We start from the raw sequence: 72,089 nt of genomic DNA, 5'->3' as shown, positions 1-72,089 counted from the left end.
TTTGTATATTATATATATTTCACAAATATCTAATATATAAAATATATAAAAAATGTCATGTGAGTATTCAAATGAAAGGCCTCAATGAGTGTAACATCGAGATGAGCTTATATCTTTGGAAATGTCAATCATTAAGGAATAACCGCGTATCTTGTGAACTATTGACATGTTTAAAGATATAAGCTCACCCCGACGTTACACTCATCGAGAGCTTTCATTTGAGTACCCACATCAATTTTTCATATATTTATATATATTATATACATATGAAAAATATATTAAAAATGCATGTGGGTATTTAAATGAAAGCTCTTGATGAGTGTAACATATAAGAATGAGCTTATATCTTAAAACATAGGGCAGAAGTACCGTTTGTGGCCACTGTACCGTTTATGGCCATTTATTGTTCAAATAAGCGATGTAAATGAATTGATATTAATAATGCATTACAAACTCAATTTGTTTTAATATAAACTTTTTAAAACTCAACAAAAATATGGTTATAATATTCTAATTTTGAATAAATTAATTCAAATGTTAACTGGCCAAAAACGGTACTTCTACTCTATCAATAATAAAGAAATGACCTTGTATCTTATGAACTATTAACATTTTTAAAGATATAAGCTCATCCCGATGTTACACTCATCAAGACCTTTCATTTAAGTACCCACATCGAATTTTCAGATATTTTATGTATCATATATATTTCACAAATATTAAATATATAAAATATGTAAAAAATGCCGTGTGGGTATTCAAATGAAAGTCCTCGATGAGTGTAACATTGGGATGAGTTTGTATCCTAAAAAATATCAATAATTAAGAACTGACATTGCTATCTTGTCAACTAATGACATTTTTAAAAATATAAGCTTACCCTGACATTACACTCATCGAGACCTTTCATTTGAGTACCTACATCAATTTTTTTCATATATTTATATATATTATATATATGTATATGTAAAATATATATGAAAATGCATGTGGGTACTTAAATGAAAGCTCTTGATGAGTGTAATATCGGGATGAGCTTATATTTTTGAAAATGTCAATAATTAAGAAATGAGCTTGTATTTTGTCAACTATTGACATTTTAAAGATATAAGCTCGGTTCGACATTACACTCATCGAGACCTTTCATTTGAGTACCCACATCAATTTTTCATATATTTATATATTATATATATTTCACAAATATCAAATATATAAAAAATGCCATGTGGGTTTTCAAATGAAAGGTCTCGATGAGTGTAACATTAAAATGAGCTTATATCCTAAAAAATGTCAATAATTAAGAACTGACATTGCTATCTCGTGAACTATTAACATTTTTAAAGATATAAGCTCATCCCGACGTTACACTCATCAAGACCTTTCATTTGAGTACCCACATCAATTTTTCATATATTTATATATGATATATATTTCACAAATATCAAATATATAAAATATATCAAAAATGCCATGTGGGTATTCAAATGAAAGGCCTCAATGAGTGTAACATCGAGATGAGTTTATATTTGAAATGTCAATCACCAAGAAATAACCGTGTATCTTGTGAACTATTGACATGTTTAAAAACATAAGCTCAGGCGACTGCGTGGCCTCCTGATAAAAAAAAGTATTGAGACAAAGAAAAAAGTATTGAAAAGTATTGGTTTTCTAGTCAATCCAATACTTTTCAATACTTTTTCTTTGTCTCAATACTTTTTTTTATTCAGGGCCGAGCGGTTTAAGTCTTGAACTGCCGGACAGCGGTCGCTCAGGCGTGGGTTCGAACCCTGGCAGTCGCAATTTTTCTGCGATTTCCGGGGCTTGCTTCCTTGCCGACTGTACCTTGACCAGGTCTCTGTGGTTTCCTCGGTCACTGTGCCCCTGTGCTAATGGGCGGGCACATTTGTCGAGGCCTTGAAGGCTGACGCGTGAGGTCTTGCTGGAGAAGAGGAAAGAGGAAAAAGCGGAGGAATAGCTACAGGAGAAAATAGCTTCAGGAGTAGCTTAGAAGGGGCCTGGTACTGCGAAGTAATGCTAACGCAATCCCGCAGTATCAGGTACAAGAGAAGGGAGGGTTTTAGTGAGTAAAAATCTCACACTACCGGCAACCAACATCAGCAACATCTAGCCGGTGTCTTATGAAGATTTCCCTCCTCTCGCCCAAAAAAAAAAGCTCATCCCGATGTTACACTCATCGAGACCGTTCATTTGAGTACCCACATCAATTTTTCATATTTTTATATATATTACCCAGATAGCAAAATGACGTATTAAGTTATTCCGAATGAGCTCAGATTTCTGATTTGGACGTCAGAGTCTACGTCTAAAAGACGTCTTTAAGACCTTCTGAAGAGGTCGAATGCGCCGCTTATTGTAGACTTTAAGAACTCATCAAAACGAGCTCTTAAAGAGCTCTTTTTTCTGAACTCGCACAAATAAATGATTTTTTATCTCTATACGCTATTATAATGATAACAATAATAAGAACACAACAAAAATAATAATAATAATAATAATAATAAAAGTAAATTATGAAAAATAATTCAGAGTTTCATGAAGCACCGATGCTGATTTCGAATGTTTATTATTTTAGTTAGACCTAATATTGTCGGTTTAAAGAGAGAAAGTGAAAATCGCAATTGCCGTAACTAAGATTCGAACCCTAGTCGCGCGCGTGCTAGATCGATACCTAACCCCCTACGCTGTTCGAACGATATGTCGTTACACATCTCATTATTCTTATAAGCTAAGTTTATATAGTGATGAAATGTTGCGATCATTGTCTATATTATTTATTCTATTTGATACTGTGTATCGATAGAGAAAAAGTAACTTATACGAATATTTATATAACAAAAAATATTCAAAAGTCTACCTGTAATATTTTTTTAAATAGTCTATATAAATTTAGTTTACTTTTTACAATATAAAATCTAATAGATAAATTAATGAATATTAAAAATTCAACAATAATTAATAAGTATATAGTTATAAGATATCTTTAAATTCGAATAAAATGTTTAAAATTGATACATGCAAAGTACTCCTTAAATCTAGAAAGTTCACATAATTTTTTCAGATTAGAATCCAATTTTATTATTTTATCTAAATTAGTTTGATTACGAACCAGATTTTAACATTATTGCCTACTACTTCATAATATAATTTAAAATTTTTGAAAAATTTAATTAACCTGGATTAAGAGAAATGAGTTAACCTATGCCAAGTGTATATCTATATATTAATCTATTCAAATTGTTTTAAATTATTTAATTCGAATTATTTTTAATCATTTTCAATTTAATTTCTCAATCAGGAAAGTAATAAATAAAAAATGAATAAGATTTTGACAGCTTTATATTAAAAAGAAATTTGTTTTTTTGTTTATAATGTCTATAAGCTCACTATACGCAACTCAAAAAGAAGTTCAAAAAAGGGACTCAGTTAGATGTCGGAAAATTGACTCCAAACTTATGAGTTCATTAAGAGCTCTTAGTTCTGACCTCGTAAAAAAGAGCTCCTTAAGACGTCACATTAGGACTTCTATAAGAAGTTTTTTAAAAGACTTCATACTGAAATCTTTCTGACTTGGATGCTGACTGGGTATATATATGTATATATGAAAAATATATCAAAAATGCATGGGGGTACGCAAATGAAAGCTCTTGATGAGTGTAACATCAAGATGAGCTCATAACTTCAAAAACTTCAATAGTTTAGAGCAATTTGTAACAGGCGCGTCTCGGTCTTCGGGACCTAGTTAGTAATAAGTGGGGGTATTTTGGGGTTTACTTGTTGAGTAGCTCACGCGCAGCGAGCAGAAATAGTTGAGTGATCGAACTGGTGCCAGCAAGAAAAGTCCAAAGTAGGAAGCCCACTGGATCCAGGGAATTTCTTCAGATTTGTTATGTAAGAAAATTAATTTAGGGAAATTAATTGATTTTACATTTAAATTATTTATTGTGTTTAAGTATTCGGTCCTAGTGTGTTAGGCTAATAGACCGGGAACTTCCGAGTTTCTATTTATTGAGAATGATAGGTTTGTTGAATAAATTGGACGTTGAATAATTTTAATACATATATTGTTTAAATCAAAAATTAATATCATTAGTTAAATTACAATAATTACAATTATTACACAGTGATTCAAAGTTAACTTTTTCTTTCATATAACGATTTTACGATATTATTAAATTCACAAATATTAGTTATTTAAAATGTACCTGATAAAAATGATGAACTTTGTTGATTTGACTTACTCTTTAGATTTGATTCACTTCATAATTATACTTTTAATTTTAAAATCTTTTATTCGTTATTCGGTAAATTTAACACGTGGTCTATTCAGAATTATTAAAACTTTAGGTGATGTTAACACTAGGACGTCAGGACAACGAGAGAGATTTTCTTGTTAAAATTGTAAGGTGTCGAATTTTAGGGCGTTACTAACTTCCACTCATTGGGGGAACCAAATGTCCAATTATTTGTCTATTTTCTTGGGCCCTTACCCTCTCTCTTAAGTTGTTCAAAAATATCGCTTGAGGCTCCTCTACTTGGGTCAGAGTGCAATATAGTTTTCTTACTTACTCTTATGTTCTATTAAACATCTATGTGTTTATTTACGTATAGACAAAGACAAAGGCAAAGATAAAGTACATTTGTACTGTTTAACAATAATTTATTTATTTAAATCGAATAAATAAATATGTACTTGATTCTAGCATCTCTTACGTTTTTTGAATTTAATTATTTATTTGTAGAAATACTTCTGTTTTATCATTTTATAAATTTGTTGCATTATTTTAGAATTTCATTATTTAATATTTGTTTATTTTAAATTGTTTAACTTTCAAGTTCTATTTTTTTTATCTGTTTCATATTCGTAAAGTTCATTTCTCATTTAATAATTAATTTTGATTATCTAAAAATTATTTAAAACTTGCAATATTAAAATTCATTTAGACATTTGTCTCAACACTCAAAATTCTGTACTTAAGTTACTCTAAAATCTTTTGGTTTAAAATAAATATTTTTATCTAATATTCTTTGTCATTACTTGAGTATTTTTTTATTTTAAGTATAAGTGAGTTTTCTTACGTATAACAAAACTCCCATTTATCTATTTAATCTCTTAAATGTACCTGGGCCCAAACTAATTACGGGAAATTCCCTGGGCCTCTTACAGGAGTCGAACGAGACACTTAAGGAAGTACGAGCGCTAGACGGGGTGGGGATAGGTATCGACTCTAGCGCGGTAAGGGGAGAGCAGTAACCATATGATTTTTCTCAATGTATAGATATGTATGTAGAGATATACATTTAACATTGGCTAATGGCGGCATTTATTTTTCTTTTAATTAGTCGGGCAAGTGTAAATTTTTTTGAATAAAATCTATCACTTATATATTTACTTTCATCCATAAGTTTTTTAAAAATATTCACCGACAGTTTTACGAGAAAAATACAGAAAGGTATCAATGCTTGAAGGTTACCCCATAAGACCAATGTTAAATTGCTCATCTTTAAAGTTAACTATTTATTTAAATAATCGGGCAATCTCTTTCAAATTTTCGGAATTTGTTTAGACATATTTAAACTTGATATTAAAAAAAAATCAAGCCTTTTATCAAAAGTTGCCTTGGTGCTCGTACTTCCTTAATGATCACACTCGAATTATATTTTACAATCGTTAAAAAATGCAATAAAATCATACTCGAATTTTTTATAATTAATAAATATGTAAAGAAAAATTCTTTACATAACAGATTAAATTTTACAAGGTATTAAGACTTTCTACATAGATGAGCCGCGGGGTCATATACTCAGCTCATCTAAACTACTTCTCATTTTTAATTAATTATTTTCGGGTTGTTAATTGTTAACTAATAATTTATTTAATAATAATTCAATAATTATTTAATTGCAATTAAATTTTATTCGTTAGTTGCCGTTGAGATTCCTCAAGGGGGTTTATACCCGAGGACTGCTCAAGGACCTCGCGGTGTTAATTGTCGTAAGAACTTATTTTTATTAATTTACTCGATTAATAACAAATAATTCTGAACATCTGGAAAATCGGTTTAGTTGCAACTATTTTATTTAATAAAATAAAACCGAGAAATAAATTCTTCGAGAAAGTTCCATTGTCTTCTCACGGGTCAGGCAAGCGTCAGTCGAAATTTACAACGCAGTTAACGTGTACCCAAGGTCAAAGTCTACTACGCACTACCCGAGAAAAAATATTTATATATAATTATATATATTTATATATAAATTGGTTATATATGATTATATATGAAAAATGGCCAAATATAATCATATCTAATCATATCTAATCATATATAATTATATATAACAATATTTAATTATATATTTATTACATCTGATTAATTATTGGGTTAATTTTATGGATATAGTATTTAATATGGTCCTACGCAATTCTCTGTAACCAATTATAATGTAAAAAAAATATCTAGCTATAATTTTACGGCTATAACACCAGCGGTCACCCATCCAACTATTAACCCAGCTCAATGCTACTTAACTTTAGTGATGTCCGTGCGTCTTGAAGTTTCTGTCTGCTGTGCTGCTGTCTTAGATGTCAATGATTCTATGATCTACATAATGTATCATATGAGTTTATCATAAATATAATATAAAAATTGATTTTATAATATATTTGGATAGTCATAATTCATAATTTATTTATTTGACCGAATCTCATTATAATATAACACTTATTTAAATAATAAAATAAATAATGATTTTACTATTAGGTAGTAGCAGAGCAGACCAAAAGATCTCATAGGAAATGTAACAAATTTTGTATTTCAGAATTATTTAAACGTAATTATAAACATCATTTTACACTTTACGTGATTACCAAAAAAAAATTTTTTTTCAAAGAAAAAATTTTTATATATGTTAATTATATATAAGCATATATAATTATATATACTTATATATAATTATATATGGGATTATATATAATCTTGGATGGCTGTATATTGCTCTATATATAGTCATTTATAATTATATATGATTATATATGACCTCATATACAATTCCATATATAATCATGTATGATTATATATAACTATATATAATTATATATGGAACTATATATAATCTTGCTTGGCTGTATATTGCTCCATATATAGTCATATATAATTATATATGATTATATATGACCTCATATACAATTCCATATATAATCATGTATGGTTATATATAATTATATATGGAACTATATAATCTTGCTTGGTTTTATATTGCTCCATATATAGTCATACATAATTATATATGATTATATATAACCTCATATAAAATTCGGTATATAATCATGTATGATTATATATAGTTGTATATGGAACTATATATAATCCTGCATGGCTGTATATTGCTCCATATACAGTCATATATAATTATATATAATCTTATATACAATTCCATATATAATCATGCATGATTATATATAATTATATATGATTATATATAATAGTATATAATTATATATGTGATTCCATATATAATCATATATGATTATATACAATTATATATGATTATATAGAAACATTTTTTCTCGGGTAACGAACATCGGCGTCCATTTTGAGCGCACAAATTCTTGGCAATTATTTTACTCGACGAATTATTAAGAACAATTGAATTATTATTAATTAATATTATTTATTACAACAAAGTATTATTTATTTAACATCATATTATTTATTGAGAACTGATTATTGAATTTTGGCGCAATTAAGAGTGATTTACCCGTGGATAATTTTTCGTTAATTTATTTTATATTGAGATAATTTATTTATAAATTATTTATTTAATCGGAAAATTCCACGCGGTTATTTGTGAGTATTGAACTTAAGTTCTGGAAAATTTAATTATTAATTTAATATCATCATTGATAAAATTCTTAGAATTGAATTAACAACGTGGATTATTAAGTCCGGGAATTTTAGTTAGTTAAAATTAATTGATGAAATTTTAATAAGAATTATTTATTATTTAAGAAATAAATTATGAGTTGAATTGAAATAAATTTAGACGTCGAATGTTCCTAAAATTTGTAACAGGGTAAATTGCCCTTGATCGGTAAAACCGATCACACGTGTGCGAAGTAAATAGTCGACGCAGCACTGGCGCGTCTCGGTCTTCGGGACCCGACTAGAATTAAGAAGGGGAAATTTTGGGTTTCTTCGGAAGTGAAGCGGCAATGGAAAATCAGAAGTAGTGAAGTGCTGAAACCAGTGGCATCGCCAACCAAAGCAGCTAGGAAGGAAGCCAAATTCCAGAGTAGAGTTTTCTTCAGTATTAAGATTATTAAGGTATTGGAATTTTGTCCTTTTGTTGAGCCTTGGGGTTTATACCCGGCTCACTGGTCGATCTACTTCTCAATTTTGATTTAATAAGTAGTAATTCAATTTGTTAATAATAATTAATTATTTTAATCAATTTAATTTGTTAGCTTGTGAACAATTCCTCCTGGGGATTTTACACCCGAGGAATGTTCTAGACCTCCTGGGTTTAGGTCGTGAGTATCTAAATTGTTAATTCAGCTGGTTAATAATTATTAACATCCTAGATGGGCTACATTAAAATTCAGTTTCATTATTTAATTAATTTCTGAACATCGAGAAATAGTTCAATCAGCAACTCACGACTTGGTCAAGCGTTGGTACCCGAGGTCAAGCTAACTACGCAGTAACGAACAACGACGTCCGTTTTGAGCGCGCAAATTCCTTGAGAATTTTGTGACGCAGTAAATTTACAAAATTATTAGCTGGACTATTTTTATAAAATATAGCAGTTGAATTACCATTCAATTAATTATATATACTGATTTATATTTTATCATTTATTGAAAATTATTTAATTATTTATTGGAAACAGTTTTAATTACCGGAAATTAATTCATTGAGAAAACTGCGACGCATTTAGTAATTGAACGTCGTGGATAATTTTCTGTAATTATTTTACACCGAGGCGAATTATTAATTATCCAATCGTCATTCTCAAATTACTAGAAAATAATTATTCCACGTGTTATTAATTATTGAGAATTAATTTACTAAATTTCGGAGCAGATAAGACTGATGTACCCGTAGATAAACTTTCGGCAAGTAATTTGTATATTGAGAAATTACTAATTAATTACACAGAAAAAAAGATTTCTTGACTGGAGAATAAAATTCTTGGCTTAAGTAAATTTTCGGGTGCCCGAAGGAAGACCGAAGTTGTCTTGGCCGAAGTAAAAATTTTTCTTGAAATTCTATTTTTGGTGGAAGTAATTTTTCTTAATTCAAATTATCATAAATACTTGATACAATAAATTTTTATATTGGATCAAGATTTTGAGATACTCTAGGGAAGCAGCGCCACCTACTTCAGCTGAGAAAAAAATTTTCTCACCTTGAGAAAATTTTTCTCTTGAATATTTGATACCCATTTTAGATTATTTTAGCACGCAATTATACATATTGAATGAAAGAAAATGGTTCAATATTATTTGATCTTCCCATTTGACATGTTTGTCAATAAAAATATTAATGAAAATTTATTATCGAGATATTTAATTTTTTGGAGCAAGAGAAAAATTTTCTCAAGACAAGAAAATTTACTTCTGTCAAGAACTTAATTTTTTGGAGCAAGAGAAAAATTTTCTCAAAACAAGAAAATTTTCTTGATTCAAATAAATTGTCTTGGATCAAGATACGTATTTCTTGAAGCAAGAGAATTAATTTTGTTGGGATAAGTGAAATTTCTTGTGTCAAAAAAAATTTTTTTTTTCGCCCAAGAAAATAATTAGCAAGAAAAATATTTTCTTGGTTCAAGTGAACCATTCTTTCTGTGTATCTAATTTAATTGCCAATTTCTACTTGGGTTGTCTTATATATTGAAGTCATGTACTGGAAAATTGTCAATAATTTAATATCATTGTTCCGGTAGAAATTGTTATAAAACTATTTATTGTGTGGATTACGTCCGAGTAAAAATTTAGTTAATTTTATAAAGAATGTTCTTCGAAAGAATTTAAGTTAATGCGCAGAGTTAAGCTCGTGTTAAATTTGGAATAAAAGAAGCGTCGGTTTTAAGCCGGAAATTTTAAGAAGTAAATTTATTAATCGTGAGGATAATTCATGAGTTTTATTGTAAGCTAATGACTGAACAATTTTAGTGAAAATTAACGTTGTAAATTTTAGAGTCTGATTTTTGTAAATCCGGAAATAAAAGTAAAGTAGAGTCAGTTGTGTGTGTGAGCGGGATATGTGTGTGAAGACGCGTGGGTAAGGTGTGTGTGAGATAGTACCGCTCAAGAGGCACGTTGAGCACGCTTGAGTCCATCTGACTCCGGGGCGGGAAATCCTAGAAGCCGTTGTATAGACGCCAAGTGGGGTACAGCGGTAGTAAGGTAGAAACTACAGTATAGTCGCTCCATAAGAGGGTACTGTGGGATTAAGCAATTTTTTGTAAGCTCACGGGAGGACATCGGTCTACGTTTAGTCACTGGGTCGACTACTTTCGTGAGCCGAGTTAACGAGCCTTTGCATACGATTAGTTCCTTTGCGGGGTGACAAGGCAGTGGGGTCGTGGAGTTGAAGTTGACCTGAGGAGAGTAGTCATAAGTTGTAGTGTTAAGTTTAGTTGTAAGTGAGTTAGTTGTAAGTAAGTGGGAGTAAGTGCAAGTGCACAGTTGTTAATTTTGTTGTTGAATAAAAACCGGTTAATTTGTTAAATAACAATTTATTCATTTTCAGAACAACCTTTCTCCACTCTCTCTCCCTGTAGATTATTAAGCTCAGCTCTGGTTTCCGGTTCCAGGAACCGCATTGAAAAATCCTGGTGGCGCCCTGAATAATCTTAGAGTCATTTGTTAATATATTGTTGTTAGTTAAATTTAATCAGGGGCTAAAAGTGCGGGAAGTGAAGCACCCGTTACATTATATTGAGATAAATTATTTATTTAATTGGAACATTCTACGCGGTTATTTTATATATTGAACTTACGTTCCTGAATTTATCTTTCGATAATTAAATTTATTATTTTATTGGAATTATTTGTAAAAATATTTAACGGCGTGGATTAAGTCCAAGAAAATTAGTTAGAATTTTATAAAGAATATTCTTAAGAATTTATTTAAATGCTGAGAAATAAATTGCGAGTTAAATTGGAATAAAATTATAAGTCGAATGTTCCTGAGAATTTATTTAATGTTGAGTATTAAACTCGTGATTGAATTGGAATAAATTTAGGCGTCGGTTTTTTTAGTTTAGATTTTTGGAGATTAAATTATTAGTTGTGAAAATATTTTACAATTTAATTGTTAGCTAATGACTGAATTAATTAAGTTGAAAGTTAATGTAATAATTTTCTGATATTAAATTTTTGTAAAACTTTTATAAGTCAAAAAATAAAAGTAAGTGTGTGGAGGTAATTTTGTTCAGTTGTCCGGTGGACTTGTAATTTTAAGTTAGTCTTAGGCAGGTGTGGGAGACCGTTAGTTAGAAAAAGCCCAACTAGTTTTAATCAGGTTGTGGGAGACCGTTAGTTAGAACATCCCAGCTAGTCATCGAATCGTCGTTTAGAAAGGTATCGTTGTAAATATCGTTGTATCGCAGTTATTTCTCCGCGTCGCTAGATAATAAGTTAATTATAGTGTGAGTGAGTGTGTGCACAAATTGTTAAACTGATTTTGTTATTAATAAATACCGGTTATATTGTTAAATAAAAATTTATTTATTTCAGATCACCTTCCTCCACTCTCTCTCCCTGTAAGATAAGCTCAGCTCTGGTTCCGGTTCCAGGAACCGTGATTAAAAATCCTGGTGGTGCAGTTTTATTTATTAATTTAGATTCATTTGTTTAGATTTATTATTTAAATTAATTTAATTTAAGGGGCCGATTGAGCGGCATAAACACCCGTTACATTGGCCAGGAATCCAACCGTCCAATTTAATATTTAAAAAAAATAAAATTTTATTTATTTACTAGCTGTTACTCACCCGCTCCGCTGGGCGCTTTATAGAATTGCATTTTTAGATCTAGACTTTAAATTTAATTAGAGTATTGTTTTAACTTGCACAGATTCCAAATTCTGTCGAATTGGCACGAACTTTTTATCCATGTAATTATTCTAGCTAATGTTCATTGTAACTTTCAATGTGCAATCATTACACGCAAAACAAAAAATTGGGCTTGCCACATGAAAATCATGTGGCAGCCCCAATTTTTTTTTTACGTATATCAGAATTTAAACGTAGATTTTAGAACTTTCCAGACCATTCGAAAAATTTAAAAAACATTCTCATTGGTTTAAAATCTAAACGTCCGATTAGAACTTCCCAGATCATTCTAGAATTTTTTAGATCAGTTTCGAATTTTTTAGAACATTCTCATTCGATCAGAATCTAAACGTAGATTTTAGATCTTACCGGATCTTTCTAGAAATTTCTAGATGACTCTAGAAATTTCTAGATCATTCTAGAATTTTTTAGATCATTTTAGAATTTTCTAGAACATTCTCATTTAATCAGAATCTAAACGTAGATTTTAGAACTTCCCAGATCTTTTTAGAAATTTCTAGATCATTCTAGAATTTCCTAGAACATTCTCAGTCGATTAGAATCTTAACGTAGATCTCAGAACTCCCCATATCATTTTAGAATTTCTCAGATCATTCTAGACATTTCTGGTTCAATCGAGAATTTTCTAGAACATTTTCATTCGATCAGAATCTAAACGTAGATATCAAAACTTCCTATATCATTCTAGAATTTTCTAGACCATTCCCATTCAATCAGTATCCAAACGTAGATTTAAGAACTTCTCAGATCATTTTAGAATTTTTTAGAACATTCTCATTTGATCAGAATCTAAAAGTAAATTTCAGATCTTACCAGATCTTTCTAGAACTTTTGGGAATATTCTAGAATTTTTTAGAACATTCTCAACCGATTCGAACATTGGTATACATATTAAAGCTTTCTAGATCATTCCAGAAATTTCTAGAATAATCTAGACCATTTTAGACCAATGATAGTCTCACATTTTTAAAGTTAACTAATTACTTAATTAGAAGTTCAAATACTCGACAAAAAATGGTGACACTACACTTAATTGCCAAGTTGAAGAGTTGGAAAAGCCCTTTTATCTCTAAAAACACGCCCTTTAGGTTAGAACGGGAACTTTCTTGTTCGAGGGGGGATAAAGGGTTATCACACTATATAAGTCCCTTTATCGTGCCGGAACTCCTTTTTAAGTTTTATCGGCACGCACATTTTATCAACTTAGTTTTATTATATATAATGATAATGATAATTCACAAGTTACGGTAGCCACATAAAGACTCCAAGGTTGCTATTTAAGATAAAATGAGCTTTTATTAGGTACATATTTATTATTTATTGTATCAGTTAGTTATAAATTTCTTTTTTAACTATTTTTATTTATTAAGTAAAATTTACTTGTTCGTGTTTTAAATAATATTTTTTTTTTCGATAATTTAGTTAAAAAAAAAATTTTTTTTTTTCAATTTTTTTACTAAAATTTTGATTAATAAAATACTAAAGTAGTTGTTTAATAAAGATGTACATTCGAAAAAAAAATATAATTAACATTTACTTTATTTGTAATTAAGATTAAACTTTCTCGCTTAGTTTATATTTATTTGCACGGCTGGTGTAGGGCCGGATAGGATTAGATAATAATAATGCACGGGCGTACTTTGAATTTAAATTCCGCATTTGAGCAGAGATAAAAAACGGATTTTAGATAAAAATAATTTAGTTTTATTAGTGTTAAGTACTTCGTGACTTGTTTTTGTTATGTTTATTTTTTTTGCCAAAGGGAAAGAAGTATTTATATTATTTTTTATTTTATTCTGGGTCACGGTAATTTATTTTAGTTTTTTTTTTTGAGAGCCTCGTGAATGCTATTGGAAATATTTCGATGCAATTTAACTCTCGTGTAGGGGTGGGAGAATATTCGATTTTAATTTCAAACCGAACGTTTAATTTTACAAATATGACTCACATTATTTCGCCTTATATCTTCTTAAATATCAACATTTTCTAAGATATAAGCTCATCATGATGTTACACTAATCAAAACCTCTTATTTAAGTACCCACATGACTTTTTCATATATATATATATATATATATATATATATATATATATATATATATATATATATATATATATATACATTAGGGTGTGTCAATTTTAGGCGACTTTTTTTTTTCAACGAAAAAACAGGCTGAAAACTTGCATGAAGGTGAGAACAGAAGCCTGTTCAAAGCGGAGCTCTTACCCTCACGGTTTTGGAAATGCCGTAAAGATTCGGTATTTATACGATATAAATGCTGTATTTTTACCGTAATACTTCAGTTATTTTAGCCAGTTTTTTTGTCGAATTATTATGAAAAAATTACGAAATAAATTCAGAATATTTATGGCAATACAATAGAATAGTTTCGGTATATTTACAGCATTTAAACCGTAAATATACATATATTGTATCTGCGGCATTATTGCAGCAAAAAACCGGAAAAGAAGATCCCTATTTTCTATTATCGGCAAAATACCAAAAATATGCTGCTTTACTACTATTTTTCAATAGCTTGAAATTTTTTTTTATAATATTATAAATTATCGTGAATTATTTTTAAGAGGTTGATAAACTAATTTCTCGATTGTTATTATTATTAATAATTTTTTTTAGTCTAGACCGGGATTCGAAACTCAGATCATTTAGTTACGCGCCGAATGCTCTACCAGTTGAGCTATCAGAGACACTATCCATATCTAATTACTCAGTCACCTAATAAGACTCACCGAGTAATAAACACAGCCGTCCATCTTACGGTAGAAAGCATTATATCTTTATTATTTCTGAACTTTGCAGCAAAAGTACGGTAGAAATGCTGCATAACTATAGTAAAAAAACTGGCCAAAATGACCATAGAAATACCGTATTATTTCAGAATCATAACGGTAAATTTACAGTAAACGCATTAATACCGAAAATTTACGGTATTTCAAAAACCGCGAGGGTAATATTAATATTTAGAGGTGTCTGTCCCTAATTTTTCATTTCACATTTAAATAACATAGGAAAAAAAATTCTTTTTTTTTTGTTTATTTTTCTAGCTCGGCATACGCACCTCATATATATAAGTCAATAGCATATTATTGTAGAAAATTCAACGTTCTACAAAAAAGGTCTCTTACACTTTTATCATAAAGACAGCCGTTCTAAAGTTATTCAGACGTAAACTTCTAAATGTATAAAATTTTGATTATTCAAGTATTAAACTGATACAAATTAATTTATTACTGTCTTAAAAATTATTTTTATACGGATAATTGGTTCTGATGCGCTAATATTTTCATAAAGCTAAAAAAAAATTACTCATGTATCAAATTTTTTTCTTCTTTATTTCATTTACTGTAAGAAAATCATGATCCGAGTTGAATGAATTAAATTTTTGAAAAGTTTCACGGAATTAACAATTTATTACTCTACACGGAGAGAAAAGATAAGTTTGGAAAATCAGAAAAGTGCACGTCTCATAACGCTCATTTATCACAAAAAAATCTGGAAAACGGTTGACCCTAAAGGCCATCCCTGCAACTTCCGCTAATTCCATATCTAAGCGCTTAAAATTGCACTTATGAGGTTTTTGAGCTCTTCAAGTCAAAATTCTGATAAAAGTTTCATAGAACACTATTTTTTGAACTTTCGAAGTGCAATAATTCTTGAATAAATTAACGAATAATCATTAATAATAATGTATATCATTAATAATAATCATAATAATAATTTTCTTACAGTAAATGAAATAAAGAAGAAAAAAATTTGATACATGAGTAATTTTTTTTTAAGCTTTATGAAAATGTTAGCTCATCAGAACCAATTCTACAAATAAAAATAACTTTTAAGACAGTAATAAATTAATTTGTATCAGTTTGATACTTGAATAATCCAAATTTTATACATTTAGAAGTTTATGTCTGAATAACTTTAGAACGGCTGTCTTTATGATAAAAGTGTAAGAGACCATTTTTGTAGAGCGTTGAATTTTCTACAATAATATGCTATTGACTTATATATATAAGGTGCGTATGCCGAGCTAGAAAAATAAACAAAAAAAAGAATTTTTTTTCCTATGTTATTTAAATGTGAAATGAAAAATTAGGGACAGACACCTCTAAATATTAATATTAAGAGCTCCGCTTTGAACAGGCTTCTGTTCTCACCTTCATGCAAGTTTTCAGCCTGTTTTTTCGTTGAAAAAAAAGTCGCCTAAAATTGACACACCCTAATATATATATATATATATTAGGGTGGCCCAAAAAAACCGACTATTTTTTTTTTTTGAGTCTCGAGTGAAAAAATGTTAGTTTTTGATGTTTTAAGAGCCCTCTCCAAAAGACAGCTCAAAAAAAAATTTTTACGAGGTCACTCCAAATTTTTTAAAATTTCAAAAATCGTCAAAAATCGAATTTTTTTTTTTTTTTAATTTTTTTTCTCGTAACGGTATAATTTTATAGACTAAAAAAAAATGAGATTCTGAAAATTTCAGTTCAAAATTTAAATTTTGAAAGGTTGCTCATAATTTTTTTCAATTTATTAGTACATTAGTTTAGATTTTTTCGAGCGACCTTTTACTATTTAAATTAAAATTCCATGAATTTTTTTTTTTTTATTTAGTACCATAATCAATAAAAATACATCACGAGATGAACTAAAAATCAAGCACAATATAGAAAAAATAATTTTTTTTAATTTAATAATTTTATTTAATAAACTTCCAAGCGTGAATTCGAATCCCAAGCTGGTCTTAGAAACCAGCTTGGTTGAGATTTGACCCTTGCCGCGTAGGTTGAGATTTTTACAAACCAAAAAAACCCCATCGTACCACTCCCAACAGTTAAAGTCGGCGATATGACTAATTAAAGAAAAATAAAAAAATTATGAGCGACCTTTCGAAATTTAAATTTTGAACTGAAATTTTCAGAATCTCATTTCTTTTTAGTCTATAAAATTATACCGTAACGAGAAAAAAAATTAAAAAAGTTCGATTTTTGACGATTTTTGAAATTTTAAAAAATTTGGAGTGACCTCTGAAAAATTTCTTTTTAAGCTGTCTCTTGGAGAGGGCTCTTAAAACATCAAAAACTAACATTTTTCACTCGAGACTAAAAAAAAAAAAATAGTCGGTTTTTTTGAGCCACCCTAATATATATATATATATTAATATATATATATATATATTAGGATGTGCCAAAATGTAACTTCCGTGGAGAACCTTTTAAAATTGGAATTTTGAGTTCCGCTTTTAACAGGGGCTGCGTTTGGGCATTTCCTGAGATATTTTGGTGTGAGACGATGTATTTGATTTTCATAGAATTTTTTAACAGAAGCTTAGTTTGGATATTTCCGATGAAAATTTGGCCGGAAGTACCCAATTAAATCTCCTGCAAGGTTGCTAGTATTTAGACTCCTTAAATAAGATAATTAAAACATGTAATGTCATGAATAAATAAAAAAATCATTGATTAAAAAATTATTTTTTTTTCTCCAATAAACCCTTAAAATTTTTTAATTTTAAGTCAATGTTTCACTTTTGCCCAAAACAAGTAAATAAATAATTTGAAAAAAAATTATTTTTTTATTATAAATTTCTGATTTAATTATAAAATAATTCGTAATATTTTTATTAATTAAATTCATTGTAATAAATTTTTTTTTTCATTGAACAAAAATAAAATTTTAAAGATACACGTCAATTTTTAACTGATAAAAAATTCAAGGACTAAATAATAAATACCGTGAAATCCCAAACCGTCAAACCTCGTAATTAATTCATTACTCCATTGAACCGATAAATATACCCTTGTCATAAATAAATAATAGTGAGGATCAATAAAAAAAGTAAAAACGAGAATAATTTTTTTAGTACAAATATTCGAGCATTTATTGATTTAATGTTAATTCCAAACCATATCTACATTATGAAATGAATAATTAATAATAAAATGTAAACGTCACTTGGCATCAATAACTTAAATAATTAATAATTTATGCTTATAATTAATAGTATTTACACGTCAAATTGAAGACTTAATAGACACGATCTATTTATCCATGTAAATGACATTAAACAGTAATTATAATAATTAATCAAGAAATTAACTTAAGCTTAATTAATATACACTATTTAAATTTAAATGACTCTTTCGGATGCCGATAAATTATAAATTTGAATAAATTAAGCCCTTTAATAAATCTAGTTTAAATTCGTTAAAAATTTGCTTTGCTTCCAATCATTTCTTCATTGACATTTTAAATAGGCATTTTTTTTTGTACAGTTAAATAATTAAGCTAAATTAATTTCACAAATATTATATTAATTATTTAAATCATATTTATAATTATTATTTAATCAAGAACGTCCGGTCACTGTCACAGATTAATATTAAAATAAAAAAAATTTTTTTTCTTCTTTAAATTGAAACGTAAAAAAATTTAACAAATAATTTTTTAATAACGCAAAATTTTTTACAGTGTAGAAATATTTTTTTAAATAAATTCTCAATTTATAATACAAAAAAAACTAATATTCATTACAACTTCATTTTTTTATTAATTTAAAGAATAAGATTTTTTGCGCTCGTGTTTTAGAACACACTCTTTGCTCGTAGCGCCAACCTTTCCATAACCAAAATTCCCTCCACTGTTCCATATATATATATATACATATATATGTAAAAAATTAACATTTTTTAAGATATAAGCTCATAATGATGTTACACTAATCGAGACCTTTAATTTGAGTACCCACATGACTTTTTCGTATATTTAATATATGAAATATATATATAATACATGGCACATATATCCCAAATACATATATATATATATATATATATATATATATATATATATATATATATATATATATATATATATAAAATATATAAAAAAAACCATGTGAGTACTCAAATGAAAGGTCTCGATTAGTGTAACATCAAGATGAGCTTATATCTTTGAAAATGTTGATATTTAAGGGGTACAAGACAAAATAACAAGATATAAGATCATAGTGGTATTACATTTATCGAGACCTTTTATTTGAGTACCCACATGACTTTTTCGTATATTCATATATGATATATATACCAAATACATTTATGTATTAAATATATAAAAAAAAACCACGTGGGTACTCAAAGGAAAGGTCATGATTAAAGTATCATCACTACGAGCTTATATCTTGTTATTCCACCTTGTATCTTCTTGAATATTAAAATTTTTTAAGATATAAGCTCATCTTGACGTAACACTAATCAAGATCTTTCATTTGAGTACCCACATGACTTTTTCATATATTTTATATACATAAGTATTTGGGATATAAGTGTCATATATAAATCATATAAAATATACGAAAAAGTCATCTGGGTACTCAAATGAAAGGTCTTGATTAGTGTAACATCATAATGAGCTTATATCTTAAAAAATCTCGATATTCAAAAAGATACAAGGCAAAATAACAATATGTAAGATCATAGTGATGTTAAACTAATCGAGACCTTACATTTGAGTACCTACGTGACTTTTTCGTATATTCAATATATGACACGAGTTTCAAATACGTTAATATATAAAATATATCAAAAATTCATGTTAGTACTCAAATGAAAGATCTCGATTAGTATAACATCATTATGAGCTTATATCTTGTTATTTCACCTTTTATCTTCTTAAATATCAACTTTTTTGAAGATATAAGCTCATAATAATGTTACACTAATTGATACCTTTCATTTAAATACCCACATCAATTTTTTATATATTTAAAATATTTGATATTTGTGAAATATGTATAATATATAAAATATATGAAGGCTGGCAATGGCCTGGTCGGCTCGGTGCTCGCTTTTCGAAAGAATGGGACCCGGGTTCGATCCCAGCACGCGCCAATATTTTTCAGTGATTATAATTAAAAATATGTGCGTTACGTTACGTTGCCAGCCTTTGAAAGTGGCAGAGATAGCCGGGCGGCCACGTCTGACTTGGGCGATCACACATTTAAGAAGGGTTTACATTTTTCCTCTCTCTCGCCCTCTATTGGACAAACGAAAGTATTTCTGTCATACTTGTACAACAAATGGAATCTTAAAACGCGTTTTATGCATAAATAAATGAAAATTTTCCAAAAAAGCGCTTCGCTCTTCGATAGATAATTAAATTATCTATCGAAGAGCGAAGCGTTTTTTTTCGAAATTTTATCACATACATGAGAAAAACACGTTTGAAAATCAACTATAAATCGCTCTTAGCGCGAGGGATCTCTGCACACTAGGAGAGGGTCCTAATGCTCCAGTGGTCGATAAAAGAAGAGTTTCTTATCAATCACTGTAGACTGAGCCTAGCTCCGACTGCACTATCATGGGTTTTCTCTGTAGTTTCTCCATGATTCTGTTCCAGAAGCCTGAGAAGGCGAGGTTCAGGGTGAATACGGTACAGAAAGCACAAGTTGGTCCACAGCCGCAAAAATTAAAAGTAGAAATGAAATGTCGGGTGGGACTTGCTGAGGTCCAATATGAGAAATAGAAAAAGCGTAGAGCTAGGAGAAAAAGAGGAATCAGCCTTGTAAAAACTGAGAGGTGTACAAGTAAAGCATAATAATAATATATAAAATATATGAAAAATTGATGTGGGTACTCAAATGAAAGGTCTCAATTAGTGTAACATCATTATGAGCTCATATCTTGTTATTTCGCCTTGTATCTTCTTAAATATCAACATTTTCGAAAATATAAACTCATCATGATGTTACACTAATCAAGACCTTTCGTTCAAGTACCCAAACGAATTTTTTATGTTATTATGTATATTTGTATTTAGGATATATGTGTCATACATAAATATACGAAAAAGTCATATGGGTACTCAAATAAATGGTCTCGATTAGTGTAAGATCATGATGAGCTTATATTGTAAAAAAGGTTAACATCTAAGAAGATAGAAGGCAAAATCACAAGATATAAGATCATAGTGATCTTGCACTAATCGAAACCTTTTATTTGAGTACCCACATGACTTTTTCGTATATTTATATATGGCATATATTCCAAATACATTTATATATAAAATATATCAAAAATTCATGTGAGTACTTAAATTAAAGGTCTCAATTAGTGTAACATCATTATGAGCTTATATCTTATTATTTCTCCTTGTATCTCCTTAAATATCAACATTTTCAAAGATATCAACTCATCATGATGTTACACTAATCAAGACCTTTCATTTGAGTACCCACATGCATTTTTGATATATTTGATATGTATAAGTATTTGGAATATATGTGTCATATATAAATATACGAAAAAGTTATGTGGGTATTCAAATGAAAGGTCTCGATTAGTGTATCATCATTATGAGCTTATATCTTGTGATTTCGCCTTGTATCTTTTTAAATATCAACATTTTCGAAGATATAAAGTCATCATGATGTTACACTAATCAAGACCTTTCATTTGAGTACCCACATGGTTTTTTCATATATTTTATATATTTATATATTTCACAAATACCATATATATAAAATATATGAAAAATGCGATGTGGGGACTCAAATAAAAGGTCTCGATGAGTATAACATCATAATGAGCTTATATCAGTAAAAATGTAAGTATTTAAAAAGCTTTATAATTTTTGTAACAAAAAATTCTCTAACCAGCGACCGGATTTTCTTAAATTGCCTCAAAAAAAAAAAAAAAAAAAAAAAAAAATCTTAAAACTGAATAAATAAATAAATAAATAACAATTATCAGCAAACAACAATAGTAGTTTGTTCTGAACTATTAGGAGTAAACAGTTTAATGTTCTCAGCATTCCAGTGTAACAACGCACACTGACAAACGACACTCCATACATAAGGTATAAAAAATTCTTCAGGCTGTTCTTCTTCAACATACCTAAACTTCAGCTCAGGAAATTTCCTGAGCCGGTCTTTGGGCCAGTGCAAAGTTCCGTCTTGAATGGTCGTGAGCACTTGGCTCACTCCAATCTGAGACTGGTCAGTCTGCTCGAGTTTATACGAGAAGAAATTAATCACCGAGTAAATATTCTGAATAATGTCCTGAAAGGCGGAATGTGTCCGGAAGGGTTGAAAAATGTCCTTTTTATAGAGCAAGGTGTAAATTAAATTAGGATTCTGTGCCAGACGGTGAGTCAGACAGCTGTTTATTATCTCGAGCACCATCCTGAGGACTTCCTCGAGTATCGTCAAGTCTTGGATCAAGTCTTCGGTGTTGATGACCTCGCCGTTGGTCAGCGAGCTCACCGAGGTAGATCGTGCAGTCTTTTCAGTAGGCTGGTACGGGCTTGTTGGCTGGGTCCGGATCTTCACTTCCAGGCGGCCGTGCTTCTTCGCCAGTGTCTCGAATAAACTCAGCAGTCGCTGACTCACGTACGGGTGCAGGGCGTGAAATTGCGCAGACATGTTCGCTAATGCTGCCAGACAATTTGTATGCAGATATTTGTCCTGAAAAAAAATTAGAGGTGATCAAATTATTTGAATATAAATTGAGGTTGGATTGCTGCTTAAGTTATATATAACTTACAGCAAAAGGCACTTTAGTAAATTTATATGGTAATTTTTTTATTATTTTTTTTTGTACTTAAAATTATTAAAAAAATTTTTTTGTAAATTACTAAAATATTTACACGCATTTTTTATTTTATTATTATTTTTTAATTTTGTTATTTTGTCATTATTTTTTTTGTACTCACAATTATGAAAAAAAAATTTTTTTATAAATTTTTGAAATACTTACACGCTTTTTTGATTTTTTTATAATTTTGTCATTATTTTGTAATTTTATTTTTTTTTGTACTTAAAATTATTAAAAAAAATTTTTTTGTAAATTACTGAACTACTTACACGCATTTTTTATTTTGTTTTTATTTTGTAATTTTGTTATTATTTTGTAATTTTGTCATTATTTTTTTTTGTACTCAAAATTATTAAAAAAATTTTTTTTTGTAAATTACTAAAATACTTAGACGCATTTTTGATTTTGTTATTATTTTGTAATTTTGTCATTATTTTTTTTAGGACTTAAAATTATTAAAAAAAAATTTTTTTGTAAATTACTAAAATACTTACACGCATTTTTAACATATTATACTGTATCGTCCGGATTACAACAAGAATTAACAATCCACCTAATGAAATTTCACTTATGCATCTTTCAGTGTACCAATGAACTCCTTTAAGCATCTGTAATAAAATTCAATTTTTTTTTTATTTATTTATTTATTAAATAAAAAAAAAAAATTAAAGAAGAAATATGTGGCTTACTATATCATGAATTCTTTTATTAAAAGTCTCGTCTTCACTTAGTATCAAAAGAATAATTAATGACATGTAAATGTGGTGTGAAGTATTATCTGGAGCGTGATATAATATCTGTAAAATTGGTGTTACCTGGAACAGAAAAATTTTTTTATAAAATAAAAATGAATTTTAGCGTAGTGTCAATAAAAATTTACTATTTTTTTTCTAGACAAAAATTTTTTAAAGCTCGGAATTTTTTAAAGTTCAAAATATCAAAAATATAATTTTTAATATTTTTTATCATCCGTTTTAAAAACTTTCTTCAGATGTCACATAAAAATTTTTAAATTACAAATACAGTAGTAATAATTTTTTTTTACTTTAATTTATTTGGTGGTTTATTTATATTTTTTAGTGTGTCAATTTTATAGAAACAAACATTTAAAGTTCGTTGATATTAATATTAAAAAATTAAAAAAAAATTTTTGAGTTTTAAAAATCTTTCGCAAGCCCTAAAATAATTTTTATCGAGCTGATTTTCATCTAGGGCTCTTAAAATATTATAAACAAACATTTCTTCATAGTCAAATCAAAGAAAAAAAAATATTCAGCATTTCTCGCCCTAATATATACTCTGGTAAGATTTTTCTGGAAGCGAGAGCCGTAGGCCACCTAACGGCGAAACCAAGAAATATCTTTAAAAAATCTTAGTAGACATAAAATTCCCAACATTACTCATCTAAATAGTATATTATAGAATATTATATAAAAATTCAGAAGTGGAATTTATAAGAAATATTTTTCTTTAATATATTATCAACCATTTTAATACTTTAAATGTTAAAAAAATTTTTTTTATCGAGCTAATTGTTGTCGAAAGCTCTCAAAACGTACAAAAGTAACATATTTTCATAGTACACTCAAAGAAAAAAAAATAGTTAGTTTTTGCGGCGCTCTAATATATATTTTGGTAAGATTTTTCTGGAAGCGAGAGCCGTAGGCCACCTAGCGGCAAAACCCAGAACTAACGTAAAAAAAATCTTATTCGGCATAAAACTCTAAATATTTTTTATCTAAATAATGTATTGTAGAATTTTATATAAAAATTCAGAGGTGGAATTTATAAAAAATATATTTTTTTAATGTATTATCAACGATTTTGATACTTTGAATGTCAAAAAAAGTTTTTATCACGCTAATTGTTGTCAAAAGCTCTTAAAACATAGAAAAGTAACATAATACACTTGAGAAAAAAAAAGATAGTTATTTGTAGTGTTGTTATATATACTCTGGAGAGATTTTTCTGGAAGCGAGAGCCGTAGGCCACCTAGCGGCGAAACCACAAACTAACTTTAAAAAAATTTATATTAAGCACAAAGTTTCCAACATTTTTTATCCAAATAGTAAATTGCGGAATTTAAATTCTATTAAAATTAAAAAAATTAACTTATTAAAATTTTTGAAGAAAATATTTTATAAAATACTTACAAGTAACTGTATATCTGGCTTTTTGATAATATGTTCCTTAACAGCAGGATTCCGATGCAACAACATGTACAACAACAGCGTAACTTCATCAGTATTAGTAACTTTACAAATAGTACTGTACAATTTGTCTAAATTGAAGCGAAAAGGCGTGACAGCTTTTGTAGAAGGCGTCGAGTGGGAGTTCTCATCTTGGATGTTTGTAAATGAGAATAATGCGTCGCGGTAAGGGTTGTACGTCGTGGTACAATGGTTGGTTAATACTAAAAGTAATAGTAATGATTGACTAGCCAGCGGTGTCTCGATGTCTCTTTTTTTTTCTTCATCTTCCACGAGACCGTTGCTCGACACCTGGATGTTCTTGAAGCTGTTGCCCATTCCGCGGGTTATCACGTTCCACAGTCCAGCTTAAAGTTTTATAATTTATTATTTAAAATTAATGATTAATCTATATTATTAAGAAGATAAGAAAAATTTTGTGTCCAGGAGAGATATGTGTCTAAGAAATGCCCTGTACTTTCTTAACTATTGACATTTTTAAAGATATAAGCTCACCTCGACATTACACTCATCGAGACCTTTCATTTGAGTACCCACATCAAATTTTCATATATTTTATATATTATATATATTTCACAAATATCAAACATATAAAATATATAAAAAATGCCATGTGGGTATTCAAATGAAAGGCCTCGATGAGTGTAACAGCAGGATGAGCTTATATCTTTAAAAACGTCAATAATTAAGAAATGACCTTGTATCTTGTGAACTATTGACTTTTTTAAAGATATAAGCTCACCTCGACATTACACTCATCGAGACCTTTCATTTAAGTACCCACATCAATTTTTCATATATTTATTTATATATATATATATATATATATGTTCATATGAAAAATATATGAAAATGCATACGGGTACTCAAATGAAAGCTCTTGATGAATGTAACATCAGGATGAGCTTATATCTTCAAAAATGTCAATAATTAAGAAATGACCTTGTATCTTGTCAACTAATTAAATTTTTAAAGATATAAGCTCATCCCGATGTTACACTCATCAAGACCTTTCATTTGAGTACCCACATTAATTTTTCATATATTTATATATATTATATATATGTATATTAGGATGGCGCAAAAAAACCGACTATTTTTTTTTTTTGAGTCTCGAGTGAAACAATGTTAGTTTTTGATGTTTTAAGAGCTCTCTCCAAAGGACAGCTTAAAAAAATTTTTTTAAGATGTCGCTTCAAATTTTTTTAAATATCAAAAATCGTCAAAAATCGAATTTTTTTTATTTTCTATTTTTTTTCTCGTTACGGTACAATTTTATAGACTAAAAAAAAATAAGTTTCTGAAAATTTCAGTTCAAAATTTTAATTTTGAAAGGTCGCTCATAATTTTTTTCAATTTATTAGTGCATTAGTTTAGATTTTGTCGAGCGACCTTTTACTATTCAAATTAAAATTCCATGAATATTTTTTTTTTATTTAGTACAATAATCGATAAAAATACATCACGAGATGAACTAAAAATCAAGTACAACATAGAAAATATAATTTTTTTTTTAATTTAATAATTTTATTCAATTAACTCCCAGGCGTGGGTTCGAATCCCAAGCTGGTCTTAGAAACCAGCTTGGTTGAGATTTGACCTTGCCGCGTAGGTTAAGATTTTTTCAAACCAAAACGACCCCGACGTACCACTCCCAACACTTAAAGTCGGCGATATGACTAATTAAAGAAAAAAAAAAAAATTATGAGCGACCTTTCAAAATTTAAATTTTGGACTGAAACTTTCAGAAACTTATTTTTTTTGGTCTATAAAATTATACCGTAACGAGAAAAAAAATTAAAAAAAAAAAAAATTCGATTTTTGACGATTTTTGAAATTTTAAAAAATTTGGAGTGACCTCTTAAAAATTTTTTTTCAAGCTGTCCTTTGGTGAGGGCTTTTAAAACATCAAAAACTAACATTTTTTCACTCGACTCAAAAAAAAAATAGTCGGTTTTTTTGCGCCACCCTAATATGTATATATGAAAAATATATCAAAATGCATGTGGGTACTCAAATGAAAGCTCTTGATGAGTGTAACATCGGGATGAGCTTATGTTTTTAAAAATGTCAATAGTTAAGAAAGTACAGTGCAATTTTAAAAAATTTATTTTTTAATAACGCAAAATTTTATTTATTTTTTATAAAAAAACATTTAATAAAAATAGAAAGTTCAAGTACCTGCGATGCTGAACACAATACTACCACCGGCCTCACGCGCTAGTAAACCAGGCGGTGCATGTTCTTGTTGCGCGAAATTGTTGAGTAAAGTACAAACGACAATTGGTGCGTGTACTGTGTGTTCATTACTCATTAGTATTCTGTAAATTGGACTGTAGTCGGCTGATGTTTGGGAAAATAGTTGGACTGAGAGGAGTACTAGTAGACAGTTAATTGCTTCTAGATGTACAACGTATGTGAATTCACTAGAAAAAAAAAAAAAAACAATTATTGTAATTTTTTGTTGAGTTGTAAATAAAATTTTTTAGAACTTTCATGGAATTTTACGTTGGACGATATTCTAAGTGAAGGGTAGGACTTTTTTTTGTAGAGAATTAAATTTCCTACAAAAAAGGTCTCATGATTTTTTATAATTTTCAATAGTCAAATCAAAATTTTGAATTTTAATTTTGTAAATGCGTGATAGAATAAAATAGTTTTATCAGAGAATTCAAATAAAATTTTTTTTGAACAAATAAGAATAGATACGAAAAAATTAATAGATACTTTTTTGGAGAGAATTTAATTTTCTACAAAAAAAGGTTTCTTATAATTTTTTTGTATTTTTGATATTTAACCCACCCTTATTAAAAAAAAAAGATTTAAAACGATTTAACTTGTGCGAAATGTATATCTATATATTTGTCAAGTTGAATCTTTTTTAATCGCTTTGAACCGTTTCGAATCTTTTTAAATCTTTTTTTTTTATCAGGGCAGAATTTCGATTTTTAACTTTAGAAATACTTTTGATCAAACTCTTAAAATTGAAATAGAATAAAAAAAAATAACTAAGTGCAATTAAACAATTACCGGAATAAATTTCGAGTAATTAATTAAAAAAAAAAAAAAAAACTTCAACAGTAACTAAAATGCAATTATTAATCTAATTAAAATTAACAACAATAAAAAAAAATACTTACCATAAAGGCACATCTATAATTATTTCTAAAAGAGCTTCAACAAATGATTCAAGTCTTCCCGAGTAAACTTGATTTTCATCTATATTATCAGGCACAGCTTCTGTATGTTTAATCATCTCGTCTTCTCCAACAGTCTCCACTAAATACTTTAAAATACACCTCACGGCAAACAACGCGTTGTACGTTTGCCATGCTGACATAATACTGCTTCATTAAAAAAAAAAAACAATTATAAAAATTAATTAAAGAAATTCTTATGAATATTAAGGTAAAAGACCCAGTTACTGACACTGGCCTAATTATTGACACTTAAAATTTTATTCTAAAAAAATAAAAAAAACAAACCCACTCTAATGAATTAATAAATATAATTTTTGGATTGTAAATTTTAATAAAATTGGTTTTTTGAGAACATTTAATTTTTTTAATTAGAATAAAATTGCAAGTGTCAAACAACTAGGCCAATGTCAATAACTGGGTCTTTTACATTAAATAATAAAAAAAAATAAGAATATTGATGATACTGAAATTAGCAGACATCAAGCAATTTTTGAAATTTTTATAACTCATCAATTATTGAAAAAAAAATATTATTTTTGCCCTCCGGGCGGAAAGTGGCAACTTTCGTCCCGCTGCGCTAAACTAAGTTGCCGCTTTCCGCCTTCGTCGGACAAAAAAATAGTATACACTCCTCGGGAAGTAAATAAGAAAGCCTCAGATCACATGTTTGTTGACCTCGGCTTCGCCTCGGCCAACAATTACATGTGATCTGAGACATTTCTTACTTTACTTCCCTAGGTGTGTAATATACTATTTACAATTCGCATTTATAATTTTTTAAAATTTCTACATGTGAAATTTTTTTCATTATAATTTAAATGTTATAAAAATCCAACAATTTTTTAGATGTCTGTTAAATATGAAAACTAAGTTAGCCGCTATCTATAAATTTTTAGAATTTTTTTTTTTTTAATTTTTACAAAAAAAAGAAAATAAAAAATTTCATTCGTAGAAAACTTTAAAAACTATAAGTGCAATTTTTTAAAAATATTTTTTAGTTCTTATTTAATACACGGAAAAAAGTAAACTGTAATATTTACTCGGATTCCGGTTAATTTTTATAGTTTCAAACAGTAAAACGCACATCGGGGTGGCAAAAATATAAATAATACAGAACTTAATGTAGAAAGTATAAAAGCCACAATTTATAATTTAATATCCAAAATAAGTGATTAGTAGCTGTCACTATAGTAAATAACGACTCTTTCATCTTAAAAAATTACAGTTTCAAACAGTAAAAAATTGCCATTTCAATATATAGTCCATATAATGAGAAGGGGAACTCAGATGAAGACAAGGGGGTCTCACTCTGGGAGAATTTAACATTTGAAACAGTAAAAATTATACTTTTAAAATATACATTTTACCAGTCCAAGCAAGTCAATAATTAGTTTGATTTTTAGCGTTGCGTTTAAAATTTACCATTTTACTTTGTAAATATTGACGTTGTTTGTATTAGAAATTTAATAACTTTATTTTATACTTTTTACACATCATAAGATCATTTTTTAAGTATGAAATGATAAATATCAAAGTCTGAGTTCTTAATTATTATACTTTAACATTTTAGACATTTACATAGCGAATATTACTGTTTGAAATAGTATTTTCTTCCATGTAAAGAGTAAATTGTAACGATTAATGGGAAATGTTATAAAATGAATAGTAAAATCACGATTTTACTATTTGAAATGGTAATTTTTAGCAGTTGATCATTACTTATTATAAATCGACTGTTATTTATTACAGTTTACTTTTTTCCGTGTAAATAAAAAAAAAAATTAAAAACGTCGGCTAACTTTAGTATTATTTTTTAAATTCAGTAGCATGAATATTGTCCAATTTTTTAAAAAACCAACTTACTTTTGAGTCTGTATAGAATTCAACAGTTCATTAGTCCTCATCAACGCGACAGTTATCAAGGATCCAAAATTGCCAGTGGTTAAATTATTAGCAAGCAGCCGCTGGCAAGTCGAGTCCAACCTTGCCCCGAGTTCTATCTGGTCATTCCTGGTCACCGGGGGCCGAATATTGAATGACAAAAATCTGTTCCAGAATGTGTCATTCGGTGCTATTGATTCAGTCCCACAAAATTGATCCAAACACACATTTTTTGATAAATCATCATACCGACTCTGAGTTGTTCCCATTTTTTATTTTTATTTTCACTCTAAGCCTCTTCAACTTTCCTGGAAAATATTTTGTTGTTATTAAATAAACAAACTGACGTTTACTGAGTACTTGTCAAATTTTTTAACCTACATGTCAACATACGGAATTGAGTTATAACTACAGTGATAATTGATAATTTTGGTTAGTTACTAAAACTTTTAATTCGTTTATTGATTGTTATGGTCAATCAGTCAATAAATGATTGTTGACAGGTAATTAAACTTTAATTGTGTTTTTAACTTACAATTATTATTTGTAATCCAAAAAATCTTGCCATGTCAACGGTACATTATTGTGGTTTCTTTTTTTTGACACAAGAGGGCGCAGGAATTAATATTTAAATATTTTTTATCTAGTGCTGGTAGTGTCAATTTTTATTTATAATTTTCTTTTCAACCTACAAAAAAAAATTAAAAAAAAATTATTTTAACAAAAATTTAATAAAATTTCTAATCTAAAAATAAAAATATTTTTTTTTTGTTAATACAAAATTATAAATTAATTAATAGTGTTTTTAATTATTATTATTAGTAAGAAATTTTTTTTTAAGTTTTTAAAAACAAAGAATAATAACTTAGTTATCAAATTATAAACAATACTAAAAATGACAGCTAAAATTTTGACCTAAAGAAAATTTTATCTTTTAACGATTAAAAAAAATTGATGAAAATTATGAAAAAAAAGTTTTTTTAACAAATAAATTATGGTAAAAATAATGAAAAAAAATTAACTTGTAGAAATTTATGACACTGAAATTAACAGACATGAAAAATATTCTTAGAATTATATGGAAATTAAATTATTAAAAAAAAAAATTTTATTAAAAAATTTCATGAGTGAAAATTAATAAAAATTATAAGTGAAAATGTTTAGAAGCATTTTTCTGTTGTAATTGATTTGTTATACAAATTTTTAAAATTGACAGCTGATGGCTAACTTCAGTATTATAGAAATTTAAAAAACTATATAAAAAATGCAATATTTTTAATGAAAATTAATTTAGCATATACTCGATAATTTTAAGAATTTTTGTAAAAAATGAATTATAGCAAAAAATTAGAAAAAAAAATTGACAAGTAGAAATTTTAAAAATTTTAAAATGCAATTTTTAAAAAATCATTATTTGGAATTCCAAATTTGTTTGTTAAGAAAAATTTTAAAAATGGTCAAGTGACAGCTAACTTTAATGTCATATTTTTCTAAAATAATTATAAACAAATTTATTTGTTAAATGAAATTATAAAATACTCAAGTAACTAATAATTATAATGTGATAAAAAGTTAAAATAAATCCATAAAAAATAATCAAACATAATTATTAAAAAATAGTTTCTAAGTGACAAATAATTTATAAAAAAATTATCATAAATTGATACATCATACAGTATCATATTTTTGACAGGTACAAATATTTAAATAAATAAATTCACAAATTAATTATAGAACAAAAAAGAAAAATAATTTATGGAAATTAAATTAGCTGACATCACAAAATTGTTAGAGCTTTTTTATTGACAAAAATTATTAAAAAAAAATTAAAAGTTAAAATTTGACTCGTAAAAAATTTGAAAAATTCTAGGTATATTTTTTGAAAAATATTTTTTTATTTATAATTTTTATTGATTTAAAAATCAAAAATTGTAAAATGTCTGCTAATTTTAATATCATTAATAATTATTAATTTCTTTTTTAATAATAATAAAGTTAGCCGATATTTTTGATTTTTTTATTTTGCTTAATTTATTAAATTATAACTAAAAAATATTTTTAAAAAATTGCACTTATAGTTTTTTAAGTTTTTAACAAATGAAAAAATTTGTTTTTTACTTTTTTTCTAATAATTCTTTAATATAAAAAATCTTAAAATTTTTTAGATGTCGGCTAACTTAATTTTAATTTTTTTTTATCATAAAATCTAATTGTCAATATTTATTTTCAGATTCATGGATAAAAATTTAATCTATTAACTCGCGCCATAACCAAAAAATAGAGATAGACATATAAATATAGTTTTTCTGTCACACAAGCCACACAAGCACGTTGGAAGTGGAATTGCTGACGAAACAGCAACACATGTTTCCTAACTTAAGTCATACTTGCATAAACATCGCAGAATAATAAATAATCCATCCAAATCTGTAAGTACCATAAAAATCACCAAAAATTTCAATAATAAAAAAAGAAATAAAAACTAATAAAATTAATTTAGCAGAAATTTGATAATTTTAACAATTATAGCAAAAAAAATTGGCATGTAGAAATTTAAAAAATAAAATGCAATTTTTTAAAAATAATTTTATCAACAAATATGTTTGCTAAATAAAATAAAAAAAAATGTTTAAGTGACTGCTACTATTAAATGTCAAAAAAAAAAAACTAATATTTAAAACATAACCTAAATTGAGCCGGCACTTTTCAGAATAATGCGAGAGAAGTTACCAGAGACAATAAACTTCCCCAAGGAAGAGGAGAAGTTGATAAAATTCTGGACAGAAAATGACGTGTTCCAGAACAGCTTGCGACTATCAAAGGGTCGTCCACGTTACTCATTCTACGACGGACCGCCATTCGCGACAGGTCTGCCTCACTATGGACACATCTTAGCAGGAACCATCAAGGACGTGGTGACTCGCTACGCCCACCAGAGCGGGTTCTACGTTGAACGTCGGTTCGGGTGGGATACCCACGGCCTGCCGGTAGAATTCGAGGTAGAGAAGGCGCTGGGGATCAAGGGACCGGAAGACGTCGCGAAGATGGGGATTGATAATTACAACAAAGAGTGCAGGAGTATCGTAATGAAGTACTCTGGAGAGTGGGAGCGAGTCGTGGGAAGGATGGGTCGGTGGATCGACTTCAAGAACGACTACAAGACACTCTATCCCTGGTACATGGAGTCCATCTGGTGGATCTTCAAGGAGATGTACAACAAGGGACTTGTCTACCAGGGAGTCAAGGTGATGCCCTTCTCCACGGGCTGCAACACCCCGCTGTCAAACTTTGAGTCCGGGTTGAATTACAAGGAAGTTATTGACCCCGCTGTGTTTGTAGCTTTCCCGCTGAAGGACGAAGAAGGAGTCTCGCTGGTCGCCTGGACGACCACCCCCTGGACCTTGCCCAGCAACCTCGCTCTTTGCTGTAATCCTAACTTTGAATACGTCCTGGTCAAGGACAATATTTCTAAGAAGACTTACATCATGCTGGAGTCTGCGTTGTCTCAGGTTTATAAGTCGAATGATTTGTATGAGGTTGTTGGCAAGAGGATGGGCTCTGAGCTCAAGGGGAAGCGCTACGAGCCGCCTTTTAATTACTTTGAACATCTCAGGGCTAAAGGAGCTTTTCAGGTGCTTAATGACACTTATGTCACTGCTGAAACTGGTACTGGGATTGTTCATCAGGCTCCGTACTTTGGGGAGGATGATTACAGGTGAGGTTTCATTTTTTAGAAAGGTTTTTAGTTAATAAAATTTTAAAGAAGAGAAAAAAAATTTTTTTTTTCATAAAAAATTGCAGATTCTGGTAGTTTATTGAAATTGATGGAAAAAATTTTTTTTTCTCTTTTAGGAGTTTTATTAAAATATTTTAGTTTATTATGTTTCATTTAAAAAGTTTTTAATTTAAGAAACTATAAATTAAGACTATAAATTCACTTTTTTTTTAGGGTAAAAAATCGAAAAATTGATCTTTTTCAATATTTTTTTTTTAATTGTTCTTTACTACGGATTTATGATAAAAATGATAAGAAGTATGAAAATTGAATATTTTGGTGATTTTTTTTTCATTTGAAAGTTCAAAATTTACGATTTTAGGTGTTTTTCAATGAAATGGTGACGATGCTATTTTTTCCGGTTATTGAAATACTTTTTTTCTTAAAGAGCGATAAAAATAAAATAAATTAGAAAAAAAATTCAGAATATCATAATTTGAAAATTTTTATCCGATTTTTTATTTTATTTCAATTTTATCTAAAATAAGTGAAGCCCTACTTCTGCATAATTAACAATTTTTATTTCAACAAGCGATTGCAGATTCTTGTAGATAATTTATTGAAATTGATGAAAAAAAAATTTTTTTTTTTAGGAGTTTTATCAAAATACTTTAGTTTGTGATGTTTCAAGTTTACTTGAAAATTTTTTTAATTCAAGAAACTATAAATAAAGACACTTGAAAATTTTGAATTAATTAAAAAGAAAAAAAATTTCACATCTAATTTATTTTTTAAATACCAAAAATTTTTCTGATGTCTCAATGATAAAAATTGATGATACTAAAATAAGCTGACATCTGAAAATTTTTGTAACTTTTGTTTAATTCAAAAAAGTTATCACAAAAAATATAAGAAAAATTCATTTATGAAAAATTTGAAAAAGCTATAAGTACAATTAAAAAAAAAATGTTTTTTAGTTCTTATTTTAGTAAATGAAGCAAAATCAAAAAATTCAAAATGTCGGCTAACTTTACTATTATTAAAAATCGGGGTTTATTTTATGATATTGATTAGGAAACTTTATCAATTAAATAAAAAAAATTATTTTGGAACAATTGCACTAATAGTTTTTCAAATTCTGTGCATGTGAAATTTTTACTTTCTTGTAATAATTTTTTGAAGAAAAAAAAAACTAAAAAAAATCAGATGTCTGTTGTCTAATAAAAAATGATTGTTGGATTGAAATAATTGAAAATAGAAGAAAAACAATCATTTTAAAGATTTAGTATTTTTTTAACATAAAAATTCAAGAAAATATCGAACTTAAAAAATGTTATAATAAAATAATTGATAGATAATTAATAATGCAAAAATTAACAGACATCTGATAATTTTTAGGAATTTTTAATGAATCAATTATCAAATAACAATTTTAAAAAATTCTTTACAGTAGTGTAAAAAGAAATAATTTTTTTCCGAGTTAACAATGAAAATATCTTAGTTTATAATATTATTAAATCCCTAAAAAAAAAAATCAGCTCTATAATAATTGTTTTAGAGCTTGCTCAAGATTTTTAAAACTTTCAATGTTTTTCTCTTAACTTTTTAAAAATATCAATGAACTTTAAGGTCCTGTTTTCCAATCCAGGATAAAAGTATTATTATTATTATTGCCAGTATATTTATGAAATATATAGATATATTTCAATGGATGAAATTTTATCCTGGATTGAAAAACTGGCCATAAATGTTTGTTTCTATAAAATTGACATAAAAAAAAAAAATAAATACCTAAATAAAAGTTTGAAAAAAAAATAATTACTACTGTATTGTTAATTTAAAAATATTTATCCAGCGTTTGAAGAAAATTTCAAAAATTTTTACTGACTTCTATAAATAATTCTTGACTTTTAATTATCAGAATTCACATAATTTTTATTTTACAAAAACTGAATAAAAAATATTTTAGTTCTTAGTGGGAAATGAGGACTACAATTTCTTGTAGACAATTTTTTATTTCATCGCCAACGTTTCGTCAGTAATGTGTGTATGTTTACAATAAGGTTTTTACAAAGTAATTTTTTATTTATCAGTATAAAATTGTATTCTGGATGTATTGTTCTACCAGTTGGGTCATTTTAAGATTTAAATTTATGACAATTTTGGAGTAATTTTGAATTTTGAACCCTGAAGAAGTCAGGAATTTCCCACTAAAAATTAAAGCATTAATAAGACAAGGACATATCGCGTGACTAATGCAAAAAGGGCGCATGGCAAAGTATGCGCCCTTTTAGCTTTGCAAAGCTAAAAGGGCGCATAATTTTTTTTTTTATCACCAATCGACTAGTTGACATATTCTTCGTCGAAAAATCAAGCATTGATTTCCTAAAGCTAAAAGGGCGTATGTCTCTAATTATGCGCCCTTTTAGCTTTAGGAATTTGAAAATTTTATTACCTAAATCTAAAAGGGCTTATAAATTTTTTTTCTAAATAATTCATTAAAATGCTCATTTTTAGCCTAAAAATAAAAAAAAACGGTAGATTCACACGAAAGAGGCGTATTCTATCTCAACATACACTCTTTTAAAATTACAATTAAAAATATTTTTAAAAAATTGCAAAATATGCGTGATTGTATTAATTTATTTTTTATTTGAAAATTATTTCAATCCCATTAGTTTTCTATTAATTTAATTATCCATTGCTTGTATAAAAATAGTTAAAAATTATTATTTTTTCAATATTGTTTAAGTACTTAAAAACAGCCGATCCCCTCTTTTTCTCGCATCGCACTCACTTCAAGAAACGGTACTATCCTCGGTGCATTCATGAGTATAAAGCTATTGAAGTTTCATGTTTTTCTTTTAAAAAAATGAGAATTTTGAAAAAAACACCCTGCTAGACGAAATAGATAATTAAAAAATCTATTACGTAGCAGAGCGTTTTTTTCAAAATTCTTCTTTGTCTAGAAGAGAAATATAAAGCTGCAATTGTACGCGAAAAGAACAAGATGACACTGGATATCATCCCGGATTATACTGAGTAAAAAAAAATTTCAGATAGTAGTTAGTATAATCCAGATTAAAATGAGTATAATCCAGATATCACGCAGTATAATCTGGATTTTTCTAGCTACTATCTGACATTTTTTTTTTCACCACAGATATCACTGAGTATAATCTGGGATGATACCCAGTGTCATCTTGTTCTTTCCGTGTAAGGACCGGCTATTAGGAAATTTTTATTTTTTTTATTAAACTTTTTTATTTTATATCTTGTGAAGCTATTTATCAAAATTTTTTTTAAAAACTTAAATTTTTTTTATGTGCCCTTTCAGCTTTAGGCACTACTTTTCTAAAAGCTAAAAGGGCGCATGTCTTGAGTTACGCCCTTTTAGCTTTAGGATATTCGAATTTATTTTTTTTACAGATCTTTTTGTTTCGAGTGATTTCAAGAAGAATGACAAAAAAAAAATTTTTTTATGCGCCCTTTTAGCATGGATCCCTACTAACCTGTAGCTATGCGCCCTTTTTGCATTAGTCACGCGATATACATCATGGATAAAAAATATTAAAAATTCAATTTTTGCCATTGCAAACTTAAAAAAATCTCGAGCGAGCCCCAAAAACATTTTAATTTTTTTTTTATCAATTTTTTCCTTACAAACCATTAAAATTCTTCCAGATGTAACTTGCAAGCGGGAATAATAACAAAAGACCAAGAGCCAATCTGTCCAGTAGACAGTTGCGGAAAGTTCACCGACCCGGTGCGAGACTTCAAAGGTCTGTACGTAAAAACAGCAGACAAAGAAATCGTGAAGACTCTTCTAGCCAACGGAAAGTGTATAAAGTACGCCGGGTGCAATCACAGCTACCCGTTCTGCTGGAGATCAGACACCCCGTTGATCTACAAGGCAGTTCCTTCCTGGTTCATCAGAGTGGAGAACATCAAGGACCGGCTTCTAGCCGCGACATCAGAGACCTACTGGGTGCCAGACTACGTGAAGGATAAAAGATTCGGAAACTGGCTGCGCGACGCCCGCGACTGGGCTATCAGCAGGAACCGGTACTGGGGGAACCCGATCCCTCTGTGGATCTCCGAGGACAAGAAGGAGATCGTCTGCGTGGGAAGCATCGCTGAATTAGAGGAGCTGACTGGCACCAAGGTGACGGACATCCACCGCGAGAGCATCGACCACTTGACCATTCCTTCCAGAAGAGGCCCGGAGTTTGGAGTTCTCAGGCGCATTCCTGAGATATTCGACTGCTGGTTCGAGTCTGGCTCCATGCCTTACGCACAGATGCATTATCCCTTCGATAGAGTCAAGGACTTTGAAGAAAGCTTCCCCGCGGATTTTATCGCCGAAGGCATTGACCAGACTCGCGGGTGGTTCTATACTCTCTTGGTAATCTCTATTGCGCTTTTTGACAAACCACCCTTTAAAAATCTCGTCTGCAACGGCCTCGTCCTTGCGGCTGATGGTCAGAAAATGTCCAAGAGCAAGAAGAACTATCCTGATCCCATGGAGATCATCAATCGCTTTGGTGCTGATGCCTTGAGATTGTACTTGATTAATTCTCCGGTTGTTAGAGCAGACAATTTGAGGTTCAAGGAGGAAGGAGTCAGGGATGTTATCAAGGATGTGTTTTTGCCCTGGTACAATGCTTTCAGGTACAGAAATTTTTTTAATCTATATTATTAAGAGAAGAAAAAGTTTGTTTCGAGGATATTCTTATGATAAAATAGGTTTTTTTAGTGGAATTGAGTATTATTGCAAAGGTCTTTTTAAGGTTTCATATCATTCTCACCGATGGAAAATTTATTGTGATAACTAGTTAGGCAGCATTCGAAAATCGACGGTACTTTGGTAAAACCTCGTATCTCTCATTTAAAATACATAGAAGATACGAGGTTTTACCAAAGTACCGTCGAAATGCTCTATTTCTAGATACATAATTAAGAAATGACATTGTATCTTGTGAACTATTGACATTTTTAAAGATATAAGCTCATCCCAATGTTGCACTCATCGAGACCTTTCATTTGAGTATCCACATCAAATTTTCATATATTTTATGAATTCTATATATTTCACAAATATCAATTATATAAAATATATAAAAAATGTCATGTGGGTATTCAAATGAAAAGTCTCGATGAGTGTAACATTAAGATGAGCTTATATGTTTAAAAATATTAATAATTAAAAAATGATTTTGTATCTTGTGAATTATTGACATTTTTAAAGATATAAGCTCACTCCGATGTTACATTCATCGAGACCTTTCATTTGAGTACCCACATCAATTTTTCATATATTTTATATATTATATATATTTCACAAATACCATATATGTAAAATATATAAAAAATGCCATGTGTGTACTTGAATGAAAGGTCTCGATGAGTGTAACATCGAAATGAGTTTATATCCTGAAAAATGTCAATAATTAAGAACTGACATTGCTATTTTGTCAACTAATGACATTTTTAAAGATATAAGCTCACCTCGACATTACACTCATCGAGACCTTTCATTTGAGTACTCACATCAATTTTTCATATATTTATATTTATTATATATATATGAAAAATTTATCAAAAATTCTTGTGGGTACTCAAATGAAAGCTCTTAATGAATGTAACATCGAAATGAGCTTATATCTTTAAAAACGTCAATAGTTAAGAAAGTACATTGCAATTTAACAAAAGTCATTATTTAATAAAGCAAAATTTTATTTATTTATAGTTCACAAGTCACGGCAGTCACATAGTGACTGCAAGGTTGCTAGTATATTATTAAGAAAATGAGCGATATTTTGCGATGTGTATTTTTTAGTAGTCAATTTTTTATATCACGTTTTTGAAGGAGTTTTGAATAGTTTTTTGGTTCTATAAATTTGTCCGGTCACATTTGTCCATTAAACTATTATTTCTAATTGATCCTGTGATAGTACTATTATTTTTAAAATTTATTTGAAAGTACTAAAACTATTGATGTGATTCTAAACATAAAAAAATCATTAAGCCAAAGTTTTCTTATTCATAATTCGTAAACGTCGGCAGTCGCACAGTGACTGCAGGTTGCTAGTATTAAAATAATAAGATTATTGGAACAGGTTGAATTTTTTTTTTTTTTTTAAGAAAGTAAAAGAAAGGATTTTTAAAATTCTAGTTTAAATATTGAAGTTACAAAATAATAGTAAGAAATCTTTTTTGTAGGAAATTTAATTCTCTCCCAAAAAAGTCCTCATTAATTTCCCTCTAACTTTTTTCTTTAACCCAGAATTTCAAATTCAAATAAGGGTTTAATGTTGAATTATTAGAAATTATTAAACCAGGTGTTTAATGTTATAATTATAGAAGACACAATGTAATAAATAAGTGAATAGACTGCGATGCGTTTAACTCAGTGTATTTTAGAAGACTGACTTGTTGCAAAAATTACAGAACATGTATAATATCAAATACAGTCTAATGTAGTTTACTTCGAATACTAAGTATAGTAACACAATTTATAAGTTGTATTGCATATCCAACATTTAAAAAATTTTTAAATAAAATTCTGGGTTAAATACTAAAGATACAAAAAAATTATAAGAGACATTTTTTTGTAGGAAATTTAATTCTTAACAAAAAAAGGTCCTTATTAATTTCCCTCTATCTCTTTTCTTTAACCCAGAATTTCAAATTCAAACTTGGCTTTAATCATGTTAAATTATTAGAAATTATTAAACTAGGTGTTTAAAAAGTTTAAAATTAAAATTCTGGGTTGAATACTAAAAATACAAAAAAAAAAAAAAAAAAATATTAGAGACTTTTTTTGTAGGAAATAAAATTCTTCATAAAAAAGGTTCTTATCAATTTCCTTCTATCTGTTAGAACTTGACTGCAACTTTATTTGATTATGCTGTATTGGAACTTGACTTCAACTTCAATTTTTACTCAACAGTTCTACTTTAACTTTACCTTAGCTTCACTTTAGCTTTACTTTAACTTTACTTGAGCTTTATTTATTTATTTATACTGTATTATAACTTGACTTTGACTAACTGAACTTGATTTAACTTGACTGTACCACTGGAACTTTATTTAATCCTGCTTTATTTAATTCTTAACTTTATTTAACTTCTTCTATTTAACTTTATTTAACTTTAATTATGCTGTACTGTAACTTGACTTTGACGAAACTGAAATTCCAACACTATCTCTCATCTTTAATCCATAATTTTCACTCAAACAATCTTAATTCCAACCAATCAAGCTTTTTATATTTCAAAAACAAAATAATTTCTTTCCCAGATTCCTGATGCAAAACATAGAAGGTTTTGAATCCTCCGAAAACCGTGAGTTCATCTTCGACGACAGCAGCCCATCATCAGACAACATAATGGACCAGTGGATCTTATCATTCACGCAAACACTCTTAAAATTACTAAAAGAAGAAATGAAGTTCTACCGGCTGTACAACGTAGTGCCCAAACTGGTAAAATACATCGACAACCTGACGAACTGGTACGTGCGAATGAACCGAAGACGCCTGAAAGGCGAGGGAGGATCCAAAGACTGCGAGCTAGCTTTACGAACCTTGTTCAGCGTGATCTACACGATGGTCCGTATAAACGCACCGTTCACTCCGTTCCTGAGCGAGTTCATGTACCAGCGGCTGTTGCCTCTGCTTCCCAAGACCAAGAACAACGAGAGTGTGCATTACCAGATGATCCCCCAGGCAAAGGAAGAATTAATCAGCGAAGAAACAGAGCGTGCTGTCTTCCACATGCAGACAGTCATCGACCTGGGTCGGATTGTCCGCGACCGCAAGACAATTCCCGTTAAATATCCGCTGCCCGAGGTGGTGATCATCCATCAGGATGAAAAAATCCTTAAGGAGATAGTCAAGCTGGAGAAATACGTCCTGGAGGAGCTGAATGTCAAGGAGATGACTGTCACCACTGACAAGCAAAAGTACGGAGTGGTCCTCAGAGCCGAGCCTGATCACAAAACTCTCGGTGTTAGGTAAATATATATTCTTCTCTAAAAAAATCGTGCGTGGCCAGCTTCGCTGAGCGCTTTATAGAATTGCATTTTTAGATCTAGACTTGAAATTTAATTGGAGTATTGTTTTAATTTGTACAGATTTCAAATGAGCATTGAAAGTTTTAGTTAACGTCATTGCAATTCTCTTAAGTGAAGTTTAAATCTGTCTAGCTTCAAGTGCCAACAATTTTTCTATTATTTAAAATTTTCTCAGCGACATCAATTTTTTATAGAAAATAAATTTAACATGTTTTTTACGAATTCTATTTAAATAAGTAGCCAAATTTATTTTTCACATATCTAGTGTTTGGAAAATGCATTCATTTTAATCTGTTACGTTCCCGCGATCCCGCAATAAGAACAATTTACAAGTTATGTAATCAGCAAAAATAACATGTATGTAAAATTGTTAGTCCGTTGACTGAATTACTACATATAATGTTAAGTTTTGGAAACCTTACAACGACTTTTTTCTCGCTGCTAAAGAGACGTTTGTTGTAAGGAAATTTTTAGTAAATGTTATTGAAACTCAATAGACATGGCCTAAATTTCATGTTTCAAAAAGTCCTAGTTTATAAACAACAACATTTTTAGTAGATTTCATAGAAATCTAACTATTTTATTTCATGGAACCAATTATCATAACCAAACACACGATCAGCATATTAATATAAATTTTCAACACTTAGTTCATCAGACATAATTAGCTTCTTTCTTAAACTTTTTTTTAAATGACGTTAAATCAATCAAATATTAAGGTTGTATAATAAAAACAAAAGAAAATCGTATTAAAAACAAATGAATGAAAAATGAGTCTTTTGAGTTTATTAGCGGGAAAAAATGTATGTAAAAGGAAATCGTAAAAAAAATGAGAAAGGGTTGATAAAATCCAAAAAATAAGTAGCCTATAACCATCTACGAAAAATTTTGCTTCGAATGGTAGCAGTCCCATCCCGATAGCTTCAGTAGTTTTGACTTTAGTCAAAACAACCCTATTTTGCTTATATAAGGTCAAAGCCTCCATTATTGACACTATAAGAGTGATCATGAATATTTGAATTTTTTTATCGTGTTTCAAATCAATATTGTCAACTTTTTTTTTATAGGACACGTTAATCATAGTTTTTACTTATACAATTTGATTAATTAACTTTAATAGCAATAAGTTTAATAATTGTTATATCAACTTAAAACCAACAGATCGAATGTATGTATTATTTACAGCGCAAAAAATTCAAAGAGCCGATTATTGACATACCATTGACCCTATTATTGACAAGTCTTTTATTACAGTTAAATTTATATTAACAATAATCATTTTCACTAACTAATGTAAAACTATCAATAATTTTTATTATTTTAAAATACGTTTAAGACCGAGCTTTTCTATATTTTTTACCAGGTTTTGTTTAGCAATTTTTTCTAGTCTTAAATACTTTGATTCTTATAAAATCACATGACAGTATGTAAACATTAATACGTTGATATGTATGTTGAGGGGGTTGGGTTATCTTACATTACGGCCTATGTCGTTAGTTGACGCAAGTTAACTTTTGTGTCCCCATCATTGACATCCGCTATTTTAAAATTAATTTTAACTCGATAAAGTATAAATAAATGATTATATGGTTATTTAGACTATAAATAATCTAAAATAATTTTAAACAATGCAATTACATTAAAAAAAACATTGAGAAATCTGGATTTGAAAATAAGGTCTTTCTTAACAATATTGTTAAGAAATTACAAACGCATAAGTAGTTTTGGCCTTGAAAAAATGAAATTTTTTTGCAGTAAATAATTCATACCTTAGAATTAAATTTTACAATTTTTTAATTTTAAAATTATGTAAAATTGTCATGAAATATCAACAATTGTGACTATTAACATATTTCAATAATGAAATAATAAAATTAAATAGGGTGTCAATAGTGGGGGCTCTATCAATAATAGGGGCTTTTACCTCATATATGGGTGATTCTCTGTGAGGACGTCTTAAATCTGTACAAATTTTCGTCCAAATTATTTTTTGATTTTATTAGAAAAAAAATTAACAAGGGCTACAAAACTATCAGCTTAATGACAATAAATAAACAGCCAAATTAATTTTTGTTTTTTCGATATTTGTGTGTCTTTTGCCATATAACATGACAGGGGACTGACTGCCAGGGGACTGATATTTTTTTTTTATCAAATTGAGAAAAATCTAGCAAACTATTTCAATGCATTCAACTTTTGAAATTCTCAATGAATATTTACATTAATTAGAATAATATTAAGACTTATTGATTCAATTTTATAAATAAATTATAAATAAAAATAGTTGCCAGGGGACTGAGTTTTCAAGTGACCCAGACACATATTTCCAGCACAAACGGAGCTTTGACACAAAATAAAATGGCGATAAAGCGCTAACAGCCCTATGATTATTAACTCAAAGCTAGTTAGATCCTTATAAACCTTACAAAAGGTAAAATAACAAGCCGGATTTTTTTTTGGCTTTGAACTTCTGGCAAGAGACTGTTCTTAAAATGCCTGGGACAAACTTTGGTTTAATGAATTTAATGAAACAAATTAATTTTCGGTACTTTTTATTGACGAAGATTGTTAGTTAACTAATTAAGCTTATAAACATTATGAACCAAATTATATATAATGGACGAATAACTTAAAATCTAATCTTAAAGTTTTAATTTTGGGAGTGGGACAGCCCAGGGGACTCTTATTTCGGTGGTTTACGAATTTATAGCAAAAATACCAAAATTTATTTCATTTTGGTTTTCAATGCTCCAAATGGAAATGTTTTTTTACTTTCATAATAAATTTTTTTTAGTAACAAAATAACAATTTTTCTAATAAAAAAATGCCTGGGACAGCAAAAAACATCCTTACCCATAGATAAGGGTTTCTAACTATTCTAACTTCACAACAGTAACTATAAAGTTTCATTTATAAAAATAATACAATTTTTCAGGCTCAGAGGAGAATTCAAAGCGGTCACCCAGGCAATCAAGGAGCTCACTGATGCCCAGTTGCAAGAATTCTTGGTAAAAAAAGAGATCGTAGTCAATGGCTACGTCTTAGACGAGCAAGACTTAAGATTAATGTTCAGCTTCTCTGGTCCCAGGGCCGATGAACTGTCTCAGAGGTATGAAGCTCACTCTGAAGGCAATATCTTGATTCTTCTGGACATTACTCCTGATGAGTCTATGCAAAATGAAGGAATTGCTAGAGAAGTCATCAACAGGGTCCAGAAGTTGAGGAAGAAGGCTCAATTGGTTCCCACTGATGCTGTTGATGTTTATTATGAAATCAAAGACTCAGCAAGTGTCTTGAATAAAGTTATCCTAGGGTACAAAGAATTTATTGAAGGAACTACCAAGACTCCCCAGTTTGAACTAGCGGAGCTCAAAGGAGACTCGGAAGTTATTATAGAAGAAATGCAGAAAATCAAGGGCTGGGATATGAAGCTAGTGTTGGTGAAAAGAAATTCTAAAAAAAGAGACAAGCCGTTTTTGAAGTTTGTTAATGTTAAATTAGGTGATGTTGAGTCCCAGGATGCTAGTCCTGGAGATATTGGGACTGTTTTGCTGGAGAATCCTAAAACTGGGAAGATTATTGATTTAGAGAGACTGAGGGAAGAAATCACGGTGGTTTTTGGAATTTATGGCAAGACTTTTGGAATTTATGAAGGAAAAAAATTGATCGAGGGAAATTTGCTGGACTTGGATGGAAAAACTGTTTTAGTCAGTAAAAAAACTGGTCCTGTTGGACAGGATGAAGGGAAGATGGGAATGCCTGCTTGCAAATTTGTTAATTTGAAGAAGGGAGAGAAAAATGTGACCCTGATGTTAGAGAATCCGAAAGGGAGGTATGCAGTGGGCAGAGGACAGTTGAAGAAGAAGATTGAAGAGATTTTTGGAGATACTGAAGTTGAAGCACTGGATGGAACGCTGTTACAAGTATGAGTGCTGGGGTTTGACTTGAGTAGAATAAATAGTGGATTTTTATAAAAAGAGGGAGTTATCAAATAAATTATTTATTTCTACTTTAAGATTTTACAATGAAAATAATAATTTCTCAGTTACAATAAATTTAATTTAATCCATTGTTTATGGTCAGGTCTTGGTTTAATTTATGATTATCAGTTTATTTCAGGTGCAAACTGATAGAAGAATTTTTTTAAGGTACTAAAATTTTTTTAATTAATAAATATTTTTTTTTGGAATAAAAAATATTTATTGAGAATTTTGTAGATATTTTTAACTGCTTGATTTAATTTACTTTTTATTTTTAATTATCTTATTTATTAATACATTGATAAAAGAATTTATTTAATTATAATTATAATTATTTATTTAAAAAAATTTTTTTATTAAATATAACTTGAGATTTTTAAACTAGTAATTTTTTTTTGAAAAATAATTCTGATCTAATCGAAATATTTATTAAAAGAACTAAAAAAATTGTTATTAAACAATTTATAAATATTTATTATTGATAAATTTTAATTAATAAATGATTTATTAACTTTTAATAAATTATTTAATATTAAAAAATTAAAGTTTATTAATTTTTTCTAAATTCTTCTATCAGTGATAAAAAGAATTAACTTGATTCAATAAAATAAATCTTGAACCAAAGAAATCATTTTCTTGAATTAAGAATAAAAAAAATTAAAAAAACGGTTCTCCCTAAAGGCCATCCCTGCAACTTCCCGCTAATTCCATTCCTGGGCACTTAAAATTGTACTTATGACGGTTTTGAGATTTTTGAGCTCAGAATATAATTTATGTGATATTTTGAGCACGCTGAGTCCAAAGAAGTAATATTTCTATGCATTTGAGCTCTCCCAGCTCAAAAGTCTGATAGAAGTTTCATAGAACACTATTTTTGGAATTTTCAAACCGTAATAACTTTTGAATGGATCAACCAATTTTCACGCGGTTGGCAGCATTCGACGCAGTTTTATTATCCTTATAAGTAATTTTCATGTTTTAATTGATCGAACCGAAAATTTCGGAGTAATCCCGAAAAAACACTTTTTATCGGTTTTTTTTCGTTCACGATATCTCTCGAACGAATCAACCGATTTCGACCAGCTTGGTGGCGATCGACGTGGTTTTTCAAGCTTAAGGGCGGATTAGTTTTTGAAGTTGATCAATGAAGCCGTTTAAAAGTTATTCCAAAAAAACCACTCAAAAAAAATCTTTTTTTTTATTTTTTTTGAGATTTTTCAAAATTTATCGGTTCAAATTCACAGGAAATCGAAGTTTGAGGGAAATTTTTAGAACGCCGTTTAGTAGATTCCGAAACGGTTTAGTCGTTCATAAGTTATAAGCGAGTCACATAGTCATACACACACACACTACATACATCGTGGGGGTAGTCAAGGAAGCTTTCTATGACCTTCGAACGTCGAGATCTGATGAAAACTCGATTTTTGCAAAACGGGGTCAAAACAATAACTTCCCGATTTTTGAATATCTTCGATTTTCTTAGCGGGAAGTTAAAAATTCAAAATGACAATCATCGATAATATTGGATTATTTTTTCGTATTTTTAACTTCCCGCTAAGAAAATTGAAAATTTTCAAAAGATGGAAAGTTATTGATTTTATCCCGTATTTCGAAAATAGAGTTTTCAACGGATGTTGACGTTTTGACGTCTTAGGAAGCGTCCCGAATGTTTCCGCGATAATGTCCGTACGTCTGTATGTGTGTGTGTGTGTGTGTGTGTGTGTGTGTGTGTACAGCCGTATGTAAACCTCTCATAACTTTTGAACGGCTTGACCGATTTTATCGTGGTTGGTACCATTCGGAAGAGCTTGACTAAACTTACTAAGATTTTGACTATAATTTGGACCGATTCGAACCAGTAAATTTTGAGAAATCTTAAAAAAACTGCAAAAAAAAATTTTGTCAAATGTGGTTTTTTTGGAATAACTTTCAAACGGCTTTACCGATCAATTCCAAAAACTGATCAGCTCTTAACAACAAAAAACTACGTTGATTGCTGCCAGCTCGGTAAAAATCGGTTAATTTGTTGGTGAGTTATCGTTAACGAAAAAAATCGAAAAAATCGTTTTTTGGGAATTACTTCGTAGTTCCTTGTTCGATCAATTTAAACTTAAAGGGTTTTCATGAGGCTTTAAAAACTACGTTAAATGACTCTAACCACGTAAAAATCGGTTAATTCATTCAAAAGTTATTGCGGTTTGAAAATTCGAAAAATAGTGTTTTATTCAACTTCTAGCAGATTTTTGAGCTCGGAAAGCTCAAAATGATACGAAAATTATATATTTGATCTCGAAGAGCTCAAAAACCTAATAAATGCAGTTTAGTGCGCCTAAGTATGAAATGAGCGGGAAGTTGCAGGGATGGCCTTTAGGGTCAAACGTTTTCCTAATTTTTTTTGTGTGACACCACACGGAAAGAACAATAACCGACTGCACATACTCGTATAGTATACTCCGTGATATCTATAGTGAAAAAAATTTGGAAAACGATTGACCTAACGGCCATCCCGGCAACTTCCCGCTAATTCCATACTTAAGCGCTTAAAATTGCACTTATTACTTTTGCGCTTTTCGAGCTCATAAATATAATTTTTCGTGTCATTTTGAGCTATCCAAGCTCATTCAAAAAATTATTATCGTTAAGACGTGAGTAAAGAAAAAAAAAACAGGGTGAAAACAATAACTTCCTAATTTTTGAAAATCTTCGATTTTGTTAGTGGGAAGTTAAAAATGTCGCAGTGATTTTAAAAAAACACTTGTTTTCAAATCTTTTATTGACGATATCTTTTGAACTAATTAACCGATTTCTACGTTTTGGCGGCAATCGACGCGGTTTTTTAAGCTCTATAAATTATGCTATGTCATCAAAGTGATCCGGAGAAGAAATGACGAAGTTATGTGAAAAAACACTTTTCGGTTTTCTTTCGTTCACGCTATCTCTCGAACGAATCAACCGATTTTGATCGGGTTGACGCCGATCGGCGTGGTTTTCAAGCTTAAGGGCGGATTAGTTTTTGAAGTTGATCGATAGATCCGTTTAAAAAAATATTCCAAAAAACTACTTTCAAAAAATGATTTTTCTTATTTTTTTTAAGATTTTTCAAGATTTCTTAAAATCTATCGGTCCGAATCGGTTCAAATTCTCAGGAAATCTAAGTTCAGCGTAGCCCTTTCGAATGGCACCAACCGCGATGAAATCGGTTCAACCGTTCAAAAGTTATAAGCGAGTCACATAGTCACACACACACACACACACACACACATACATACATACAGACATAGTGACAACATCGCGGGGGGAGTCAGGGCAGCGTCCTGTGACCTTCAAACGTCGAGATCTGATGAAAACTCGATTTTTGCCAAACGGGGTAAAACAATAACTTCCCGATTTTTGAAAATCTGAGATTTTTAGCGGAAGTTAAAAATTTCAGACTATAGTCAATATTCTTCAAAGTATACTAAATTATTTTTGGACTGTACTCAGTGAAGTCTTCGATTTAATCGATTAATTTTTCTGGTTATATCGCGTAAAATTTCACGGGATATAATTTGAAAAATTATTTCGTGTAAATCCACAGATTCGGTAGAATCTGGCGCCAAGTTGCGTTCAAATCTGCTGTAAACGGAGCGCCAGACTACCGACTGTGTTTACTGTAAGCAGAGCGGTATTTTGAGGTTGCAAAATTTTATTTAATTCTACGGTACTTTTTTTTCCTAAATTGTATATTATAACAGTAATTCATACTTTATTTGACTGTTATTAATTAATTATATTAACTTATAACAATTAATCTACTTGAAATTATTAAATTTAATCAGCACAAACTATAGCAACGCAAAAATTTCGATCCTGACTTTTTTTCGATGGGCAAAGTGATCTGCCACAGACTAAATAATTCGAGAATGCATAGTAATCCTTCATTAGATGGGAAACTACAGTTAAAAAAATATATTTCACAGCTTGCATCGACACCCGCCAGGGTGCGCTGGAATTATTTTTACATAAACTGTAGTTTCAAGGGGATAATTTGCTATAAAAAATGCAACCAACGCGAGACTTAAGTTGGTACCAATTGTAAATTTTTATTATAATTACAAAAAATACCAAAATCCGAACAAAAACAGTTTCACTGTAAAAAAATCGCGCCAAATCCACGTTCATAAGACTATTAAGAAAAAAAAATTTGTTTTTTTCTTTACAAAAATATATGAAATAAAAAAATTAAAAAATCCAAGTAACCGATATGATTACTTATGATTTTCGGGAATTAAAAAAAATTTTGTTATAAATTTAAAAATTAAGAACAAAATTTTGGAACGTACTTGGTGTGCGTCATTGTGTATTTCAATTTTTTTAAAGTCCTAGTAAATAGATTTTACGAATTTCATTAAAAGTAAAATATTTTGCAACCGCGCACACTAAATACGTTCCAAATTTTTTTTTTAATTTTTAAATTTGTAACAAAATTTTTTTTAATTTCCGAAAATCATAAACAATCATATCGGTTACTTGGATTTTTTTATTTTATATATTTTTGTAAAGAAAAAAACAAATTTTTTTTTCTTAATAGTCTTATGAACGTGGATTTGGCGCGATTTTTTTACAGTGAAACTGTTTTTGTTCGGATTAAATTATACTCGGTTGAAACCTGGATTATGCCCACGGTGACTCCGCCAATTTTTTTTCTAGCGCCTGCGCGTAAAGTGCTGTTTATAATTTGTGAGTTATAGTCAATCAGCATATTGGACATTAATTAAAATATAATCAGTGAATTATATGAGTGTGTGACTATTTATATATTTTGATATGTAAAAATATTTTTTTCTTAGCCTAACATTTTTAAGTTCGAAAAGTCTAAGAAAAGAAAAAAAAATTTTTTAACCCCAAATTATCGGAAAAATTGTGCTTTAATGCTCCTTAAATGTTTTTGATGTATGTAATAATTATTTAAAACAATATTTGACTAACCTAATATTTAAAATACATAATAAATATGATAATGCTAAGTGCGCAGGCGCTAGAAAAAAAATTGGCGGAGTCACCGTGGGCATAATCCAAATTTCAACCGATTATAATTTAATTTGCACGAAATAATTTTTCAGATTATATCCCGTGAAATTTTACGCGATATAACCAGAAAAATTAATCGATTAAATCGAAGACTTCACTGAGTACAGTCCAAAAATAATTTAGTATACTTTGAAGGATATTGACTATAGTCTGAAATTTTTTTTCACTATAGATATCACGGAGTATACTATACGAATATGTGCAGTTGATTATTGTTCTTTCCGTGCATGCAGAAAAAAATAGTTCGGAAATGAATATGAGTTTACAGTAAGCAAAACTTACCCTTTTACATGCTTCGGCGCTGATCTACTCAACGGACTATAGAATTTAAAATATCGTCGTTATCATAACAAAAATTAAACAGTATAAATTAAATAAATTATGAGTTTAAAACTTGATAAATTATTACGTTTTGAGAAATGTGGTGGTTCTGAAAAGAACCGTTCGGTTGATTTTTAAGATAATCAATACAGACATTTACGAGATTTCGATTTCTCCATCCCACTTATATCTAAGTCTAGAGAATTTTTCTTCTTATACTGTTTTCTTAAAAGCTTCCTTGTTGCCACAATTATCAGCACCATAGCTCATCAGCAACTTGGTCATCTGAACATTTTTGTTGTTAACCGATATATTTATAGGCTTTGTTCCGTCTTCAGTTTCCACATCTGGGTCGGCTTCGTTCTCTAGAAGAAATGTAGTTCCGTCGTAGTTATTGTCCTCTACTACCAGATGTAGTGGACTCCAGCCAGCATTATCTTTATCTTCGTAATCGACTGTTCCATGGAGTCTCTTTCCAACAAAGGAATCGACGATTTCCTGAGCAACGGGGAAGTTCTCTACCAAAAGTGCCAAGTACAAAAATCTCTGCTGGTTGACTGCCATTGGTGGAATCTCCGGATCTTGATCCATCAAGAGCTCGTTGATTTTCGTGTAATTTCGAGTTGCAATGGCTTCGTTAAAGTGTTTATCAAGGGCTTCTAGGTGTTGCGCTCTGATTGCTTGTAACAGTGCCATGATTGATATGAATATATTGAGCAGTTTGATGTGAGAAAAACCAAATCTCTTCAGTTAGAGGAAAATGCAGAGTGATTTTCTTGGATGAATTCTGGGGTATATATACATGGTTGGGTACTAAAATTGTAATCCAATCAATTTTCACAATACCCCCACTTAACCGAAAATCGAAAAATAATTACTTTTTACTATGGTTAAATTTAAAAAAGACATATGAAGAAAGAACTAGACTTGCAATTAGGCTCCGCGACTAAATAACCGCGACATTACATCCGCGATGCTATATCAGCGTCATAATGTCCGCGACAAATTTGGGAACTGGGTGAATAAAGGATAAGGGGAAAGGGGGGACCTTTTTTTACTCAGTAGGAATTTTTTTTTTGGTAACTGAAAAAATATAATCCGCCAGCCCGGACCGGGACTCGAACCCGGATCGTTCGGTTACGCGCCAAAGGCTCTACCAGTTAAGCTATCCGAGACACTGTCTGTAATTATTATTCAGTCACCTATTAAGACCTGGCTGAGTAAACGCCACCGTCCATCTTACGGTAAATAACAAATAATTAATTTGTAGTTGAATTTGTCGTATAGACAAGTCACGGATATAATGTCGCGGTTATTTTGTCGTGTCACCTTGCAATTAGGCCTATCGAAAGTAAATAATGAAAGTAAAGCTTAAATCTTGTAACCTTGAGCGCAGGTATAAAAAATTAATATCTGGAGATGATTTTAAATGTCGTACTTAGAATAAGAAAAAAATTCATACGGTAAATAAAAACTACCGCAACTTATTATCAGGAAAAAGTTCTAACGAATCTACACTTCAACCATTTTTTCAAATAAATTAAATTCGAATTGGGTTTTTTCTTTTTTCCCACACTCTAATGAGTACTACACACATATAAATATTACTCATTTACCATCATCAACAGTTCAAATTTGTGTAAGCCCAAGGACAGCGAACAAAATCGAAAATATTGTATAAATGGGTCATTCTATGACAAATCGACAAATAGTTGGAATCGTCAACCCCCTTCGATTTGGACAAATTTTGGTCAGAAGTTTTTTTTATCATATAACGAAGTTCTGCCAAAAGAAAAAAAATAAAAAAATTTTTTTCAAAAGATATGCAAATTTAAAATTTCGCAATGTTTTTTTTTTCAAAACAAATTTTTTTTTCGTTTTTTTTTAATTTTAAATAAAGTAAAGTTATGCAAATGCATAGTATTGTAATTTTAAGGGTTAAAAAATTTAATCCATGTCGCGGAAATATTAAATAATAAATTAATTTCAACTTATTTTTATTTTTTGGACATAATCTTAAAGTCATCAACGCATGAAATAATTCGTTATTTGTCCTTTTTTTACTTTATTCCAAGTTGTTGACACCACTTATCGTCCTATCAACATGAAAATATTTTGAAATTTAAGATTGAGAAACATTAATGCGCAGAAATCTATATGTAAAATTGTAAACGAGTATTCGAAAGAACAAAAAAAAATTAGGAAAACGGTTGACCCTAAAGGCCATCTCTGCAACTTCCCGCTAATTCCGTTAATCCTGGCTGCTTTTTTTGAGCTCTTCGAGCTCATATGACCTTATATGCTGTCTGGGTTATCGTGATTCCTCTGTAATCTTCCACCTTATTCCCAGCACCTTTCTTTAAGATTGGAACCACCACACCTTCTCTCCACTCCTGCAGCCAATCCTCTCCCCTCCATATCCTTTGACACATCGACCATAAGTCTATTACTATATCTTCTCTTCCATACTTCCAAACTTCATTTGGGATACCATCTTCCCCCATGGCCTTGTAATATTTTAGTTTTCATACCATATCCCTTACTTTTTCTAGCGTAATATCTTCTTCCTCTGATTCATCGCCTCCTATGTCGACCATTGAGTCTGCCTACCTTTTCCTCTCTTCCACTCCTCCCAGTACCTCCCTAAAATACTCATCCCATGCCTTTCTTGGGATATCTTCATTTATGCCGCACCTCTTTCTTCTTCCTTCATTTACAACCTTCCACACCTGGCTTTCCGTCTTTGCATTCTTAACCCAATCCTCTCATCTTTTCTCTGCCTCTCTTTTCTCCTCTTCACATAGCTTATTATATTTTCTCTTCTCTAAACAGTCATCCTTCCTAGATGTTTTTTCGTTTCTAAAGCCATGCAAGGCTTTTCTTACCATTCTTCTACTTTCCCTGCATTCTTCATCCCACCAGTTAAACACCCCCTCTACCCTTCCTCCTGCTTTTTCAGTCACCTTAATCGCTTCTTTAATTCTTTCTTTTATCTTCCCCCAGTCCTCTTCTAAGTCTCCTCTCTCGCCATCTGTCTTGCCATATTTTTCCTGGAATCTTTCTCTACCCTCTTTGTTCCATAGTCCTCTTCCTGCTCGATTCATACACTTCATATCTCTCCCTCCTGCTCTCGATCCCTGCACTTCAACTACTAAATTTGACAACTACTGGAAGATTCTCTGATTCTGTCCTTTTCTCAACTCTTAATTCCATCACTCTATCTCTACACCTCTCCTCTATTAGCACAAAATCAATCACCGAGCAGCCCCTCTCCCCCACAAAAGTCCAATCCCCTTCTTCATCTCCTTTAACATATCCATTAGCTATCGCCCACCCTCTCTCATCCAAAAATCTGCATAGCTCCTTGCCCTCTTTATTGTAAACCGGATCCTTTGATTTTCTCATATTGATTACATGTTCCTTTTCTACTATCTTCAGACCTCCTTCGGAGGCCGTTCGTTCTTGCATTAAAGTCTCCACCAATGATAATCCTTTTATTCCATTCATTCCAGGTTTCCTCCATCCATTTACTCATTAACTCCTTTTTCCTCTCCATATCCCCATTGATATACACACCTATTATCCACCACCACTCATCCCCAAGCCGGACCTCCCTTTCCGACCAGCTTTCAACATCCCATTTCCCCTTATTTCCCACTTCTATTCCTTCTTTAACGCCTACTAATATTCCTCCTCTAGCTCTTCCCCTTCCCTTCGATATCAAAGCCTCTTGTATATCCCATTTGAACCCTTTTTTCTAAGATTGCCTAATCTCAGACCATTTCTTTTTGTCTACCCAGGTTTCTATTAATATTACAACATCCCATTCACTCAGTCCTTTCCAAAAGTCCTCCTGCTTATTTTTAACTCCCGCTACATTCCAAAAAGCTACTTGAAACAACCTTTTATTTCCTTTTCTAATCTTTTTTACAAAAACCTTCCCTTACCCCTCCCCCTTCCTGGAGTCTCTCCCTCCCCTGTTGTTTTTCCCGACCTCCACCCTTACTCGTTTCCCTCCTGAAGTCTCCATCTACCTTCGGTTTCATCCCATAACCTCAATTTTCAATTCACCCATAATTTCAAATATCCTACATTGACATTACTTCCAGCGGCTCTTTCTTTAGCGGCTTCTTCCAAAGTGATCTTTTTGATCCTCCTTTCCTCAAATGTCAAATCATCTTCCACCCATAACCTCTCCCCTTTTAGCTTACTCTTCGCCTCCATAACTTCTCTTTTCTTTTCAATTCCATTCAGTTTTATTAAAACTAACCCCTTTCCCTCCTTATCTAGCGCTCCAATTTTTCTCATACTTGTTCTACCTGTCCCCACTTCCATCTTCTCCCACACCCGCTCAACCTCCTTTTTCCAATCCACACCCTTTTAGGACTACGTTTTGTCTCCTTGCCTCTCTCTCCCTTTTTTCTATTTCCATCTCCATTTTTCTCATCCTTTTTTCAGTTTCAATTGTTATCTGCCCTCTCCTCATCCCTACCTCTTCCCCGACCTTCGACACTCTCACATTGTTAGTGGCGTCCTTCTCTAATCTTTCCAACCTATTTTCCAGTCCCTCTATTCTATTATACATCTGTTTCTTATCCTCCTCCCACATTTTCTTAAGCTCATTTCTCTCCTTTCTCCCTTCTTCCTTCAGCTCATCCACCTTATTACCCACCTTTGCGCAATTATCCTCCTTAATTCTAGCATAAATTTCGGCCAATTTCATTAACAGCACCTCCATCTCTTCTTGTTTTAAGGGGGACTTTATCAGTAGCTTACTTTTTTTAAAAAACTTCCCTTTCCTTCTTATCCTTTGTAAGCCTCAGCTCCGATTCTGCCTCTCTTTCCTTTCTTTTCTCCAGAGAAATCGCTTCTGTCAGGTCCCCCGCACTCGCCGTCCTCCCAAACGCAAACTTTGTTCTATACAAATTCAAATTCCCCGCCTGCTTCTCTGCATTACCCTCCGACATGTTCCCTTACCCCCAGCCACCTACATTATTTATATTTGTAAAAATGCTTGCCGTAAGATGGACGGTGTGGCTTAATGTGTATAGAATAAGCGAAAGGAAATTTATTATAGACCGGATAGCTCAAATGGTAGAGTAGCCGACATGTCTTCGGAAGGTTCTGGGTTCGAATCCTAGTCCGAGTTATCTAATAATTTTTTCTCGCATATTCTATAAACTCACATTAAGATGATCCTCTCCACATTCCTTTCTCAATCCTTTCCTACCAATATCCTGTTACGTGAATGTGGAACGCTTCACGTAATAATTACCGTAACTCCTATTCTTTTCCGCTTCACAGCATTATTTATATTTGTAAAAATGCTTGCCGTAAGATGGACGGTGTGGCTTAATGTATATAGAATAAGCGAAAAGGAAATTTAGTATAGACCGGATAGCTCAAATGGTAGAGTAGCCGACATGTCTTCGGAAGATTCTGGGTTCGAATCCCAGTCCGAGCTATCTAATAATTTTTTCTCGCATACTCTATAAACTCACATTAAGATGATCCTCTCCACATTTCTTTCTCAATCCTTTCCTACCAATATCCTGTTACGTGAATGTGGAACGCTTCACGTAATAATTACCGAAACTCCTATTCTTTCCCGCTTCACAGCATTATTTATATTTGTAACCCATTCCTTTACCCACACCTACCGTTACCGCAAGAGCTAGTCTTAGCTCGAGCGCGCTACTCTCACTTTCTCTGCCTCACCCTCCTTGCCCCTCTACTTTCTCCACCTAAGAAGACTCTAACCCAACTTTTACAAACCCCACTAAGAAGCTTGGTCTTCCTTAATTATAACAGCCCTTTTCCAAAAAAATTGTTAACACCAAATTTTCCTCTATACTCAAGCTTCAAAACACTACTTTTACACTAAAATAAATTTTGACCCCACGCTCCAAAATTCAGCAATTGTAGCAATAAGCTTTGACACACGTCTACTTACTATCACACCGGAAACGGAAGTCCAATGATTCTATTATTGTTATATATAATTAAAAGGAATTGTTTTTGATTTCACTCAGTTTATTTTTGCGACCACGAGCCCAGTCAGCATCCAAGTCAGAAAGATTTCAGTATGAAGTCTTTTAAAAAACTTCTTATAGAAGTCCTAATGTGACGTCATAAGGAGCTCTTTTTGACGAGGTCAGAACTAAGAGCTCTTAATGAACTCATAAGTTTGGAGTCAATTTTCTGACATCTAACTGAGTCCCTTTTTTGGACTTCTTTTTGAGTTGCGTATAATGAGCTTATAGACATTATAAACAAAAACACAAATTTCTTTTTAATATAAAGCTGTCAAAATCTTATTCATTTTTCATTTATTACTTTCCTGATTGAGAAATTAAATTGAAAATGATTAAAAATAATTCGAATTAAATGATTTAAAACAATTTGAATAGATTAATATATAGATATACAGTTGGCATAGGTTAACTCATTTCTCTTAATCCAGGTTAATTAAATTTTTCAAAAATTTTAAATTATATTATGAAGTAATCGGCAATAATGTTAAAATCTGGTTCGTAATCAAACTAATTTAGATAAAATAATAAAATTGGATTCTAATCTGAAAAAATTATGTGAACTTTCTACATTTAAGGAGTACTTTGCATGTATCAATTTTAAACATTTTATTCGAATTTAACGATATCTTATAACTATATACTTATTAATTATTGTTGAATTTTTAATATTCATTAATTTATCTATTAGATTTTATATTGTGAAAAGTAAACAAAATTTATATAGACTATTTAAAAAAATATTACGGGTAGACTTTTGAATATTTTTTAGTATATAAATATTCGTAAAAGTTACTTTTTCTCTATCGATACACAGTATCAAATAGAATAAATAATATAGACAATGATCGCAACATTTCATCACTATATAAACTTAGCTTATAAGAATAATGAGATGTGTAACGAAATATCGTTTGAACAGCGTAGGGGGTTAGGTGTCGATTTAGCACGCGCGCGACTCGGGTTCGAATCTTAGTTACGGCAATTGCGATTTTCACTTTCTCTCTTTAAACCGACAATATTAGGTCTAACTAAAATAATAAACATTCGAAATCAGCATCGGTGCTTCATGAAACTCTAAATTATTTTTGTTGTGTTCTTATTATTGTTATCATTATAATAGCGTATAGAGATAAAAAATCATTCATTTGTGCGAGTTCAGAAAAAAGAGCTCTTTAAAAGCTCGTTTTGATCCGTTCTTAAAGTCTACAATAAGCGGCGCATTCGACCTCTTCAGAAGGTCTTAAAGACGTCTTTTAGACGTAGACTCTAACGTCCAAATCAGAAATCTGAGCTCATTCGGAATAACTTAATACGTCATTTTGCTATCTGGGAGGAAAGTGGTAAAAAAAAATTTAATATTATTTTTATTGAGAAAATTGAGAACTTATATTAACCAATTAATGTTTATATTTTTAACTTCCCGCTAAGAAAATCGAAGATTTTCAAAAATCAGGAAGTTATTGTTTTCACCCCGTTTTACGAAAATCGAGTTTTCATCGAATCTCGACTTTTCGAGGTTTTAGGAAGCTTCCCTGACTATTCCCGCGATGGTGTGTGTGTGTGTGTGTGTGTGTGTGTGTAGATGTACACGGAGAAAAAAAAACAGCACTGATTACTATTTTGTACGGTACTCAGTACTGTTTTGGAAGAAAATGAGGTTAAAATATTTGGGACAGTAGAGAGCGCTACATAAAAACTACTGACTATTGTCTGCACATTACTGAGTCGTGTTCTGGCACTAACCAGTCGTGTCTCGTACAGCACTCTCTACTGTCTATGAACATTTTTCTAATATTTGTACGAAACAGTAATCATTGCTTTTTTATTTTCTCCGTGTATGTAAACCTCTCATAACTTTTGAACGGCTTGACCGATTCGATAGCGGTTCGTGCTATTATTCGAAAGGGCTTTACTGAACTTAGATTTCGAATATACTTTAGAATTATTCGGACCTTATTCTTATCCGGGATTTTTAGAATTCGCAAAAAAAAAGTACAAAAAAAAATTTTTTTAAATGGGATTTTTTTGGAATAACTTAAACGGCTTTACCGATGAATTCCAAAAACTAAGCAGCTCTCAACATCAAAAAACCACGTCGATTGCCGCCAGACCGGTCAAATTCGGTTGATTCGTTCGTCAGTTATCGTTAACGAAATAAAACCGAAAAAAGTGTTTTTTCGGAATTACTCCGAAATTCTTTGTTCTATCAATTTAAACTTAAAGATTCATTATAAAGCTTAAGAAACTACGTCGAATGCCACCAACTGCGTGATAATCGGTTCATTCATTCAAAAGTTATTGCGATTTGAAAATTCAAAAAATAAGGTTTCATCAAACCTCTATCAAACTTTTGAGCTCGAAGAGCTTAAAAGCATACATAAGCTATTTTTTTGAGCTCGGAGAGCTCAAAATAACACTCAAATTGTATTTATGAGCTCGAAGAGCTTAAAAATGTCATAAGTGCAATTTCAAGCGTTTAGGTATAGGATTGGCGGGAAGTTGTAGGGATGGCCTCCAGGGTCAACCGTTTTCCTAATTTTTTTTTCACTTTTTTTGCAATTTCTCGAAAAGTACCTTCTGAATTGGTTGTAACTTACAGGAAATCTAAGTTTGGCGAAGCCCTTTCGAATGACATTAACTGCGATCAAATCGGTCAAGCCGTTCAGAAGTTATAAGAGGTTATACACACACACACACACACACACACAACGACAGACGTACGGACATCATCGTAAAAATAGTCAGGAAAGTTTTTTAGGGCTTTAAAACGTCGAGATCTGTTAAAACCTCGATTTTTGCAAACGGGGAAAATCTAATAACTTCCTGATTTTTTGAAAATCATTGATTCTATTAGCGAGAAGTTTAAAATGCCACTCTGAAAATTCAGGAAATTCGCAGAAAATACTAAAGTATTTTATAAAACAAAAAATCGAAAATCAAAAATGGCAATCATCCCGTAATTTTCATTTTTTCCCGAAAGTTTAAAAAAAAAATTAAACAAACGGTTGACCCTGAAGGCCATCCGTGCAACTTCCCGCTAATTTCATACCTAGGTGCTTAAAATTGCACTAATGATGTTTTTGAGCTCTCCGAGCTCGAAAATACAATTTATGTGTTATTTTGAGCTTTCTGAGCTTAAAGGGATAGCTTTTCTATGCTTTTAAGCTCTTCGAGCTCAAAAGTCTGATAGAAGTTTGATAAAACACAATTTTTCAAATTGCAATAACTTTTGAATAAATGAATCGATTTTTATGCGGTTGGCAGCATTCGACGCAATTTTTTAAGCCCCTTGAAGAATTTGTAAGTTTAGTTTGATCGAACCAGGAATTTCGGAGTGATTCTGAAAAAACACTTTTTTCGGTTTTCTTTCGTCAACGATAACTCACGAACGAATGAACCGATTTTGACCGGACCGGCGGCGATCGATGTGGTTTTTTGATGTTAAGAGCTGATTAGTTTTTGGAATCGATTGGTAGTGCTGTTTGAAAGTTATTCCAAAAAATGTCGAAGTGTTGAAAAAATCCTTGTTTCCAAATATTTTGTCGAGGATATCTCTCGAACCAATCAACTGATTTTTACGTCCTTGGCGGCGATCGACGCGGTTTTATAAGCTCTAAAAATTGTTCTATTTCACCAAAAATGTTCCGGAAAAAAATATCGAAGTTATGTGAAAAAAAAAAACACTTTTTTCGGTTTTCTTTCGTTCACGCTATCTCTTGAACGAATCAACCGATTTTGACTGGATTAGCGGTGATCGACGTGGTTTTTCAAGCTCAAAGGCGTATCAGTTTTTGGAGTTGATCGATAAAGCCGTTTAAAAGTTATTTCAAAAAAACCACTTTCAAAAAAAAATTTTTTCCGATTTTTTTTTAGATTTCTCAAAATTTCTTAAAATCTATCGGTCCGAATCGATTCAAATTCATAGGAAATCTAAGTTTGAAGGAACTCTTTAGAACGCCGTTTGGTAGATTCCGATCGGTTCAATCGTTCAAACGTTATAAGCGATTCACATACTTACACACACACACACACACACACACACACACACACACACACACACACACACACACACACACACACCATCGCGGGAATAGTCAGGGAAGCTTCGTAAAACTTCGAAAAGTCAAAATTCGATGAAAACTCGATTTTCGTAAAACGGGGTGAAAACAATAACTTCCTGATTTTTGAAAATCTTCGATTTTCTTAGCGGGAAGTTAAAAATATAAACATTAATTGGTTAATATAAGTTCTCAATTTTCTGACGGTGTCTAGCCTAGCAAGAATTATGACCAACACCATGGGACCAAGAACAAAAAAGAGAAGAGTTCTTCTAGAAGCAGTCCACTCGGTACTGCTTTATGGAGCTGAGATATGGGCAGATATATCAAAGCAGAAGACCTATCGGCGGAAAATGGCAGCAGTGCAGCGGCGAGGCGCTCTCAGAGTTGCCTGCGCATACCGCACGGTTTCCGAAGCGGCTGTATTGGTCATTGCAGGAGCTGCGCCCATCGAACTATTAGCGTTCGAGAGAGTTAAACTCTATGACACTAAAGATAGTGACGAAAACATGAAGGACGCAAGACCGAGGATAAAGGCGGAAACGCAGCAAGAGTGGCAGGACCGATGGACATTGGGAGAGACAGGCAGATGGACTGCGCGCCTGATCCCAAACATCAACGTCTGGCTTTCTCGAAAGCACGGGAACACGGACTTCTTCCTGACCCAGCTATTGACGGGACATGGGCAGTTCAATGCCTATCTTTTCAAGATGGGTTTGCACAGCACACCAACGTGCAAATACTGCCCAGACAAAATTGACAACGCCGAGCACACGTTTTTCGAGTGTGATCGGTGGAAGGACGACAGAATCAGCACCGAAGAAACAATAGGCACAACGCTCTCCCCTGAGAGCTTGGTAACCTGCATGATCACAAAAGAAGAAAACTGGTCAGCTGTCGCAGCCTACGCGCAGCGCCTTTTAAACGAAAAAATCGCAGAAAGGGATTAGAAACCAGTAGTAACAAGAAGTAGGTGTCGTGAGACACAACATGGACTGGATCGAAGTAATGCTAACGCGGTCCCGATCCAGTCTTCCCTGTAACATCTATGGGGAAAGGAGAGAGGAGGATGTTTAGTCGGTATTGTTGCAAAATAATATTGACTTCTGAGTCCGACATACCCAGGCACCAACACCTAGTCCTGGCACCAACACCAAGTCCTGGCATACGTAAATGTATTTTACCTCCTCTATAAAAAAAAACACACACACACACGCGCGCGCGCTCATACATACACATACATACATACATACATACATACATACAGACATAGTGACAACCTCGTGGGAATAGTCAGGGAAGCTTCCTGTGACCTTCAAACGTTGACAAACGCTAGACAAGATATAAAAATTCGGTAAAATGCATCGTAAAGCTCTTTTAATAAGGTTCAATTTTCACTACTGAGAAGTGGTAATAGCCTCAATATTACTCCTTTTAGAGTTCGATTAATGGAACAGTTTTACTGTTGCAGCCGTTTTAGAATTATTGTCTGCATCATAGATTAATCATGATGTAAATTCAATAATTACGATATTGATCATTCTTTCGTGTTATGTTTTTGGGTAGGTCGTCAGTAAATATGTCACAAATTAGTTCTAAACATTGTTTTCGTCAATTAAAATTTCATCCGGTTTCAAAATTCTGATTTACTTAGAATCTGTTGTTCCTAAGCAGAACTTAAAATTTGGACATATATAATTCAAATCTTACAATCTTTGCAATTGTTTGATAAATATTTGAGAAACTTTTTCTTCCCTGAATAAAAAAAAGTTTTGAGACAAAGAAAAAAGTATTGAAAAGTATTGGATTGATTAGAAAACCAATACTTTTCAATACTTTTTTCTTTGTCTCAATATTTTTTTTTATCAGGGTTCACAAAATAATTTTTTTTCCAAAATTTGTTCTGAATAGTTTTAAATTTATCATTGAATTTTATTTTTAATTCATGAATTAAGTTATGCATTATTAGTATTTATATTATTTTATTAAAAATCAATTTTCTTTATTTGAAAAATCTACTTCCATTTCGGCTGCCGAATGGCCTTTTTTAAATTTTCACATGGATTTTTTTAATTAAATTTTTTCATAATAGTTTTATTATTCTAAAATTATTCTCAAAAAATTTTCAATGTCTGTCAACTTCAGTATCATAAAAAATTGCATTAAAGTTAGCTGTCATTTGAAAATTTTTCAATTTCATTTAACAAAAAAACTTGTTTAAAAAAACTATTTAAGAAAAATTGGATTTTTTATTTTTTATTTTTATTTCTACATGTCAAGTTTTTAAAAAAATTTTTTTTTTGCTATAAATTATTTGTTATAAAATTCTTTTAAATATACGTGTGTCTATTCACACGTAAAAAAACCCTGATAAATCCACGCAGCGTGAATATAAGGGCCTTTACGTTCACGCAGCGTGGATTTAAGGCCCTTACATTCACGCGGCGTGGATTTATCAGGATTTTTTTACGTATGAATAGACATGTCCTTTAAATATATGCTAAATTAATTTTCATTTACTAATTTCTTTTTTATTATAAAATCTAATTGTCAATATTTATTTTTAGATTCACAAATAAAAAATTTAATCTTTCAATTCGCGCCATAACCAAAAATTGGTGACAGATATATACCCGTGAAAAAATATTCTGATCAGGCTTGATATGAGCTGATAAGGCCATATAAAAATTTTTGATATGTTCATATCGGGCCTGATATGATCTGATAGGTCCATATTTAATTTTTTATATGTCCTGATATGGCCTGATATGAAAATTGGTCATATCAGGCCTGATCAAGCCTTATCAATTTGATATGTCTATATCAGACTTTATATAGCTTGATATGCTCATATCTAATTTTACATTATTTTTTAATACATCCTGATATGCCCTGATATAACCTTATAAAGTTATATATACTTTGATAAACGTGAAAAAAAAATCCCTGATCAGGGTTGATATAACTTAATATGGATTCATATAGTCTGATATACTCATACCCTTACCAGCACATAAGTAGTCTTATGTACTCATATAAAGGCATACCCGAGTAAAAAAAACTATATATTATTATATATGATTCATATCTAATTATATAGAAGCATATGTAATTCATTTATAATTATATAAATGTATGTATAATTCATATACATTTATATATGAATCATATAGAATTCTATATAATTTTTTTTACTCCAGTGGGTATTTTGTGATTATCATAAAACATTCTCTTTTTCTATCTAAGAGTCTGTTACTCCAATGATTAACAATCTTTTAATATATAGTATTTTTCGGATGAAATAATAGGAACTTAAAAAAAATTTAATTTCACAAAAATTATTAGTTTTGTCAAGTTCAAAAATTGTTAGCCAGGCCCTCCAGCAATATATAGTTCCATATACTAAACAAATAATTCCATCAAAATTTAAGCTTTCAATTCTGATTTTACCTCGATTATTTTTTTAATTTCAAAGAAATTATAAATTCTAAAGCAACGAAGTACCTTAACAATATATCGTAGAATCATTTTTGCGATTTCATGTATACATAGATAATTTTATAAATCTACATATAGATACCATTATTATATATAAATATTGACAGTTAATAATTAATAAATAAGATAAAAAATTTTGCTCACTACGAATCGATCATGTATACGATTTGCATTAAGGTAAAAGCCCCAATAGATGATCATGTACCAGTATATGATCACTCCATGTATTTGTATACCTATATTTATGAATATAGATATACAAGTACATGGAGTGATCATATACTGGTACGTGATCATCTATTGGGGCTTTTACCTTACTTATAGTTATAATAAACTCCACTCTCCAAGTAAGTCTCTTAGGTAAACGGGTAGTGAATTAGTCTTTCAAGCGGTAGGTCCACGGTTCGATTCCCACTCGTGCCGATTTTTTTATTTCCTATGGAAATAATTATATATAATTATACCTAATTATATAGGGCCATTTTTCATTTATAATTATGTAATATAATGATCCGAACAAAAACAGTTTCACTGTAAAAAAAAATCGCGCTAAGTCCACGTTCATAAGACTATTAAGAAAAAAAAATTTCTTATTTCTTTACAAAAAGATATAAAATAAAAAAATTAAAAAATCCAAGTAACCGATATGATTGTATTTGATTTTCGGAAATTAAAAAAAATTTTATTGTAAATTTGAAAATTAAAACAAAAATTTTGGAACGTATTTAGTGTGCGTGGTTGCAAAATATTTTACTTTTAATGAAATTCGTAAAATCTATTTACTAGGACTTTAAAAAAATTGAAATACACAATGACGCACACCAAGTACGTTCCAAAATTTTTTTAATTTTCAAATTTACAATAAAATTTTTTAATTTCCGAAAATCAAATACAATCATATCGGTTACTTGGATTTTTAATTTTTTATTTTATATTTTTTGTAAAGAAATAAGAAATTTTTTTCTTAATAGTCTTATGAACGTGGACTTGGCGCGATTTTTTTACAGTGAAACTGTTTTTGTTCGGATTTTAGTATTTTTTGTAATTATAATAAAAATTTACAATTGGTACCAACTTAAATCTCGCGTTGGCTGCATTTTTTCATTTTTATAGCAAACTATCCTCTTGAAGCTACAGTTTATGTAAAAACAATTCCAGCGCACCCTGGCGGATCAAGATGCAAGCTGTGAAATGTATTTTTTTAACTGTAGTTTCCCATCTATTGGAAGATTACCATGCATTCTCGAATTATTTAGTCTGTGGCATGTCACTTTTTACATAGAAAAAAAGTCAGGATCGAAATTTTTGAGCTTGCTATAGTTTGTGCTGATAAAATTTAATAATTTCAAGTAGATCAATTATTATAATTGAATATAATTAATTAATATCAGTAAAATAAAGCATGAATTACTGTTATAATATAAAATTTAGGAACAAGAAGTACCGTAGAATTAAATAAAATTTTGCAACCTCAAAATACCGTTCTGCTTACAGTAAACATAGTCGGTAGTCTGGCGCTCCGCTTACAACGGATTTGAACGGAACTTGGCGCCAGATTCTACCGAATCTGTGGATATATAATTTTTTTTACCCGGGCGGGTACATAGTCTGATATACTTATATCAAGGCATATATAGTCTGATATGGCCAATTTCCATATCAGGCCTGATATAGTCTGATCAGAAAATTTTTTCACGGGTATATATATATATAGTTTTTCTATCACACTATACATGTAAAAAATAAGCGAGTGTAGCGCCACTTTCTTATAAGTCATCGATGAGCTAACCAGGCTTCCGTACACAAGCACGTTGGAAGTAAAAGTGTGAAGTGCTGACAAAACAGCAGCACGTGTTTCCTAACTTAAATCATACTTTTAAAAACATCACAGAATAATATATAAATATAAATAATCCATCCAAATCTGTAAGTACTGTCAAAATCACCAAAAATTTTAATAATATAAAAAGAAAAAACATTAAAATTAATTTAGCAGAAATTTAATAATTTTTTTTAACAAATAATTAAGGCAAAAAAAATTGACATGTGGAAATTTAAAAATATGAAAAAGGAAATTTTTTTTTTTTATTTTGTTTGTTAAATAAAATAAAAAAATGTTCAAGCTGGTAATTTTAATGTCATAAAAAAAAACTAATATCCAAAACATAACCTAAATTCAGCCGGCACTTTTCATGAAAATTAATTTACCAGATATTTGATCATTTTAAGAAGTTTTTCAACAAATAAATTATGGCAAAAAAATTGACGTAGAAATTTTACAAAATTTTTGATGCAATTTTTAAAAAATAATTTTTTGGAAAAAATTTGTTTGTTAAAAAAAAATAAAAAAATTGTCAAGTGACTGCTAATTTTAATGTTGTCACTTTTCAGATCAATGCGAGAGAAATTGCCGGAGACAATAAACTTCCCCAAGGAAGAGGAGAAGCTGATAAAATTCTGGACAGAAAATGACGTCTTCCAGAACAGCTTGCGGCTATCAAAGGGTCGTCCACGTTACTCATTCTACGACGGACCGCCATTTGCGACAGGTCTGCCTCACTATGGACACATCTTAGCAGGAACCATCAAGGACGTGGTGACTCGCTACGCCCACCAGAGCGGGTTCTACGTTGAACGTCGGTTCGGGTGGGATACCCACGGCCTGCCGGTTGAATTTGAGGTAGAGAAGGCGCTGGGGATCAAGGGACCGGAAGACGTCGCGAAGATGGGAATTGATAATTACAACAAAGAGTGCAGGAGTATCGTAATGAACTACTCTGGAGAGTGGGAGCGAGTCGTGGAAAGGATGGGTCGGTGGATCGACTTCAAGAACGACTACAAGACACTCTATCCCTGGTACATGGAGTCCATCTGGTGGATCTTCAAGGAGATTTACAACAAGGGACTTGTCTACCAGGGAGTCAAGGTGATGCCCTTCTCCACGGGCTGCAACACCCCGCTGTCAAACTTTGAGTCCGGGTTAAATTACAAGGAAGTTATTGACCCCGCTGTGTTTGTAGCTTTCCCGCTGAAGGACGAAGAAGGAGTCTCGCTGGTCGCCTGGACGACCACCCCCTGGACCTTGCCCAGCAACCTCGCTCTTTGCTGCAATCCTAACTTTGAGTACGTCCTGGTCAAGGATAATGTTTCTAAGAATACTTACATCATGCTGGAGTCTGCGTTGTCTCAGGTTTATAAGTCTGATAATTTGTATGAGGTTGTTGGCAAGAGGATGGGCTCTGAGCTCAAGGGCAAGCGCTACGAGCCGCCTTTTGACTACTTTGAACATCTCAGGGCTAAAGGAGCTTTTCAGGTGCTTAATGATACTTATGTCACTGCTGAGACTGGTACTGGGATTGTTCATCAGGCTCCGTATTTTGGAGAGGATGATTACAGGTGAGGTTTCATTCTTTATGAGGGTTTTTAATTAAAAGATGTAAAGGTCTCACGATAAAATCGTAGAAAAGAGAAAAAATTTTTTTTTTTTTTTTTTTTTTTTCAAAAAACAATTGGAGATTTTGGTAAATAGGGTAAATGTACCAGTAGTTGACCGATTAAGGATTTTTGGCATTTTAATTGGTCGTAATTTAATTATTATATGTTACACGTGTAACGTCCACGTTTTCCAAAATATAAATATCTAATTTGTCCCCGGCTCGAAATTTGCTCGCCGGAGTCCAGAGTCATAAACGGGGATCACATTATCAATAACAAAATATAAACAAAACACTTCATTTTAAATAAATCAAAAAAAAGAAAACCTCTTTATTGGCCTGATCATATTAATAAACGATATAAACAATATAAGCAAATTAAACAATATAAACAATACATTAGAACACTTTTTCAACAAATATCAAAAGCTTAAGTGATAATATGTACAAACTTTATGTCAAAATTAACAATATTCGAACATAACCCGCACACACCGTTTGTTTTTCCGTTTTCGGTGCCACCTGGTGGCTAAACTCTGTTTACTACCTTTACAAAGTAGTAATCCTACCGACGGTTACACCCTAAATCGCGGCCCTACTTACCCCTTATCCCGTTCGGGTGCTTGGAAAGCAACTCTTTCCGGCCCTACTTACCCCTAATCCCGTTCGGGTGCTTGGAAAGCAACCCTTTCCGGCCTTACTTTCCCCTAATCCCGTTCGGGTGCTTGGAAAGCAACCCTTTCCGGCCCTACTTACCCCCACATGGTCAAGTCAGCACTTTCATCCGGTCGGTTCACGATACTTACCTGGGCCTTGGTCAGACTCCAGGTAGAGTATCATCCTCTCGAATTACTTGGTGAAGAGTATTCAACCGAGTAATTATCCCGAGAAAGAATTGCTTTTATCGAGCCAAATTTTGGCGTTTATCATTTTTCCCCTAACTCTCTTAAAACGAACCGGAAGGGTCGTTTTAGACACCTGTCCGGTGTCCTCGAACTAGCATTCAAAAATAATTATTTATTATTTTAATCGTAATTTCCTTCATTTTCTATCCATTCGTCTCGCCAAATTCTAAGTTTTTATTTTCGAAACTCAATTCTTTATTATTTTAATCTTAATTTCTTTCATTATATATCCATTCATCGCTTTCCCATACTAAATCTTGTTCGGAACTTAGAATAATTTTCCCAGTCTTTTAATTTCTTTTACAATTAATTCGCTCGGCTTCGTAATAATTTCTCACACGCTTAATTTCTTAATTTAATCATACCTTCGGTAACAATAATATAAAATTATTAACTAAATAAATACAATAATTAAATAATAATCACCGCACTAATAACAATAATTGTTTCTATTAATTTTTAAGTAATTAACTAAAATACTCAAATACAAAAAGTAAAATCTGCGTCATACACGGAAAAAAGTAAACTGTAATAAATAAATAATAGTTTAAAAAAACTAAAAACACGCTTTTTATAGAAAACCAAACTAAAAAATAGAAAATAAATTTAAATTAAGAATAGTGTTAAAAATTTCAATAAATATAAATTAATAATAGTGTAAATAAAAAAAATGTATTTTATTTTAAAAAAAGCGTGAGGTGCATGGTGTCAATAGTTATAAATATTTTATTGACAGATATGAGTAGAGTGATTATCATTTTGATAATATCTTAAAAAGCACCCCACGCTTTTTTTAAAATAAAATACATTTTTTTTATTTACACTATTATTAATTTATATTTATTGAAATTTTTAACACTATTCTTAATTTAAATTTATTTTCTATTTTTAGTTTGGTTTTCTATAAAAAGCGTGTTTTAGTTTTTTAAACTATTATTTATTTTTACTTTTTAGTTTGGTTTATTTATAAAAGCGTGATTTTTAGTTTTTAAACTATTATTTGTTGATTATCAAAAATATTCAGGCGCGCAAATTACCCACGGAGAGTTACATACTGACATACTGACATACTGACATACAAGTGAAGCTAATAAAAAATAATTATTTATAAATATTATAAATACGGGGAATCAGAGTTCGATTTCGGAGAGCGAGCCTGAGAAACGGCTACCAGAACCAAGGAAGGCCGCAGGCGCGCAGATTACCCACGGAGAGTTACTCACATACTGACAAACTGACAAACAAACAAACTGACATACAAGTGAAGCTAATATAAAGCGTGTAATAACAGTCGATTTATAATAAGTAATCATCAACTGCTAAAAATTACCATTTCAAACAGTAAAATTGTGATTTTACTATTCATATTATAATATTTACCATTTAAACGTTACAATTTACTCTTTACATAGAAGAAAATACTATTTCAAACAGTAATATTCGCTATGTAAATGTCTAAGATGTTAAAGTATAATAATTAAGAATTCAGACTTTGATATTTATCATTTCGTAGCTAAAAAATGATCTTATGATATGTAAAAAGTATAAAATAAAGTTAGTAAATTTCTAATACAAACAACGTCAATATTTACAAAGTAAAATGGTAAATTTTAAACGCAACGCTAAATATCAAACTAATTATTGACTTGCTTGGACTGGTAGAATGTATATTTTAAAAGTATAATTTTTACTGTTTTAAATGTTAAATTCTCCCAGAGTGAGACCCCCTTGTCTTCATCTGAGTTCCCCTTCTCATTATATGGACTATATATTGAAATGACAATTTTTACTGTTTGAAACTGTAATTTTTTAAGATTAAAGAGTCGTTATTTACTATAGTGACAGTTACTAATCACTTATTTTGGATATTAAATTATAAATTGTGGCTTTTATACATTCTACATTAAGTTCTGTAATATTTATATTTTTGCCACCCTGATGTCCGCTTTACTGTTTAAAACTATAAAAATTAACCGGAATCCGAGTGAATATTACAGTTTACTTTTTTCCGTGTAAAAAAATAATTCAAAGTTTATTTAAACTTTAGATATTTAAGTTTTTGATATGTGATATTATTTATTTGAATTATTAATAAAATTACATGTAAATTCACATTTAAAAGCAGGTAAGATAAAAACACTAGTAGTTGACCGGCTTGATCCAGTAAATTGACCGGAATGTTCCAATAGTTGACCGATTATCAAACATCAGTTATTTTGTAGACTTTAATTAGTTTTTCATGTTTAATGAATAATCTTTTTATGCTTATTTATTTAAATTAAATTTGTATAATAAGTGAACAAAATTCGTTTAGTTTAGAACAAAACTAATAATAATAAAAACGTAACAGATAAGTAAATTAAACTTAAATTCAATAATGACAAAAGCAAACCATTTTTTTGAGGCGCACCTATGCAGTTATTAAAAATAATAACTATTATTTAAAATAAACTATTAATTACTGTAAATTTATGTTTATATGTTTCTAATGTCAACCAGAAAAATTCACATTTAAACTTGTTGCACAAATTTAAACTTGACTCAACAGTCATTTTATTTGATACACATTAAAGACTAAGTATAAGTAATTCTTTATTACTAATAATTTAATAATTAATAATTATTTTAAATACCAACACTCATGTAAACATAAAATTATCACGCAAACATAATTATATTTTTATTTTATATAGATTAAAAATTTACAACTGTGCATGCGATCAACTACTGGTATTTTGTAAAATAGTAGGTTCCAATAGATGACCGAAGTCATTTATTGATGGTACAACGGTGTTTTATTGTGCCAGTATCTGACCGGTCGTTAAATTGCTATTAATTAAATTATTTTTGCAAAATCTTATTAAAAAATTTCTTAAGAAACTATTAAAGACTACTTAAGAATTTAATTTGACAAGATTAACCCAATAGGAACTTTTTCGTTAACTAAAGAATGTAGTCACCTCTCGGATACTCTACTACAGTAATTGACCGATTTTAGTCAG

The 72,089-nt window shown here is 30.4% G+C and overlaps 3 protein-coding genes across 6 annotated transcripts in view; 2 read left to right on the top strand and 1 right to left on the bottom strand.

The window, feature by feature from the left end:
• Positions 1 to 21,761: 21,761 nt before the first annotated feature.
• Positions 21,762 to 30,615, bottom strand: LOC123270573 (dymeclin). Of its 3 annotated transcripts, none has more exons than XM_044736694.1 (8): positions 30,531 to 30,615; positions 29,978 to 30,303; positions 28,055 to 28,261; positions 27,096 to 27,340; positions 24,858 to 25,261; positions 23,394 to 23,519; positions 23,199 to 23,312; positions 21,762 to 22,574 (listed from the first exon to the last, which is right to left on the bottom strand). In XM_044736694.1, the coding sequence occupies exons 2-8, from the start codon at positions 30,262 to 30,264 to the stop codon at positions 21,858 to 21,860; spliced, it is 2,100 nt and encodes a 699-aa protein (XP_044592629.1). In that variant the 5' UTR covers positions 30,265 to 30,303; positions 30,531 to 30,615; the 3' UTR covers positions 21,762 to 21,857. The 3 variants fall into 3 exon arrangements, with proteins under 3 accessions (XP_044592629.1, XP_044592627.1, XP_044592630.1); XM_044736692.1 differs by lacking the exon at positions 30,531 to 30,615 and adding an exon at positions 30,377 to 30,524; XM_044736695.1 differs by lacking the exon at positions 30,531 to 30,615 and adding an exon at positions 30,377 to 30,524 and having other exon boundaries at positions 28,055 to 28,258.
• Positions 30,616 to 32,236: 1,621 nt separating this feature from the next.
• LOC123270028 (isoleucine--tRNA ligase, cytoplasmic-like) lies at positions 32,237 to 45,801 on the top strand. Of its 2 annotated transcripts, none has more exons than XM_044735962.1 (5): positions 32,237 to 32,424; positions 32,706 to 33,710; positions 37,395 to 38,381; positions 41,013 to 41,726; positions 44,722 to 45,801. In XM_044735962.1, exons 2-5 carry the CDS (start codon positions 32,710 to 32,712, stop codon positions 45,713 to 45,715), a joined length of 3,696 nt encoding a protein of 1,231 aa, XP_044591897.1. In that variant the 5' UTR covers positions 32,237 to 32,424; positions 32,706 to 32,709; the 3' UTR covers positions 45,716 to 45,801. The 2 variants fall into 2 exon arrangements, with proteins under 2 accessions (XP_044591897.1, XP_044591899.1); XM_044735964.1 differs by having other exon boundaries at positions 32,696 to 33,710.
• A 20,746-nt stretch (positions 45,802 to 66,547) lies between these two features.
• Positions 66,548 to 72,089, top strand: part of LOC123270029 (isoleucine--tRNA ligase, cytoplasmic-like) — a 15,141-nt gene continuing 9,599 nt past the window's right edge. The window contains exons 1-2 of the mRNA XM_044735965.1: positions 66,548 to 66,674; positions 67,140 to 68,144. Coding sequence (XP_044591900.1) covers positions 67,144 to 68,144 — 1,001 coding nt within the window. The 5' untranslated portion in view covers positions 66,548 to 66,674; positions 67,140 to 67,143. The remainder of the gene's footprint in view (positions 66,675 to 67,139; positions 68,145 to 72,089) is intronic.

Source organism: Cotesia glomerata, linkage group LG8 (assembly GCF_020080835.1).
Source record: "Cotesia glomerata isolate CgM1 linkage group LG8, MPM_Cglom_v2.3, whole genome shotgun sequence".
Taxonomy (NCBI): domain Eukaryota; kingdom Metazoa; phylum Arthropoda; class Insecta; order Hymenoptera; family Braconidae; genus Cotesia; species Cotesia glomerata.
This window is presented reverse-complemented; position numbering and strand designations above follow the sequence as displayed.

What these genes read in the sequence shown, in the direction of transcription:
- LOC123270028 (XM_044735962.1), top strand. Translation starts at nt 32,710, where the DNA reads ATGCGAGAGAAGTTACCAGAGACAATAAACTTCCCCAAGGAAGAGGAG. An exon ending in TTTGGGGAGGATGATTACAG is followed by an intron (nt 33,711 to 37,394) that starts GTGAGGTTTCAT and finishes AAATTCTTCCAG; the next exon opens with ATGTAACTTGCAAGCGGGAA. An exon ending in CCCTGGTACAATGCTTTCAG is followed by an intron (nt 38,382 to 41,012) that starts GTACAGAAATTT and finishes TTTCTTTCCCAG; the next exon opens with ATTCCTGATGCAAAACATAG.
- LOC123270573 (XM_044736694.1), bottom strand. Translation starts at nt 30,264, where the DNA reads ATGGGAACAACTCAGAGTCGGTATGATGATTTATCAAAAAATGTGTGT. An exon ending in AGCCAGATATACAGTTACTT is followed by an intron (nt 23,520 to 24,857) that starts GTAAGTATTTTA and finishes TTTCTGTTCCAG; the next exon opens with GTAACACCAATTTTACAGAT. An exon ending in ATAATATGTTAAAAATGCGT is followed by an intron (nt 22,575 to 23,198) that starts GTAAGTATTTTA and finishes ATTTTTTTTCAG; the next exon opens with GACAAATATCTGCATACAAA.